The sequence below is a fragment of the Gossypium raimondii genome, chromosome 8 (assembly GCF_025698545.1).
Source record: "Gossypium raimondii isolate GPD5lz chromosome 8, ASM2569854v1, whole genome shotgun sequence".
Taxonomy (NCBI): domain Eukaryota; kingdom Viridiplantae; phylum Streptophyta; class Magnoliopsida; order Malvales; family Malvaceae; genus Gossypium; species Gossypium raimondii.
The window spans coordinates 31,214,233-31,286,321 of record NC_068572.1 but is presented as its reverse complement, the minus strand read 5'-3'; the positions used below and the strand labels follow the sequence as shown (position 1 = coordinate 31,286,321).

Genomic DNA, 72,089 nt, shown 5'->3' with positions numbered 1-72,089 from the left:
AATTGAGGAGGGATATTTAGAGAGATTTGAGGAGAGAATATTGGGATTTGGGGAGGTTGTTGTGGAGAGGTATATATCACATCACATTTGTTCCTTGTTCTCGATGGGAGATCGGCGAGGTTTTCAAGGTTTTCATCGTTTTCTCCAACCTGCATTGCTTCCATTCCTAACTGGTGGTTGTCGAGGTTGATTGGCACATTGCCTAGGAACCAAGGGTGTGATGATCATTGATTTTTGGAATAACAGTGTTCGGAACAAAGGAAATCTGCAAATCGCAACAGGTGTGTAACTACCCTACTGTAACTATAGAACGACAAAAGTCAAAAAGCTGAAATACGGTGTTGAGACCACAAGGGCGTGCGATCGCTTGAGTAGCAAGCCCAACCTATGATTCCTGAGAAAATTACCGAGATACCCTCAAAGGGTAAAATTATCGAAATACCCTTGAAGGGTTAAATTATTGAAATACCCACGAAGGGTAAAATTACCAAAATACCCTCGAAGGGAAAAATTACTAAAATACTTTCGAAGGGTAAATTTACTAAATTACCCTCAAAAGGTACAATGATCGAAATACCCTCGAAGGGTAAAATGACTAAAATACCCCCTAAGGGTAAAATGACCGAAATACACCTATAGGGTAAAATGACTGTTATACCCCTAGGAATACCGACTTGTTCTATGATATATATAACTGTTACTGAGTATGACATACTGCATACACGTATGATTTATGACATGACATACTGTATGGGGTTGGGATTTTGATATAGGGGAAGTGTATTGTATTGGTGGCTTTGCCACAAATACTATTATTGGCAACTTTGCTACGTTACTGATTCTAGCAGCTCTGTTGTGTTATTATTACTAGCAGTTTTGCTGTGTTATTATTACTGGCAGCTTTGCTGCTATATTGGTGTGTTGGCTGGGTGGGTCAATTTTATCCCCACATAGTGTGTTGGTGGTACGGAGTGGTGTGTTGGCTGGATTGAGATGGGTTGCATTACTACATTTGTACTGAATATTGTTTTGGGCTCAGGCCCACATTGTTACTGTATTGGGCTAAGGCCCACACTCTGTTACTGTATTGGGCTATGGCCCACACACTGCTACAGTATAGGGCTCAGGCCCAGACTAATTCTGTATGTTGCATGCTGATTGTTAAGTGCTCCGTTAGATACTAATAAGAGGTTTTAAAAAAATAAGAAACAGCCTTTGTCAACAAGCCAAATTTTTGAGAGACACTTCAATATGACACACCAGATACGGTCATAACGTTTAAGCCGGGTTTGAGGTGTTACATGATATATGTTTGACTTCGGATATTTTGGCCTTGTGATCTTAAAATCATTGGATATAGTTGGTATGCCATAGGATTGTGAGTACTCACCTATATGTACAATGATTTTGGGCGTTGAGGCCCTGGTACATGTGAGGGAAAATATGGAGAGGTTAGCTATATATTTCACTTTTGGGACATGTTTGACTCTATGAGTCTATGTGGTGTGTTGGAGATCCGTGTATCCAATGAGTGATTATAGACCTCATTTTTATGTTTCATAGCTCAAGTGCCAAATTATCTTAAATTATGAATATGTATGTATTATGTTATGTGTTTATATGATATGTGACCATTATGTAACTGATCTATAAAGATGTTTTTGAGTATTGTGATATATGCTTAAATGTTATGTGATTATATGAGTATTATGATATATGCTTGAGTGTTCGGTGATTATACATGTAATAGGATATATGCTTAAAAGTGAATATGTTTACCATGTAAAAGAACTGGAAAATAATGCACGAGTAGGTATATTATGACACTAGTGTTGGAACTGTTAAGGTTGTGCTATATGATTGTTTTATTGATGTTTGATGAATTATTTGCATGGTAGTTACTCTAGGCATTCACTGGGGTTGTTAAGCTCACCCACTCCTTTTAAACCATTACAGATTAGTTGTGTGACGGTATAAGTGGTGTGGTTTCTGAGAGGTGATCCAAGCAAGTCTATTTGTTATTTCGTAGGTGTTCTATATTTATTTACATTTTGGGGAATAAGGCAATGTGGTAGACTTGTTATAGCCATGTTAACTTCTAGACATTTTGCTAGTTTTTTGTTCGATTTATAAGGATTACATGTTATTGTTATGCTTGGGTTCATGAGCATGAGGATGGATTGATTCTACTTGCTCGAACACGATTTTGTGATTTGAATTGTTAATTAGGCCGTTGAATGATTATTCGTCGATGTAATTAATGTATGATGTTTAGGAACTAAATTGGAATGCATTAATTACTTATGTATGTTGTATTTTTTAGGTTTAGGGCAAAGGTATCGATAATCCGATTTTAAAATCGATACCTCTGTGTTTTAAAATTTGCAGGGAGTCGGAATAAAGATTTGGTATCGATACCTTTTCTTGAGTATCAGTACTTAGGGTTAAAATATTGATATATCATGGTAGATACTGATAATTTTCGAGACTTTGGCTTTTAAGTGAGAAACAGAATGCAGGTTTGGTATCATTTTTCTAGGTGGTATTGATACCACTTAAAGAAAATACCGATACCCTAGTGTCAGTATCGATACCTATGTGAAAGTTTTGAGATTTTGTTAAATGGACCTTATGCATGTCTAATTATTGTTATAAGACTATTTGATGTATGGTCAGGATGTAACATTGATATCTAACAAGTATAATTGACTTAAAGCCTATACGAATACTAAAATGGAGGATGCTTCATTTAGAATGAAGTTTTACTTGTTGTATATGACATGAAACTACATCCCATATTTGGGCTTGACGACCAGGCCGGGTATAGGGTGTTACAGGGTCATTCTTCTGTCGACTGGAATGAGAAATAGTCTAAAGGTTCCCTTCCTTCACAAGTATCTATAGTATCATTCTCTCCCTTGTTTAATTTTGAACTTGACGCATCTTGATACCTTTCTAAACTATATTAATGTGATGGTGATCATCATTATCCTGGAAAGGGATAGGAGTTTCTCCTTGAAGTTTACTAAATTCAAGAATTAATAACCATTGGTTTTCCTGTATCTCCCAGTCCGCATAGACCCCTTCCTCGTAAATATCTTTGTCATAATCAAAGTATTCATCAAACCACATATAATCAAAGTTATCCATGGCTTATGCTAACAGATTATTTGGTTGGTAGTGTCTAGGGTTCTTAAAAAATGAACAAATGTTAGAAATTTTAATTAACAAAACAAATTGAAAGTCATAGCTACAACCTGCATATTTCTTAATTATTCTTTTAAAATGCAAAAATTAAATCAAACTAATGATGTTGCCTCCCCAGCAATAGCGCCAACAAGTTGATCGCCACCGAACATATCAACATCCAGAATATGAATACTTTAATAAAATATAGAAATACGAGGTGGTATCTGCAAGTATACGAGTTGAGTTGTAATATAGTTTTAACATGGAATAAATGAGTACTCCAAGGATCATACCCAAGGGAGGCGAGTGCTAGATCAATTCTAACCTAAGCACTAAAATATCTAAATAGTACTTTAAATTAGTTATAGTACGAGAACATAATAGAAAGGGTTTTTTAAGACTTTTATAATGATAAAATAGAATAACATAAAAGAAATAAAATGTTAGAGTATGCTCAAAGATCAATCATGAGATGGTTGTAATAACATACTTGATTTATCATGTTTATTAATATAAGGCATTACCATTATTATTTCAATTTCTTTTTCGTGTGTATAAATAAATTGTTTTATAATAATGTCCTAAGAATAATATGATTATTCTTAAAAGATCCTTAGTCAAGTATTATTGTTGGATAGGACAACAATAATGCATTAAGACTAACATGCAGTTGATTGATGATAAACAGTTGTCATTGATATGGAATGTCAGAATCAATGCATGAATATGTGTGTTAAAGAACAACATATTGGACTGACCCATTATGAGTATGTTTCTTGGATTATTATGTAATTGTCACGACATTACTCATAGTGATTAATATGTATATGATCCTCAGACTTGAGATCATCATAATCCCAACATTGTAAGTAGTATATCTTGATACGATCAAGCGACAATCAGAATGGGGTTGTTCTATAAAGGCTGATGTTGGATATACCACAATCGATGTAGAGGGATATGGTTGGTCGATATAGAATAAGTCCCTCCTACATAATGGGAGTAATATCTTAGGCCACTTGATTAAGTGAGACTAGAAATGCATGGTCATGCTCAAATAAGTTGATATGAGATGTCATACTTATTTGTATATTGTAGTCTGCTTAAGATATCAAGGAACATGGAATGGACTATGCAAGTGTGACTATTCCATGACTTGTGTCCAATCCAGAGATAAAGGACTTAAGGATTATCTCATAAAAGGTTAATCATAAAAAGGTTATGTCGAATCATGATTTCTTGTGACTTAGGTAGCAATGATGCATTGCTAGATGCCACTCATTGTTTGTAACATTGGAATCGTTCTAGTATTACTGCTAATGTTACAGGAACCTACAGGGTCACACCCTATAGTTGAAATAAACCGAATAAGCCATAGTTGGTATTGTTTTTGGGGGTCGCTTGAATTAAATTAATTATAGAATTAATTTAATTCGGTAATCAAATTTCCAACACATTATGTACAAGGTTGTTGTACGCATAATGAGGACATGAATTTGGTTAGCATATGAATTCAAATAAATATATGATTTACCGAAATTATATTATAATTAATGTAATTATAATTTTCTTTTTAAAATATTATTATATTTATTTAATTCCTAAAAACCCTAAAAATAATAGATTTATAAGGATCCCGTTTTGTCTTTGCTTGGGTCTAGCAACCGTCAAAGAAAAATCACTTTCAAAACTGTTTTAGGGATTTCTTCCGTTCGTAGTCAACTGGGTGGATTACGTAGAGGCCAGGATCACAATAGATTGTGGCTTGGTTCGACAGCAGATCAGACTACTCGTTGTTGAGGCATTGCTGTCTACTCTGAATAAACATTAGGTAATTTCGCAACCTTTTCACCCCGATTCATTCCTCACACATGGATTCCTGGTTGGGATCGCCGAATTATTATTTTTCCACTGCACCATAGGGGTGCCGACGATCCAACATAAAATTCAAGAGATAGAAGATTAGAGTGAATCAAATCTTGATTATGGGTGATTAGCTCACTTCGGTAATCCCAATCAACTGTCCTTTCGGGTTCCTCTTCAATCAACTAATCGCTACCCTAGTAACATTTTCTAATCTTCTGATCTTCTACTAACATAACAAGCCAATAAGGACTACTTATCTTCCGACCTCACAGTCCGAACTGGTTTAGGGTGAAGTTTTTCACTAATTAGCAATACAAATTTAGGTTAACTCCCACCTTGAAGACTTCCCGAGGTTGTCAGGCCTAGGGTTTGTCTCATGTTCTTCCTTGCCCAAATAGCTAATCTATTGAATAACCCTATAAAACAGTTAATAGGTCATACCTCCACTCGCTAACCCCCATAGGAGGATTAATTCCTCATGGCTTTCATAAACAATATGGAGTTGATGTAAAGAGAAAACATGATAAATGGATTATAGTGTAGAGTTTAAGAAAACATCTAGTTTAAGAAAACAACTTATTTGAATAAAATATGAAAAAAAATCCACAAAGTTTGACAATCTCGAAAAATCAGATTTTTTACAAACAAAGAACAACTAAAAATAAATTCTAGAAACCTAAGAAAGAAAGAAAACTAAACAATCTTCAGGACTTATGTCGCAACATGGCAGTCATTGTACTCCTTTTGAGCTATCTTCAGGGGTATGTCACGACACCCTCAGGTTGTGTCGCGAAATTGAAGGCAGTCTTGATATTTCTCCATTTTACTCCTAATATTGCAACATCGGACATCCCGTGTTGTGATGTAGCGACTAGTATCAGTTTAGAATGCCTTCTAAAGGTCTCCTGCATATTCACAAAGTGTGCTAGCTCACCCTTAGGCCTCATTCGACCCTAAAGGTTAATAAAAGACTAAATTTACGCATTTTATTAACTTATTAAAAATTAAGAAAACATAATTCAAGCCTAATGCTTATTTTCAAGCTCCTAAAGTGTGATAATTAGTTTTATTTGCTACACCGAATTACAACAAATCATCGACTTCAATCCCTCTTCTGGATATTCGATGACCTAAGACAATGCCTTCCTTAACCATGAAGCGACACTTCTCTCAATTATGGAAAAGGTTTGTCTTCTCACATCTTTTAAGCACCTTCGCTAAATTGGTTAGAAAATCATCTTAGAAATCATCAAAAACAAAGAAATCGTCCATAAAAGCTTCTACGAAATTTTCAACCATATCAATAAAAAGTGTTATCATGCATCTTTGGAAAGTCGCAGATGTATTGCATAAATTGAAAGGCATACGTCTAAAAGCGAAAGTACTATACGGGCAAGTGTAAGTTGTCTTATATTGGTCTTCCAGGTCTACAGTTATCTACTTTATCCTGAGTACCCATCTAGAAAGCAATAATACTCTCTACCCGTAACTCGATCCAACATCTGATATATGAATGGTAGCAGAACATGGTCCTTCCAGGTTGCCTTGTTCAATTTTTTTAATCCATATAGATTCTCTAACTCATTACTATCCTCGTCAAAATCAATTCATTATTCTCGTTCTCCACAATCGTGATTCTGCCTTTTTTTAGTACACACTATACCAGACTCACCCATGAACTATCCGAGATGGGGTAAATGATTCTCACATCCAACAACTTGATTATTTCTTTTCAGACTACCTCCTTCATGATTGGATTAAGCCTTTTCTACCTATCAATTATGGCTTTTTCACCCTCCTCTAATAGAATCTTATGCATACAAATGGAAGGATGTAATATCGTAGTTTTTAGTGGTGTCAAAAATAAATGTTTCAGGACCAGAATTCTGATATGTGAGATCGTGTTTTATTATTTAATTAACATTTACAGAGTTAATCTAGAGTCGTATTAAATTTTGGTGGAGAAATTTTAATGTTTGATTGTTTAACTGACCAAAAAGGAATAAATTGTAAGAGGTGTAAAAGAAGTTAATTATCATTGAATTACATGATTAAGTGAAGTGCTTGGTAAAGTGAGGGTTATAATGTAATTATGCCATGTAATAGGTTAATGGATGGTAATGGGTAGTGAATAAGTTTAATGAAATGTTTTATTAAAGGACAAAGTTGTAATTTAGTAATTAAAAACTTTAATTAAATAAAACTAATAATATCATCATCTTCCAAAAGCTTGGCTACTGAAATTTGTAAGGAAGAATACCATTTTTGGTGTTCGAAGTTTGGCCAAACATTGGGTGCATGCATGGTATGAATTTTTAGCCTGTTTCTTATAATTTTTATATTTTTAGGATCGTTGCAACTAGGTCCAACCAACCCATACCTTCATTTTTGAAACTGTTAAGAATTTTAGATTTCACCATTGATGAATTCTTGATGTTATGATGTTAAAGGATGAATTTGAGTTATTGGTTGTTGATTATGATTGATTTATAAAGTGGTTTTTGTTATTTTTTGGTTATATGATTAAATTGATTAAATGTTAGAATTGATAGGGAATTTTTTGTGAATTTAGGATAAATGTGGGTTGTAATTGGAAGGGTAAAAATGTAACAGCCCATTTTTAGTAAAATCGGAACAGTGGTTTTAGGATCACAAATCCGACGTGAAAATATTTATTTTATCATTATTTTAGTGTCTACGGAATATTAACAAGGTCATGTAAAAATTTCGTTAAGAAATTTTATCGTTTGCATGTTTAATTTGGTGAAAAGAACTAAATCATAAAAGATGCAAAATTAGAGTTCTATTAGTTAAAAGCACCAAATGGCTATGAAATTAAATGGTTAAGGGATTTATATGGTAATTAGACCATTAAGTTAAATAGTGGACAAAGATGGACATTAAATGGGTGAATTTTTAAGTATTAAATAAAGGTTAAAAAGGTAATTTAATAAATTAGTTAAGTAAAAATAATTTAGCCAAAAGTTATCATATTTGTTTTGTCCATCTTCCACCAAAAATTAGGGTGAAAAACACCATTGGAGAGTGCTTGAAGGTTCGGCCAAGTCTTCCTTGTGCATATCAAGTGTAACACCCCTAACCCGTGTCTATCACCAGATTAGGGTTACGAGGCAGTACCGAACAAAATACAACTCAGAACAGACATTCATTTCAATTCAAGTACCAAATAATATAATCATTTCAACTCTATTCATCTAGTACAGTTTTACACCAATCTAGCATGCTTTGATTCTGTTATTCATACTATTCTCAAATTAATATTCAAACATTATAAACAATGAATCATGATAATCGAATGTTTAACTTATAACCAATTATAAGTCATTTCATATGCCATTCATATATTAAGACCTCTATTCATATAAATCTATTTCATTAACTACTTTCCAAAAATATTATTTATAACTATGCACTCTTCACATTTTACTAAGTCAAGTCAAACCACATGATTTATTAAAATTAATATATATATATATACGACATTAACAACATCACATAATGATCAAGTATAAAATTTGGTTTTACCAAATTTTGTACACTTTACTAAAATAATAACTACCAATTTCACAATCTCGTATCAAAGCTAATTGTACCATTTATAACCGTACCTAAATGACCATCAAACCAATTACAAAACATGTTCATATTTTACCATCACAAGTCGTCCTTTAACAATCAATATGCAAGTTGTCACACATATATAACTAAACTTATGTGAGTATAAGTATTATATCAAGAACACATTATTTACCACTTTCGAACCTTTACACAAGACAAATTATACATCCAAAATAAATCAATAATAAACCAAAACCGAATTACATCCATCAACTATATTTACTTCACTTAAGCCGAATTAAATAATCAATCACCACACAAATATGCTATAAATCATACTTCCAAAATGAGCTACTTTCATAACCGATTATACATTATCATTAACATTTCTCATAGCCGAATCATATAACCAACATCATAAACATATTTAACAAGAGACATACCTCCAAATTAAGCTTATAACATGACCTAATACATATAGCTACATTAGTATCATGATCAAGCCATTTTCACATGGCCATATGCATATATACAAATTTCAAAACCAAACAAAACAAATACTAGTCTATACATGCCATATGTTCAAAGTTTCAAGCTTTTAAAATACCAAAATAGAGATCGATAGTGTGACAGATTTCCTTGACGATCTCCGAGCTCGTAACTAGCTTTCAAAATCTATAAAACAATGAATGAATAAACACACCGTAAGCTTAAGTAGCTTAGTAAGTCGTCAGCAAATTTTTTCACAGTACACATAAATTATACAAGTAAACCGAATTCTACTAATATTGTACACATACATAAATACTCATAGTGGAGTATTTAATTCATCTTTTCATGTTATACATAATGCTTACCTTTACTATCAAGTTTCGGATAACTCAAACTTACCTGAATTGCTTAATTCAAACTAACATTCGGTTTTGCCATATAATTTCCAGTTATACCATTCGGATTCAAAGAAAAGATACTCGGACGGCTCGAAAAACTCATACAATGCCAACGTCCCAGACGTGATCTTACATGTAATCAAATAACAATGCCACTGTCCCAGACAGGGTCTTACACGTAATCATATACGACGCCAATGTCCCAGACATGGTCTTACACGTAAATCTTAAATCGATGGCAACGTCCCAAACGTGGTCTTACACGATATCACATTTCAGCATTCCTATGGTTTGTATGACTTTCGGATGTCGTAAATCAGTCAAATTAAACTCATAATTAATCATCCTATTTTAGAATATAATTCGACATTATAGTATACATACACACATTTCTATTCGGTTATGTATAAAATAAATAAATTAAATTTATCCTCAATTATTTACTTATGAACTTACCTCGGACGAAGACGAACGGACCGGGACGACTATTCGACCACTTTTGATTTCCCCCGATCCAAATCTGATTTCTTATTTTCTTGATCTAAATTAATACAAATTTGACTTGTTTAATTATATATTTATTCAAATTCATCCAAAAATACATAAATGGGAAATTGCAATTTAGCCCCTAAAATTTCACATTTTCACAATTTAGTCCCTATATCACAAAACACAAAATAATCAAAATTTAACAATATCATAGCTTGGCTGAATATTCCTTAAGCTCATATAAGCCCACATATTTCATTTGTTTCACATTTTAGCCCCTCAATATCTCATTTTCATAATTTAACCCAAATACTCAAACTCATCAAAAATCCCAATACAAAATATATTTATCTAACATCAAGCTTTCATATTTCACCTTTTAACATCACAAAGCTTACAAAATAAAAAATGGCATACCTCAAATCCATCATTAAATTCTAAAATTTAAGCATGGGCTAGCTAGTATTCAAAGCAACGATCTCAAAAACGTAAAAATTATCAAAAATCAAACAAAATTCATACCTCAATTTTAAATTCAAAGTGTCGAACCCTTAAAGAAAGTAAATGGCTTCCTTTTCTTCTCACATTCGGCCATAAAATATGAACATGCATTTGGTTTCTTTATTGTTTTATTTTAGTTAACATAAAAAATCATATAATCTAATTCCATTACTGTTCATGCTAATGTTCAATGGCTAAATTACAACATAAGGGCTCCACATTATAAAAGCCATAACAATATAGCAATTTAACAAATAGCTTGCCACTTTTGCATTTTACTCGATTAAGTCCTTTTATAAAATCGAGCACACAAACGATAAAATTTTCACACGAAATTTTCACACATATAAATTAACATGCTGTAGACACCAAAAATAATATTAAAATATTTTTTTAACTCGAATTTGTGGTCTCAAAACCACTATCTAACTAGGGTCTAAATCAGGCTGTTACATCAAGTTAAGCCTCATACAAATCTAGATCGAAGGAAAGATAAAGTATCAGATTAGTCTATCCTATTTCATCATTTTTGTGATCGAGGTAAGTTTGTATGTTTAAATAGCATTTTAATGTAGTTTATTTAAATGATATTATGTTATTCATCATATCATGTAACGATGGAAATCCAACGATGTTACGACGACTATTGAGCCCCGTTTGAACCTTAGGAATATATAGGATACAAATGACATGTCATTAGCGTTACCATGTTTCAAGTGTTGGTCCTGAATGTCCTACCAATGGCTGAGTTTCGGCATTTGTTGTGCATACTCTCCAGCTTGTGTGAGCAGCATCATGTAGCTACATTCCGACCGTCAGCTTGTGTGAGCAGACCCATTTATGGCTCGAGTGAGCATCTATGTAAAGGAAAGGAAAGGAATGGTTTTGACCATGTGTTTAGCCCGCTTTGTGTGAGCTTTCCGAGTATTCGATATTATTTTGAGTGGTTCAACGGGCATGAAAAGGGAAAGAACGGTAAGTGTACCGAAAGCTAAGTTAAGAGATCATGAAAAGGTATGAATTGTTGATGATTCAAAGTATGATTATTTATGACTATGAAAAGTATGATTTAAGTAATGATATGCTCATGTTTTATACCTTATCATGTGATGATATTGCTAAGTTATGTATTTAATTACTAACTTGTGTTGTTGATGATGCTTAGGCTTGTGCCCAGGTATGTTTGATTGATTCACTTCTATTTTTATAATTATGCATGGAAATGGTAAGCTATGTTCATGATTTACGAACTTACTAAGCATTATTTGCTTACGTCATTTTTCTTTCCTATGTTGTTTAGATTATCGAAAGCTCGATTAGTTTGGAAGCTCGTCGGAGACATATCACACTATCCAGTCACTATATCGGTAGATTTTGATGTTTTGGTCATGGTTATAATGGCATGTATAGGTGAATTGAGTTTGATGAACTAGTTCTTATGTTTGGCATCTATATATGTTGTATTATGATTGGTGAACTTTTGGCATCTTGATGCTTAAATGATTAGTGTTGAAATGGTCATGTGATGGTATATTTTGAATGACCAATTTGGTATGTTTATTTTGACTTGATATATGGTCAATTGTGCTAAGGCTTGGTATGGAAATAGATAGTTGTCTATGGTTCATTCATGGATAATTATACTTATGTTTAGGTTCACTTGATGATTTGTGATTGAGGTGCCTTTTGGCATATTGGTTGTATGGATAAATGACCTACCTTATTATGCATGTTTTAGGTATGTTTTAAGGCTGGATTGTATGTGCAAATGGCTTGTAGGTGTGTGCTTAAGTTGGGTGAAACAAAGGACTTGAAATTGGCCTATTTCTTGTCCACGCGACCTAAGACACGGGCGTGTGTCTCATCCGTGTGTGACACACGGCCATACGAAACGATCGTGTGTCCCTTGTAGGTTTCAAAGGGTTGCAAGTCAGGCAGTTACATGGCCTAGCACACGGCTTGGCACATGAACATGTGAGGCCATTTCGAGAGTTACACGGCCTGGCACACGGGCGTGGGGCTTGGCCGTGTGACCCAAGTCAGAGAGTTACACGGGATGGGACATGGCCGTGTGTCCCTATTTCGATTGTTACACAGCTTTAGACACGGGCGTGTGTCTCAACCGTGTGACCCCTGCAATGTGAAATCTTCTATCTTTTTCCTTAAGGTTTCATATGTTCTCAATTTAGTCCCAAATCGTTTCTAAAGTGTTCCTAAGGCCTTGAGGGCTAAAATAAAGGATGATATGCATTTTTTTGAATGGATTTTTCTATGATTATGAAATGTTTGGAAATTGATGATTTTAAGTTAAGTTCCTACGGTAATGTTCTATAACCCTATTTCGACGACGGATACAGGTTAGGGGTGTTACAAAAATTTAGTTCGTATTATAAGTTATTAAATTTTTTTAAATTTGGAATTTTGAGGTTTAAGGACTAAATTATGAAAATGTAAAAGTTTAGGGAAAATGTGTGAATAATGAAAATTTAAGGGTCATGTGTAATGAAGTGAATGTGAAATGTATGTGAATTTAATAGATTGTATTTAATTACTATATAGATAAAGAAATGAGTTAAAAGGACAATAATCTCGAAAAGGGAAAATTGTAAAGTAATCCCTACACTTTAACCGAAATGGTCGTAGGTAAGTTTATGGTGTTTTGATATGTAAATGTAAATTTATTGTTATTATGTTATTATTTTATAGTTAATTGTGTATATATCATAAATTTCATCGATTACCTATATAAAAACTATTAATGCAACTGAGTACGCATGAAAAGGAATATTTGATGATTGCAATTCTTGAGATTGCATATTATTGACATTAATACATTGAATTATAGTATGTGTACAAAATTTTTGAAGTTCCTCTAATTGGTGAATATGTTTAAAGGTAAAGAATTTACGTATAATGCCCGGTAATGCTTAGGATATGATTGGCATGCCAATAGGGTTAGTATGAGTACTTGTACGGGATTCCACTTGAGTGTCTCTGTTTACACTTTGATGCCTCTGTTACACTTTGGTGTCTCTGTTTGCAGTTCGATGCTTCTTATTACACAATCATGCCTCTATCTTCACTTTGGTGCCTCTGTTACGCATCTACGATGCTTCTTGTGTTGTGTCGTTACTCGAGTATCTGAGTCAAGTTACTGGTTCATTGGGCTATGTAATGATTGAATTACAATCTATTTATGTGATTATATGTTATTGCATATTCATGGTATTGGTAAGTGAATAATATTACAATGAATTTCTTGGTTACATGTATGGATTATTATATTGAGGAAATGTGATTTATGGTATGAGTAAGTTATTTCAGATGGAAGTTGTTTTGATATACCTAAATATGTGAGCAATTACTAATGTGAATGGTGAATTGGTATGTGGTGATCAAGAATTAGAAATTATCTCTTTAAATGTTTTCTTTTATTAAGGCAAGTTAATTTGATGTTTATACTATGAGCTTACTAAGCTTCTATAGCTTACTTCTTTGATTTGTGTCCTTTTGTAGTTGTCAAGTTTGAGGATTGACCGGACGAATCGATTGGACGTTCACACTATCCAACTATTTTGGTAGCTTTTCTATTTTGTTTTGGGATGTGGCATGTATATAGGTGTTTTGTTGAAATTATGCAAATTTTATACTACAATGATGTTCCTAGTGAAATGATTGGTTTTGGATGTGTATGTGTAACACCCTTAACCCGAATCCGTCGCCGGAACAACAAACTGAAAATATGAACATTTCATATCATATAACATTCATGTTAGAAACCAATCATAATCATGCATATTGTCCTTAATACGGGACCTCGAGGCCCAAAATACACCTTAGAAACAATTCAGGACTAAATCTGAAATTCAGAGAATTTTTCAAAAACTTATAAAATTTTCAAAACTATAGGGGTTACACAGCCATGTAGCCAGGCCATGTGACTTAGACGGCCAAGAGACATTTACGTGTCTTAGCCGTGTGGGCATTCTAAATAGGGACACACAGTCATCTCCAAACCGTGTCCGTGCCCGTGTAACTCACTGACTTAGGTCACACGTCCAAGCCACATGCCCGTGTACCTGGCCGTGTGAGCATACCGACTCACATTCTTTAAAAGATATAGGGGACACATAGCCATGTCACCTCACCGTGTGTCACACACGACTGAGACACATGCCCGTGTCTATGCCCGTGTGGACGAAAATAGGTCATTTTTCAAGTCACATTTCTCACCCAATTTGGTACCAACCTAACACAACAATTTGCATACAACCAAGTCATAAATAGACATCCAAAACCAGCCAAAATCAAGCTTAAACATGTAATATCATCACATACAACCAATATGCCCTTAGGCACCTCAAATGACAACTTATAATATGAATATTCTTGTATTTAATATATCCAAATGTATCTCTTATATGCATATTTTCATCCAAAGTTTATTAAGCAAATTTACATCATTTCTTGCCAAAATACTTACCTTTCAAAACATATCATTTGATGCCAAAATGTATTTCACATACTAACATATTTAACTTATATGCCTTACATATCCAGACACCAATTCATGATCAATTCTTCACATTCCAAAACACATATATGAAATGCACATTAGGCTACCTTTTTACCACTCTTCATTCAATCATAAATCAAACCACACGTCAACCTTAATAAGCAAAATATGCACATATCCAAAATTCTATAACACAAACCAAACAAGTGGCTAATCTCAACAAAACACATATAAGCGAACATTGGCCAAATTAACCTATACATACCATTATAATAGAAATTAAACAACCATATGTACCAAAAAAGCTTATGGATAGTGTGATGTAGCTCCGACAAGCTTCCAACCCGAACGAGCTTCTAATCACTAAAATCACGGAAAATAAAATAGAGTAAGCATTTAAGCTTATTAAGTTCGTATAACATAGAATTTAACTTACCATTTAACCACAACTTAGGTAAGTAAACATAGCATATCCCAACAACTTTGGCCAAAAGCCTAAACACATGTTCGCCAACATATTAGCCATGTAAATCACATCTAAAATCCAATACACATGCATGAATTCAACAAGTAATCACATTTCATATACATGTATTATTCATTTCATATATCAATGTATCATGTAATATCAGTTTCATGTGTTTCATGTAAATACCTGTAATAGTTCATATTGAACTCATATAATCTCGTAACATAACTGTGCCCGTTGAACCATTTAGAATATCGTTGGATACGCGGGTAGTACACACGAGGTGTACTGAACTATAATCTGTCAATTCATATATATGTAAGATCATACGAGCTGTAAACGGTAAGCTCCTCCGAGCTGAATAACGGTAAGTTCTAGGGGTGTACAAATTTTGGGTAAAACTGAATTACTTCGGTGAACCGATTGAATTTGGTTAATTGTTCGGTTAACCGAATTAATTCGGTCGGGGTCGGTTAATAATTTTTTAGAATTTTGGTTAATGGTTAATTCGGTTCGAAATCATTCAGTTAATCGAATTAACCAAATTTAATAAATAATATTATAATATATAGGTATTCGGTTGGTTTGGTTAATTTTTTGGAAATAAAAATTAATCGGCCGGTTAAGTCGGTTAATTTTTTATATGTGTTTTAACCAAAAATATATATATAAATTTTAATTAATTCGGTTAACCGACCGAAATAATTGAAAATTTTCGGTTTGGTTAATTTTTTTGAAAAAATTTCGGCTCGGTTAAAGGTTAAGGGTTTAAAAGGGTCGATTAATGGTAGTTCAGGTCGGTTAACCAATTGAACACCCCTAGTAAGCTCCTCTAAGCTTAATAACGGTAAGCTCATGCGAGCTGAGTATCGATAAGCTCATACGAGCTGACATCGGTAACCCTAATGACATATCATTTGTATCCTACAAACTCTTAAGGTTCAAACGGGGCTCGTAGTCGTCCTACGTCATCGGATATTCCATCGGTACTCATACATGTCAATTACACAATTTAAAAACATATAATTCAATTTAAATCATATAAATGCACAATTTAATTACATGAATTTACCTCGACAAATACATATATATACGGAGGCAACTAATCTGATATTTTTTCTTTGGCCCGATCTAACTCCATAAGAGGTCTAACTGGATCTATAAGAATGAATTTAACTCAATTCACTATAATTCATATTCAATTTAGTCCAACAAAATTTTTGGAAAAATTACTATTTTACCCCTATACTTTTAATTCTTTGTAATTTAGTCCTTAAGCTCGAAAAATGAAATTCATTCAATTTTATCCCTACCCAAGCCTGGCCGAATTATAAACATATTTATAGCAACCCATATATTTCACAAATTCTCAATTTTACCGCACAAATTATCACATTTTTCAATTTAATCCCTAATTGATAATTTCATCAAAAATTCCTTTACAAAAGTCGTTTATCCAACAACAACCAGTCATTTTCTTTCATCAAACATCAAAACTCAAGCATGATCATCAATGGAAAAACCCTAATAGTTTAAAAATTTTGCAAATTAGTCCTCGGGCTAGCTATGTTAAGCTACAATGATCCCGAAAATGTAGAAATCATCAAAAACGAGACAAAACTGCATACCTAATTTAAGGAAATAGGATTGTCGAATGTTTTAAAGCTTCCATGGCTATCTTATCTTTTAATTTCGGTTCCAAGATGATAATGGAAGATGATGATTCATTTTATTTTAAATTTTACTTCTCATTTATTTATTAATTACTTAATTAACCTTTATAATCTTTAATAATTACACAAATTGTCAAGCCATTATCATCCACTAACATACTAATGGTCTAATTACCATATAAGGACCTCCACTTTATAGTCTATAGCTACTTAATACTTTTAGCTATTAGAACTCAACTTTTGCATTTTACACGATTTAGTCTTTTTTATCAAATTAAGCATGTAAACGGTAAAATTTCTTAACAAAATTTTTATACGATAATACTATCATGCTGTAGACCGTAAAATAATAATAAAATAATTTTTTTGACTTTGGATTAGAGGTCCCAAAATCATTGTTCTGATTTCATTGAAAACGGGATGTTATAGTATGTTTGAAGTGTTTTTGATTGGTAATCCTTAAGGAAATGACTTAGATCATGATGCTTGGAATGGTGACTTAATGTGCATGTTTATATTTTGACCAATTTATTTGATGGTTTGAGTAAGAATAGCTAGGTTAGTTGATCATATGATCTTTGAATGTGGTGCCTTTGAATGACATATTGGTTAGGCATAGGATGAATGAATTTTTGGCATGTAATTGGTGATTTTAATGTGCTTTCGAACCATGGAAATGAACTAGGTATGGCATGTCCTGTTGTGCAAGGTGTATGAATTTGCTTGGTTTAGGGGTTAAAAATGGTGCACACGGCTTGGGACACGAACTGTCACACAGCCGTATGTATTTATTATTTTTAGGTGCAGTATCCACACAGTCATGTGAATCAAAATAGTTTGTTACATGGTCTAGCATACGACCGTATGGCCCTATTTTGAATACCCACACAGGCAGACACGCGGACTAGGACACGGCCGTATGTCCTGACTTCAAATATGCACACAGTCTAGGCTATGTAACACGGCCGTGTAACCCCTATTTTTGAAAATTTTCATGTTTTTCTAAAATTTTCTATTTTATTTTGATTTGATCCCAGATTGTTCTCAAACTATTTTTAGGGTCTCGTAAGCCCAAATTAAGGCCCAAAAGTATATTTGTATCTTAAATTGATTCGTTTATATATTTTTGTAATTTAGTTGTTTATATTGTTTTGAGATGAAGTTAAATGTTCTATTTAGCTCAGTAACACTCCATAACCATAATCCGGCAATGGAGTCAGGATAGGTGTGTTACAATGGACTTATTCCTCATATGTCAGCTATAGTCTAACCGATCACCTTCTTGATTTTTTTTCAACACTTCAATCAACTTTCTTTCCTAGCTTTTGGTTAACTTTGCTGAAATAATCACAAGAAAAGTAGAGTTGCCTAAATAAATGTATTTTAAATGAGAAGGTAATACCTTGAGTTCCAATTTAGGTGTTTCCTCGATTGATGCTTTGGGTAGCTCCAATGATTCAAATTAGGCCTGTGGTATATAACCCTTCAAGTTGGCTTTCACCAAAACAATATATTCCTCACCTTCTTCGTCTGATGGGTCAGACTCTAAGACATGCTCCAATGGGTCATCTACAAAATTAAGCTACCATTCTATAGAGACTAAAGCCTTTAAATCCAACATCGCCAAACACTCTTCAACTAGATCAAGGAATTTCATAGCCTTAAAAACATTAAAAGTGATTTGACCATCCTAAACTCGCATTGTGAGTTCGCCTTTTTTGCACGTCTATTAGTGTTCTCCTAGTCACCAGGAAAGGTCTTCCCAGGATGATTGGCATCTCCTTGTCTACATCAAAATCTAAGATAATAAAGTCAATATTAAAAAATGAACTTATCTAGACGTACCAAAACATTCTCGATCTTTCCTTTTGGATGTGCTAAAGATCGTTTGGTCAGTTAAAGTGTTATGGTTGTTGGTCTAACTTCACCTATACCCAACTTTTTGAAGATGAACATGGGTATCAAGTTGATGCTTGCTCCTACATCACATAAGGATTTACAACAATAAGATTCTTCGATATTGCAGGGTATGGTAAAGCACCCTGAATCTTTCATCTTCAAAGGTAAATTATCTTGTAAGAATGCACTGCACTCATTCGTCAATGTTACAGTCTTGAACTCTCCAAGTCTCATTTTCTTGGACAAAATGTCCTTCATGAACTTGACATAGTTCGACATTTGTTCTAAGGCTTCTTCTAATGGGAATTGATATGAAGCTACTTAATAACATCAAGAAACTTCTTAAACTGCACCTCCTACTTTTGTTGCTTAAATCTTTGCGGATATGGAGGTGATGGAAGCTTAGCTTGAACTAGACAACTCTTTCGAGGAATTGTTTCTGCATCTAACACAGGTGTTAGCTTATCAAAATTGACTAAGTTAGGATTTACCGCATCGGAGTTTTTGACATTCAGATTTTGTGGAGCGGGGATTTCAACTTGTGGTTGAACTTTCTCTTTGTCAATGGGCCCAGCTTCAACCTCAGCCACCTTAGGTTCCAACATCTTTCCACTTTGTAACGTGACCACCTTGCAATGTTCTTTATCTGAAACTCTTGGATTTTCAAGATCACTAGGCAAATCTCCTTGTGTTCGGTTTTGATGTTCAGTAGCCAACTAACCCATTTGGTTCTCCAAATTATCTAGTGTGGCTTCTTGGCTTTGAATTAGGGCATCATTCTTAGCCATGTATCCTTCAACAAATTCTCCAAACTATTAGACGTTTTAGCTTTTGGAAGCTTTTGAACTTGTTGGTTAAATCTATCACGCCCCATATTTTTATTATTAATTTCATCAATTCATAAACAAGAAAGTAGCCTAGTGGTAAGAAACTTAATTAAATTCTCTAAGATCCTAGGTTCAATTCCTTTTACCCACATATTTTCTTAGAATTTTTATCATTAAAAATGTTGGTCAAACCACCTTGTGTCGTCCACTACAATTGCCTTATAGGCAAAGATTTTTTTTCCCTTTTAATTAGTCAACCTACCATGAATAGCCCACCTTTTGCTCCCTATGTTCCCTCACTTTCCCTTACTTCCCCTTGAACCACTCCCTTTCCACATTTTTCCTTTCCCCCATTAACCTTGCTATCCCATGCACCTAGACACCCAAAATTCCCATTTGTTTTCTCATTCAACTTTCTCTCCTTCCTTTTCTCTCTTCCTCCTCCTTCAACCACCATTTTGTTTACTATTTTGATTGGTAATTTGTTGATTTTTATTTTAATTAATTTTTAGGTTAATTAGATTATTTGATGTTTATTTGATTTTTTGTAATATAATTTTAAATCAGTACTATTTAGACTTAGTAGTGTAGAGAATTAATTTTGGTTTAATTCAACCTCCCTTGGGTATGATCCTTGGAATACTTCCTGGAGTGTTTTGTTGTAACATTCTTCTATATAACAATTTGACCCGTATAATTGCGGACATCACTGTTTAATTGATTATTTATTTGTTACAGTATTTCAAGTCCAGACATTCGCACGTCTGGTGGGGGTCAAGTTGTTGGCGTCATTTGCTAATGAGGTTTTGGCATTAGACTTGAATTTAATTTTATGCATTTGATAAGATAAATAGGAAAATTTAGAATCATAGATACAAATTTTTTTTATTCATTTGATTTTTTAATTAATTGATTTCAACTTCTCTTTGATTTAGTGTATAACTCAGAGTGGAACTCTTCCCATTGATCCAAATCCTAAACTAGAGAGAATTTTAAGGCGAGTCCGTCAACAAATGCAAAAAAATCCACCTATAGTTGTTGACTTGCCACGAGGAAATCCATTATTTGAAGAGAATATCGAACCGCCAACACCAATATGAAGGAAGCCACTAATGGCTCAACTAGAGAGGACATTGCGCAAGTATGCGCTTCCCACTTTTGATGTTGTTTGAGAAATATCGAGAGGCCAATGATAAATGCAAATAATTTTGAAATTAAGATGATCACCATCCAAATGATACAAAATAACTTGCAATTTCTGGGAAATATGATGGAAGACCAGAACTAGAACTTAAAGAGATTCCTACAATTGTGCGAGACATTTAAATACAATAGAGTGACCAACAACATGATCTGTCTCTGGCTGTTTCCGTTCTTGCTTTGTGACAACACATACGAATGGCTCGATTCTCAAAAGTTAGGTTTCATTATGACATGAGATGATTTAGTAGGGAATTTTTACACAATTTTTCCCCATTAGTCAAACCATCCAATTGAGGTGTGACATTGCTAATTTTAAGCAATTCGAAGGCAAGAATTTATACAAGGCTTGGGAAAGCTTCAATTCATAACTTAGGAAGTTCCCACACCACAGTATGCAAGATTGGTTACAATTGGAAATATTTTATAATGGATTGGATGGATGCTTAAGAGCCAGCCTAAATGACGCATCGCCTAGTGCCTTCATGAATAACACCTATGAGCGAGTTTGTCAATTGATGAAGGACATGGCGATGAACTCATATTAGTGGCCGAATGAGCACTTTTCCTATAGCCAAAAGCCATCGACAGCTAAGGTGGTAAAGGAAGACGATAAATATCAATAGATCTTGGAAAATTTACATCGTCTACAGACCACTGTTAAGCCATTAATGAATGATGTCACTCAAAGCTACACATCATACACAAAGGCTCAATAAGATGAAGTAAACTACTTGGGAAATAGGGTGGAAATCTCTATTCGAACACATACAACCCCAGCTGGAAGGACCATCTGAACCTAAAGTGGGGAGCCAATCCACTCCAAATCGACCAACCCCTCCAAATCAACCCCCGCATTTGCAAAAATCTTAAGAGAAATCTATGGGTAACCACCACGTTAATTGTGGTCAATGCTTGGACCATATCGAAAAGGAGATGCAACTTATGAGGTCTGATATTCAACACGTAAAGAACGAATGCACACAAACTCACACGTATGTTATCGAATTAAAGGAGGAGATGTGCAGTATCGTGAGCACGTTAAGTGAGATGAAGAGGTAAATTGGCACAGGCATTCTGAGTAATACCGAATACAATCCTCGAAAGGAAGGAAAAATCATGTAAATGATATCATACTCCATTCGGGTAAAACACTATTAAACTCAGAAAAACCCATTGACAATGAGGAAGATGAGGTCGAGACGAAAGACCAAAAACGTGAAGAGCCAGAAGCTGAAGTACTACGGAAAAAAGACCCAAACTGGTGACTGATTCAAAAAAGACTCTACGCACGAAACTAGTGCAAAAGAACGTACCATTTCCATCGAGGTTTGAACTAATAGATAAAATACCAAAGTATGTCAAGTACTTAAAAGAGATAATGTCTCGAAATAAAAGGCTAAAGAAAGGTGAGCAAATAAAAATTGACACTTCTTGTAGTGCTATAATTTCTCATAAAATACCCCCGGAGCTAAAAGATTGGGGAAGTTTTACAATTCTTGTAGATATAGGGAACAAACATTTAGCAAGGCCCTTTGTGACTTAAAGGCCAACATAAATTTGATGCACTTATCCATGTATTTAAAACTCAGATTGGGGGAGTTGAAAAATACTACAACTACACTACAGTTATTCTATAGGTCTCTAGTACACCCCAAAGGTGTACTTAAAGATGTATTGGTTAAGGTTAGGGATTTTATAATCCCCGTCGATTTTGTCATCCTAGACTTTGAGGAGGACCAAGACGTCCCCATTCTATTGGGTCGGCCATTTTTGTCTATGTCTAGATTGACCATCGATCTCAAAAAGAATGAATTGATAATGAAGATCAATGGCGAAATAGAGGTATTCAAATGTGGAAATGATTCCCAAAATGTGGAATACGAGGATAAAATAGGGGAGGATTGTTAGGTAATTTAATTTAACACCCCTAACAACCTTGGTCAAAGGTATGTTTCTAGCTCGATGTGTATAGGAAACAAAGGAGTGAGGAAGCGTGAAAAGTGGAAAGACCCTAGGAAAGAATTTGATTGTTGGATGAACCAAGATGATCGCCAAAGGAGCAAGATGTCGATGCACGGAACACTAGGTACATGCCATGAACAAATCAAAATTATCACCAACTCTTGAGTTTGAGATTGTCATTGGATGCTAAGTTAACAATTGAATTGGAAAGTACCTAACCTGTGTACGGAAAACAAAAATGTATGCCAAGTATAACTCAATGGTATGTCTATATCCAGACTTTAGATCATAATGTAAATCAAGTAATGCATTAATCAATAAACAAAATTTTAAATGCAAATTAATATGGCTATCTACATGTCAATGTATATATGTATATAATTTGATTATAAAATAAATTTTCCGTCTTCAAACTATAATCGATACTCTCTATCCTCACTATTTCAATTTCATTATAGTCAATATCTCAATTCTACAACATACGGCAACCAAACCTCAATTCACATATAAGATAGCATAATTCATTATAGACTAAATTCAATTGCATAATTATAACAATATAACATATTTCCAAATCTATTCAATTTAGTCCTTATCACAAACAACTAATTCAAATCAACGCAATTCAACTAGTTCTTCTTTTCTAGGTTACCTTATGTTATTACCATACAACATAGTTCGTAAATGCAGCAATTGAATGGGTTTGGGTTATAGAAATACAACCGTAAACTCAGAGCTATTCATTGACTATTTTATCTTTTCCTTTCTTTTTCGAGGAATATGGGTTAATATTAGCTAGGAATTAACATACACACACCAATTCATCAATATACAAACAATTTTATACTCAATTGCAAATTTAAACAACTTTTAATCTATTCAACTTAGTCCCTAAAACCGAGACTATATCTTACAATTTAAAACTCAAATATTCAACCCAATTACACCATAACCCAATTTGGACCTTGGAACAACAGAAATGTACAAGTGTACACAATCACGGCAAGTAATAAAGTGACAAGTAAATGTTGAGTTATCATACCCACAGGGACTATGAAAAGAATTATTTATGAATGCAATTTTAAAAACACTTTGGCAAAGAAAAATATTTGAAGAGGTGATTAAAAACTAGGATTTTAACTAAGAAAATAAATAAAATAAAATAAATGTTCCAATGCATGATTTCAAAAGATGATTTTAATCAAGATGACATAATTGTGCTAGATTAATTTCATTTATTAACTTAGAATTATTAAACTCATGTTCATGTTGTTACGAATAAATTTACGGCAACTCGGTAATTTGCTAACTTATGAACATACTTACCTACCAAAATCCATTTATCTCTTGACTATATCTCTATGTCAATTCAATTGATTAAACAAATTTTAATAAGAAAATGTGTTCATGCACATGCATACTTATGAAATTAAAATAATCTCTTGTACATATCTCTATGCCAATTCAAACAATTAATTCAATCTCATAAGCACATAAAAGATTACGTGAGGTAACAATGTATTTCTACCTTAAAACAGTAATCACAATAATCTTGCAAGTTATGCAAGGCTAATGTATCGTTAGATACCGTTGCTAATTTAATCCTCAACTACCTTAAATGGTTAAACATGCACTGATTAAGTATCGTGTCAATTAATTAAAATTTCAATCCGTTTAAATAATTAATTCATTAGTTGCCTCACAATTGAAATGCAAGAATAACTTAGTCATGGTTTCCCTTAATCAAACATCTTACCGAGGACTATAACAACACACACAATTTTAATAAATTAAGTAGACGAAATGCAATCAACCTAAAATGAATTAAATTTAAGCCATATTAATTAAATTAAACATTTCAAGATCATAAATATTCATAGAAATGTTCATCATAACAACAACAAAATTAAAAGGATAGGGAATAAGAATCAAATCTAGTGTTCTCTCCGTGGCTTGACTATTTTGCTTCACTCCTCCTTCTCCACTTGCTCTTATCGATTCGAGGCTTCTACGAACACTTGAATGCTACTCCAAATGGTGGATGAATGACTCTTTTTCAAGAGATGAAATTGGCAAGGGAATGAAGAATAATGGAAGGGAAATGAAGAGAGAAAAATGAGATAGAATTGAAGAGATGAGAAGAGTTGAGATGTGTTTGAAGTGAGAAGCCAAGGGGGGCATTTATAGATTGAAATGGCTGCCAAAATTAGCAAAATCAGCAGCCACAGAGTCCCCCCATTTTCAGCCACACACGTGGCAAGTTTGAAGGTTTCAAACTTACTATTTTAAAGTAAGGGCAAATCTAGAAAGGCATAAATAGTGAAGGGGTTTGAATGCAATTTGAAGGAGTCTTAAAGGGATATTTTACAAGCCAAATAATCAGCCAAACAACCTGATTGGGTCAGCATGTGGGATGGTTTTGGGCTGCCCGGTGCTCAGTTGGATCGGTTTTCTTGGTTCAACTCAACTGGACCCCTTTTCATAATTAATTAATAATAATTTATTTAACCCAAATTAAATTTGATTAAAATTAATTATATTATGAATTAATACACATAATTCAAACCATCTTATGCTGAAAAATTATTTCGCCTTGATGCTTCAAAATTGCTTCTCGGTTTTGTGCTTCTAGCGGTGTTCGTTGAGTAGTTTTTTACCCTTTGTGCAAATATGTCGAAATTAATCAAAATTAATAAAAATTAATTATAAAATTAATTAAAATTCAGCATGTTAATAATTTAAGTACAAAATAATTATTTTATAATAATTATATATTTTTTGACAAGAATTTTACCTAAACTACATGAATTTGAGTTTGAAAGGGTATGAAAAAGTGTGTATATTTTCGTGTTTCCACATCCCCAAACTTAATTCATTGCTCGTCTCGAGTAATGCACAAATTGAAAATAATTTCTCAGAAACACCTTTGAAAAATTCCTTCAAAACAACATTCTTCCCAAAAGTATGAATTTGGTATACTTATGCTCAAGAACAAGAAATTTGATATTTATGCTACTTATGTATAGATATCATTCAAATTAATCTCAATCATTCTTATGATAGAAAAAATAGACTAAATGCTTCCTAATAAAGATATGTTAAGTCCCTACCAATTTGGTTTTATTCTCTTATTCAAGATTCAGCTACAGTCATTAAGTTTAACTTATGTCTTCATATGTTGAACATAGCAATTTCTCTCCACTAATATAGGTAGCATAGAAACTTGAATCAATAGGTCTTTAGCAAGGTTGTAACGTGGCTACGCTAAGGGTATGTAAAAAGATAAATAAATTTAGGCTAAAAAAACCTAGACTCAACTTGAATCGGACCTTCGAAATAATTACCTTCAATATACCAACTTATTTTATTTTCACATGCTATTTTGTACATCTATTTCTTTCGAGTACATATGCTCTCTTTTCTTTTTTTTTATGAGAATTTGATACTTCTTTTCAACTCCCCTAAACTTATTTTCAAAGAATATTCTAAATAGCACTGAGTCTAGTGTTTGGGACAATTTAAAGATAATTAAGAGAGAAGTGATGGCTAAATATTGCAAGGGTTCAAATAAAATTAGGCCATATAGTCTCAAAGTTGGGTTTCAAAGGATAAAATTTCATCAAGGTCGGCTTGAAAGACTCAAACGGTCGAAACAAAAGTTGCCTAAATCATTTTCAACATTCCATGCGTTCTAGGATTTCGCCTCAAGAAACTACTAAGTCAATTCTAGAGACTTAAGCTTTCATGCATGCCTAACTTTCCTAAGGAACTAAAAACTTTTATGGTATGATTTGCATGTTTTATTAAAAATACATTTATATCATATTTCAGCTAACATAACAAATATTGAAATAATTGAACTTTATTTATACTGAAGTTTGGCATACTTGACAAAATTTCAAAATTTTGAATAAAATATATCCTAATCGTAATTAAAAGAAAATTTTATTTTAAGAAGAAATAATTTCAATTTTTCGGTCCCCCTACTTAAGATGAACAATGTCCTCATTGTTAAAAGTGAATAGATACTATACACCAGGTAGGATTCGAGAAAAGAGGAGGTGAGTCAATTTGACTGCTTAAGTACCAAGCTCTCTCTAGATCCAATCCTAGACATGTATATATCTATTGTCACACTTTATACTTTGCAACTTGTTCATTTTTATTAATGATTTCCACCTCTTGTTTTATTATGCAAAAAATAAAAATTCCTAATAAAACATAATCCTATTAAATAACCTAAGAACTGAAATAAAATAAAGTCAAGATCCTCCATTTTTATTTATTTGCAGATCCCTCCGAATTCAGCTCATCTTTTGCTCCATCGTCTTTGTTTTTGCATGAATCACTTCGCTCCCTCTTCGATAGTGGACTCCATGGTTCAAATATGAAATTTGGAAACTCAGGCACAAAAATAAATCGGTCATTGTATATTTTCGTAAGAGCATTTCTCATTGAGTCATCCCTTATTTTTGAATATCTCCAGTAAGCTTGTTGTTGCCACTGCATATGTTGCATTGTGTTCATCAACTTTGATAGCTCATCTCGAAGATTTGGGCGAGGCGATTCAGTTCTGAACATTGAAGTTGCAACACCAGGTTCGATTTTTGGTTCCATTGGTTTTTCCTTATCAGGGATTTCAGCTTATTGCATCGATTCGATCTCTATGAAATCTTTTTCTTCTTTAGGATCCTCGCTTTCTTCAACTCATTACTGTAGAACTGAGTCTTCGGCCATTCGGTAGAGGTCCCAATCTGTGATTGTGCCCTGGCTATAACCTGTCTTCTTTATGTTTGCAAGAATTTTAGCTTTCAAGCACAAAATTGTTATCATAAAGGGAAAACAAGCTGGGCCAGAACGTCTAGCAACACAATTTCACATTTCTCTTAGGATGATTTTTCCCACATCAATGGTCTTTCTAGTTAAAATCGAGTATAATAAGACCATTGGCTCTAATGAAATCGTAGTCCCATGTGAAATGAGCATAAGGCTGAATCAAATGAAATAGAATCATACTGTAACACCCCAGAATTTGGGCCTAGAAGTATTGGGCTTTGAGCAAGGGAACGGTTAGGAAATTGTGCACAAAAGTATGTCTACTTTAGTGGTTAGGGTCTTGAGAGGAGTTGGAAAAGTCCTAAGTTCAAACCTGGGCTTTAGCAAAAATTTTGTTTTCAAGTGGATAAAACCCTAGATGCTTGGATGTAGGCCTTTTAAATTATTGTGTTAAAAAATGACATAATGAAGCATGTGGTCTAGTGGTTGTGGCATCATTAAGGTTGCAAAGGAGCCTGGGTTCAAGTCTTGGCTCTTACAATTTAGTTTGGTTTTTCTTTTAAAGGAACCTAGACTTTGGCCTTTAGACCTATTAATTAATTGAAGATAAAATGTGGCACAAATGAGCTTGTGAACTAGTGGTGGTGACGTGAATTGGCTGATGCGAGAGCTTGGGTTTGAATCCCTTAGCATGCAAAGAGTATTTATTTTTTTTCCCTGTAGCATGAGAAGTGGAGTTAGACTGAAACTCTGCAAGGTGAAGTTTGAATTGGTCTTGGCATTTGTTATCGAGAATATCAATGAGGGATAAGGGGAGCGATTTGAGGAGGCTTTCAAGAGATTTGGAGGAGAGAAGTGTTGTAGCTTAATTGTGCCAACTTCTATGTGCAAATTCGGCTAGGGGAACCCATTTGGTGCATTTTCGGCAATTGCTTTCTTTTATGCCAATTTATTTTATTTTCTTTCTTCTATCGATAGTGCCAAATACTACCATAGACCTTTTTAGGTGTTTTTTCCGTTTTGGTTTTCTTTATTCTTTTCTCCCTATTTCTTTTTTTTCTTAATTCAGCTGAATTCAACTTTTCTTTCTCCGCCTTCATTCTTTTTCCTTTCTCTATCAATCGAACGTTTCGACCTACAAGTGTTCTGACGAATCATTTCTCCAGCTGCTAAAGTGTCGAATATGTTCTTCTCTTGTAGGTTGATTGAGTTCAATTTTATCTGGTTGGCCGATTGTTAGGGATAAACCACAAGGGGGTGATATCGATTCATAATCAAACGGCTTGGGAAGTATAAGCCGATTCAGTCAAGGTTCTACACTCGTGGGCTATTGCGTTTCTCTCCCTCTTCTTCTTCTCTGCTTCCCTCTCTTTCCCCATCCCAACCATTTTTCTTCAAGGCTCTTTTGTCTAGTAGCCTTCCTGATGGAGGATCAGGAATGGTGCTAGCTGAGAATGGGCATGTAGCCCCTTCCCCCAAATTTAAGTAGCGTAAAGTGTCAGCTGTTCGGGATTTTCTGCTGGGGTGCGGCAGGGTGGCTACACCAATGTCTGGATCAAGTGGGCAACCACAACCGACTGATCTAGTCAAGGGAGAGGTAATTTGTTGGACAAAGTATTTTTTCAGTAGAGACTATTTTTGATAAGTTGATTGGGATTCGATTAACCCGATTGATAGTGTTTAATGGATTGCCTTAATTGAATGCAGGTTAGCGTTCTCGTGGGTCCTTCACACTTTTCACAATCAGGTGTGTATTTGTATGTGGTATTCGATGATCAGCTGAAAAGTCGAAAGTATGTGTTGTTACATTGCTATAATTGTAGATCGGCAAAATTCTGAAAAGTCAAAAATATGGCTTTGATGCCACACGAGTGTACGATCGTGCGTGTGGTGAACCGAGCCCACGAACATAGGCGTTAGTCTGTAGAGGCCATCACGAGCGTTTTCGTGGTCTTAGGCTATTCTGGGCCTTGTTGGGTCGAAATGGGCTGTGTGGGCCATACGGATAAAATGTATGTGATGTGGTAAATGTTAATGGACTATGACGTTTGCATAGCTGGGGTCGTTATGGACCTCGATCGGTCGAAATGGACCAAGTGGGCCCACACGAGTAAAAACCTCGGTAAGTGATCATTGATACGTTGGTTTATGAGGCTCGCAATGCCGTATGTGAATCTGGACTAAATGGGCCACATGAGCATGTAGGCCCACTTAGGCCCAAGAGCGGGTTTTGGGCCCATATACACTATTTTGGCCGTGTAGGTTATCTGAGTCGCTCGAAGCGACGATAGACCTTTTAGGAGGTCGTAATAAGTACCGAGACCTTAATATTTATAAAATAACCATAATACCCCTGTAGGCTAAAATGACCAAAAAACCCCTTATAGGGTAAAATGACCGTAATGCCCCTAAGAGTAAATGACTAGTTTACCCCTCAAGGGTAAATGAATGAATTGTGCTATGGTTTGATTGACTTACTGTTAATGATATGACTGATTCTGAGCATGGCATACTGCATACACGACATACTGCATGGGGTTGGGATCTTGTATTAGAGGAAGTGATTGATATGTGAGGGTCGCACGGGTCGCATGAGACGACTGTGGACCCACCGATGGCTTTTAGCCGATTATGTGATTGGCAGCTCTACTGCAATATTGGTTAGTGCCGCAACCGGTGCTACATAAGGAGTGTAGGGATGGGTGGGTTGATTTAATCCCCACAAGAGTGTAGGGTTGGACAAGAGATGAAGTGCAGGGTTGGTATGGGTATTTATGCATTGCATATACTGATTCTGATATTGAGATGGGATTAGGCCCAGATGTATGTGATATGTGCCTTTTGATATGGGCTCAGGCCCAATCGAGGCTGATAGGGGCTAAGGACATTTGCCACCGTTACCGTAATGGGCTAAGGCCCATACTGATACTGTTACTGTTAAGGGCTCAGGCCTATAATGATTATGTTTCTTTAATAAGGGGATTACACACTGAGTTTTCGTAAACTTACCCTATTTTTAACCTTTCAGGTAATACCCAGCGTTAGACGGTTCGGAGCTGTGAGGGACTCGAAGAGGGCCACACAACTGCACATGTTTTATTTTGTTTTTGCTCATTTACTAAAGCACTTTGATTTTGATTCGGGTTGTAATAAGGCCTCTATAATTTCTGGATTCTAAATTTGGGATTTGATGAGATTGTGATTTATATTTGCTAGAAGTAGAACACGATTTTCCAAAACAATAACTGTTTTCTAACACTACGTTTCTGCAACTCAATTTTTAAAATATCACATTTTCGTAAATCATTTTCTTTAACTTAAGCTTTCGCAACAATATGGTTTTGAAGGTGATAAGTTTTTAATAAACCTCGATTGAAAATAAACAAACACAAACTGAGGTTTTATACAAGTTTTAAATGGCAAGAAGTTTGAAATTTCAAGAAGTGTTTTTAATGAAAACATGGTTTTCGAAAAACAGTTCAATGTGAAACGCCAGATTCGGGCCTAACTTCTAGGTCGGGTTTGGGGTGTTACACATACCTTCGCTAGTGGTGTCAAATATTCTCTGCAATAAGTGTGAATTCCTTACTTTAACACAGTCCACTTAGAATCTGGAACTGTAAGTTCCTCGAGAATTTCTTGCAAATTTTCAGACTGAATATTGCTCATCAAGGAAGAATATTCGTCAATTTCAAATTCAGGTAATTCAAAGAATTCATTAATAGCGTTTGAGGTTATTGGTACCTTGATTCTGCAAACAGAAACTTCCATCAGCTCTCTTGATATTAAATTCGCATAAAATTCATGAACTAACTCCTCATTCACACTAGGTCTTTTCTCACAAAACAACTCCCAATTGAGAGCTTCGGCAACCTTACGAATGCGCGCCATGAAACCAATATAATTGCATTCTTTTAGTGTAAAGCCTTTCTCGGGATGCATCTATTGATTCTTGAAAATTCTTTTGTATCTTGCTTTGGCTTCCTTACAATGAAACTTATTTTGTGATTCATCAATTTAAGCAAAAGCACAAGTTCTTTTGCGAGGCATGATTAACCTGAACATAAGATGGAAACAAATATTTTCTCAAAAATTTTAATTAGTATAAAATATTAATAATTCAATAAATTGAAAAATTAAATAATTAAATAAAATTAAAATTTAAGAGAAAATTTATCTTACCACTTTTTTATAAAATTTAAGAACTCCAAGAAAAATAATTATAAATCAAAAGAGGTCAATTTAGGGATGATTGAAGGGTTATCGACTAAGCGCGGGATATTGGTGCGAGTAGCAAGGCTGGTGTGCGACACAGATGCTGGGAAGCTTTAGGGTGTGCGGGCAGATGTGCGAGGAAGCAGTAAGGCTTGGCATGAGCAGCTACGGGGGCCGCAGGCAGCAACTTTGAGTTGGCAGTAGCGTGGGCATGCGCGAGCTGGAGCTAGGAGTAGCACGATCTTGTGAGCAAGACGCAGTATGGCCGATGGGGTTGGTGCGTTCGGGTGAGTTGCTTGTCGAATGAAATTTGGCAGCAAGTGTTGCGGCTAGGGAGCTGTGGTATTAGGTGATTCAGTACTTGGTGGGATGGAGGTTGGTTTAATGGGTGATGAGTTAAAAAAATGGAAAATGTGGTTCAAATTTATAGTGGGAGGAGTAGGAGTTTAATTAGAATTCTTAGAACAAATTAATAATTAAAATATTCTATGTTCTAATTCTACTTAAAGTTAACAACAACTAATAATTAATATGATGTATATTAAATTATTATTTGCTATTAATTTATTAAAAAAACTTATTAAATAAAATATAATCAAATTTAAATTAATCCTAATTCTATGCAAAGTTGATAATAATTCATATATATTATAATGGATATAATTATATATTAATAAGTATCATCTTATTTATTAAATTAAAACATTTATTCTAGATGCCTTTTGAAAATATTTACAAAAGAGACATCTAATTTTTAATATTTACAAAAAGAGCAACCAAAATTTGAAAATAATTCAATTAAGTACCTAGACTTCAGGAAAATTTGAAATTGAGTTGCAATTTAAAACTTGGATCAAAATTGACCTTTTTATTTGTAAACTAAAAATTTATTTTGCCATTTAGGGAATAATTTCTTAGAAGATTATGTTAAAATCAATTCCTAGGAAAGATTGGAGGGGTCACAAACGGTCCTGCTTAAGTTCCAGTCTCCTAGACAGAATTTATTTAAACATACTAATCCCGAAAATATACCCTAAATCATTTATTTAAAAAAAAAGAAAAATTAAATATCTAATAAAATGAATGAGATTTGATCTCGTTCAATTTTATCCCTCCAGTAATGTTTTAAGCGCTGAGCATTGACTCAAAAATTACCTCCCTTACGTTGAAGTTCGACAACTCTGCATCGATAAACTCGGTGAATTGTAAATGGACCGAACCAACGTGATTTTAACTTACCTAGAAAGAACCTTAATCTGGAATTGAATAATAAGACTTGCTGACCTACTTCAAATTCTCGAACCCAAATGTGCTTGTCATGCCATCTCTTAAGTCTTTCATTGAGTAATTTGGCATTCTTGTATGATAACATTCGAAATTCTTCTAACTAGTTGAGTTGGAGCATCTGTTTCTCTTTAGCAAGCTTAAAATCCAAGTTGAGTTGTTGGAGAGCCCAGTAAGATTTGTGCTCTAACTCCAAAGGCAGATGACAGGTTTTCCAAAAGACCAACCTATAGGTGACATCCCTAAAGGTGTCTTGTATGCTATCTTGTAGACCCATAAAGCATCATCCAGTCTTTTGGACCAATCTCGTCGATTTGGGCAAACTACCTTCTCGAGTATGCCTTTAATCTTTTTGTTTGTCAGTTTAGCTTGCCCATTCGTCTGTGGATGGTAAGTTGTGGCAACCTTGTGCTTTACTCCATGTTTGTCAAGTAACCATTTCAACCATTTGTTCAGAAAATGGGACCCTTCATCACTAATGGTAACTCTCGGGGTTCCAAACCTTGTGAACACATGCTTTTACAAAAACTTCATCACAACCTTAACATCATTTGTCGGATATGCCTTGGCCTCAACCCATTTAGACACGTAGTATACTGCTACCAATATGTACTTGTGACCAAAAGATGGAGGGAAAGGACCGAGAAAGTCCATACCCCAAACATCAAATAATTCTACCTCAATAATGTTTGTTCAGGGCATCTCATTTCTGTTGGTGACGTTTCCAACCCTTTGAAATCGATCACAACTTTTTACGTAAGCATATGCTTCTTTGAATAGTTTTAGCCAAAAGAATCAGGCTTGCAATACTTTGGCCACAGTACGTGTACCTCCGAAGTGTCCCCCACTTGAACTCAATGGCAATGATATAGAATCTTATGTACCTCATATTCTACCACGCATCTCCTGATCATTTAATCTGCAACTTTTTAAACAAGTATAGCTCTTCCCAGAAATAGTACTTCACATCGTGAAGAAAATTTTTCTTTTGATGATACGTCTTATCAATCGGCATCAAACCACAAGCTAAAAAGTTAGCAATATCAGCAAACCAAGGTTTATTATAGACATGATTTACCTTCAGTATGTGTTCAACTAGAAACGTCTCTCGAATTGGTATAAGAAGAGAGTTCCCTTCTTGCAGCTCCAAGCTAGAGAAGTGGTCTGCTACTTGGTTTTCTACTCCCTTTCGATCTTGAATTTCTAGATCGAACTCTTGAAGTAAAAGTACCCATCAAATCAGTCTCAGCTTAGCGTCTTTCTCGGCAAGTAGATACTTAATTACCGAATGGTCCATATAGACAGTCACTTTGGTACCTACAAGATAGGATCGAAACTTGTCAAAAGCAAACACAATAGTAAGTAACTCTTTCTCTTTTACTGTGTAATTCAGTTGAGCTCCTATCAGAGTCCGACTTGCGTAGTAGATGGGATGAAAAACTTTGTTCCATTGTTGGCTCATGACAGCTCCTATCACGAAGTCACTTGCATCACACATCAATTCAAATGGCAAATCCCAGCCTGGTGTGACGATTATGGGTGCCAAAACTAATTGACTCTTCAAATCTTTGAAAAATCTTATGCACTCTTCATCAAATTTGAACGTCGTGTCGTTCTCCAATAATTTGCATAAGGGTTTAGCAATTTTGGAGAAGTCCTTAATAAATCTTCGATAAAAATCGGCCTGGCCCAAGAAACTCCTAACACTCTTTACAGATGTTGGAGGTGGAAGTTTCTCAATAAAATCTACCTTTGCTCTATCTACCTCAATTCCATGTCCGTTATCCAGTGCCCTAGAACAATACCTTCTCGTACCATGAAATGGCACTTTTCCCAGTTGAATACAAGGTTTGTTTCTTCGCATCACCTTAGTACCTTGGCAAGATTGCCCAGGCAATTATTATATGTATCTCCGAATATTGAAAAATCATCTATAAAGACTTCCAAGTATTTCTCAACCATATCAGTAAAAATAGACATCATACATCTTTGAAATGTAGCAGGTGCATTGCATAAACCAAATGACATGCGTCTAAACGCAAATGTACCATACGGGCAGGTGAATGTTATCTTGTGTTGATCTTCTGGTGCTACTGTAATCTAATTATACCCGGAATATCTATCGAGAAAATAGTAATAGTCTCGCCTCGTGAGTCTATCCAGCATCTGTCCAAAAATGGCAAAGGAAAGTGATCTTTCCTAGTCGCCTTGTTCAGCTTCCGGTAATCGATGCAAATTCTCCATCCCGTAACCGTTCTAGTCGGTATCAACTTGTTATTCTTGTTTTCAATGATCGTAATACATCCTTTCTTTGGCACGTACTGGACCGGACTCACCCATGAACTATCTAAGATGGGGTAAATTATACCCGTATCTAACCACTTGATGATTTCTTTTTTCACCACGTCCTTCATGATGGGGTTTAGTCTTCGCTGTCCATCTATCGTCCCTTTTTCGCCATCTTCTAGGATGATCTTGTGCATGCATACAGACAGATTAATACCGTGAATATCTGCTATGGTCTATCCGATAGCCTTCTTGAATTGTTTCAATACTAGGATGATTTTCTCTTCTTGCTCAACGGTTAATTCTGTTGCAATAATATAGGCAAAGTAGAAGCGTTACCTAAATAAACATATTTTAAATGTGAGGGAATTACCTTCAGTTCTAATTTAGGTGGCTCCTCGAGTGACGCTTTTGGTTGGGCATAATCCCTATTCTCTAACTCCAAAGATTCAAAAAAAATTCAAATTAATTCCCCTTTGATTAGCTTCTAGTAAAGCTAAGTATTCATCCTCCTCTTCATCATTTAGAGGGTCTGATGTCAAAATTTGTTCCAATGGGCCTTCAACATAGTTGAGTTCCTTTTCCATAATTAATTCCTCTAAATCGGACACTGCACAACAATCATCAATTGTGTCAGGAAATCGCATAGACTTAAAAACATTAAATGTTACCTGATCATCTTGAACATGCATAGTAAGCTCGCCCTTCTGCACATCAATAAGGGTCCTTCCAGTTGCTAGGAAAGGCCTTCCTAGGATGATTGGCACTTTTTTGTCTACTTCAAAGTCTAGAACCACAAAGTCAGTAGGAAAAATAAATTTGTCTACACTTACCAATATGCCCTCAATTTTTCCTTCTGGATGTGCTAAGGATCGATCTGTTAATTAAAGTGTAACCGTAGTAGGTCTAACTTCACCTATCCCCAACTTCCTAAATATTGACATAGGCATCAAGTTTATACTCGCATCCAAGTCACATAATGTCTTACCACAATATGTTGCTCCAATGTTGCAAGGTATGGTAAAACATCTAGGATCCTTCAACTTTAGGGGTAGTTTGTCTTGAAGATACGCACTACATTCCTTCGTCAGGGCTACTGTCTCAAATTCCCCAAGTCTTCATTTTTTTGACAGGATATCCTTCATGAATTTGACATAGTTGGGCATTTCTTTAAGTGCTTCAACCAACGGAATGTTGATATGAAGTTGCTTGAGTACGTCTAGGAACTTCTTAAATTGACTTTCCTGCTTTTGCTTCTAAAGTCTTTGAGGGTAGGGTGGTGGAGGCTTTTTTACTGGAACTGGTTGATTTGTCTTCTGTGGCAATTCTACATCTAATGAAGTTGTTAGTTGATCAAAATTAGTTGGTCTTGAAGCTACCTTTTCAGATTTTACAGATTCTGGTTCCGGTGAAACTGGAATTTCAACACTCAATTGAACTTCCTCTGAGTCTTAAGCATCGACTGGCTCCTTTTCAACTTCAACGGTGTTGGGATCTAATGTCTTTCTGCTCCTCAATGTCAACGCTTTACAATGCTCTTTCATAGGATTCCTCAGATTCTCCGTATCACTAGGTAAAGCACCTTGTGGTTGGTTTCTGAGTTCAGTTGCAAGCTGGCCCTTTTGATTCTCCAAATTCCTTAGAGTGGCGTCATTTTTTTCTATGTATGCCTTCAATAGGTTCTCTAAGCTATTGGACGGTTCAGCTTGGGTTGGTTTCTGAACTTGTTGGAGGAAACCAGGTGGCTGGGTCAGTCTAGGTTGGGCGTAAGTGTTACTGGTTCTAGCCCCTTGGTTACTCAAGGGAAAATTCGGGTGGTTTCGCCATGATGGGTTATAGAAATTGGATTATAGTCCTTGCCTTCCACGATTTTGGTTCTGGTTACCCGTGTAACACACGGATTCTGGGTTCGATGGGCATTCTTCGAACAAATGTCCTTCCCCATAATAGACACAGGATACATTTTCAAATTGATTTGATGGATGTGCTGCAAAACTATTAAACCCATTAGTGGTAAAATTTTTAAGCATTAAGAATATTGAGAATACCTGAGATGCGAGTAAAGTAAGAGCGTCTACTTCATATATTCCAGCGACTCGTCTACTTGACGCTGCTCTATTGGTTGGCCATTGATAATTGTTACTGGCAATCCTCTCAATGTTTTCATAAGCCTCATTATAAGACTTAAAAAGGATAGCACCATTAGCACAAGCATCCACTACCATCCTCGTGTGTGCATTGAGACCATTATAAAATGTCTCAAGTTGGATGCAATGTGGGATTCCATGATGAGGGCACTTTCGTAATAATTCTTTGTACCTTTCACATGCCTCATACAAGGACTCATCATCCATTTGTTAGAAAGCAGTGATCTCGTTCCTCAACTTAGCATTCTAGCTAGGCAGGAAATACTTCATGAGGAATCTTTCTACTAACTCTTGCCATGTGGTAATTGAATTTGGTAGAAATGAGTTCAACCAAGCTCGAGCTGTGTCCCTTAGCGAATTTGGGAACAGCTTCAATCATAATGCATCTTCGGGTACTCCGGCTAACTTGAAAGAATCGCTCACCTCCATAAATAGTCTTAAGTGAAGATGAGGATCTTCGGTAGGCATTCCACTGAATTGGCCCACTGTCTGAAGCATCTAGAACATGACTTGCTTTAGCTTGAACTGTTGTGCCTCGATTTCAGGTGTCCTAATACCCGGATTAAGATCATGAAACACTAGCACAGCATACTGTCTTAGAGCTCAATCTCTATCATCAACAATAAGGATAGGATTTTGAGCAGGGTCTGCTCCGTTTCCTTAATTTAAATTTTCGAGGTTCATCTCTTCGGTCCTTCTCTGACTTCCTTGTCTTCTTCGCTGTTGAAAAGTTCGTTCAATCTCAGGGTCTACAGGGAGTAAATCGACAATTTGGTCAATACTCATGAACACCTGAAATAATCACAGATAAATTAATTAAGTTAAAATTGAACAAAACAATAAACCAAAATGCAAAACTAACAAATTCACAAATAATGACTTCTTAAAACAGTCCCCGGCAACGGCGATAAAAACATGGAACGACGGAAATGTGCAAGTGTACACAATCGCAACAATTAATAAAGTGACAAGTAAATGTCGAGTTATCGTAACCACAGGGACTATGAAAAGAATTATTTATGAATGCAATTTTAAAAACACTTTGGTGAAGAAAAATATTTTGATTTGAGGAGGTGATTAAAAACTAGAATTTTAACTAAGTAAAATAAATAAAATAAAATAAAAGTTTCAATGCATGATTTTAAAAGATGATTTTAATCAAGATGACATAATTGTGCTAGATTAATTACATTTATTAACTTAATATTATTAAACTCATGTTCATGTTGTTACGAATAAATTCATGGCAACTCGGTAATTTGCTAACTTATGAACATACTTACCTACCAAAATCCATTTATCTCTTGACTATATCTCTATGTCAATTCAACCGATTAAACAAATTTTAATAAGCAAATGTGTTAATGTACATACATAATTATGAAATTAAAATAATCTCTTGTACATATCTCTATGCCAATTCAAACAATTAATTCAATCTCATAAGCACATAAAAGATTACGTGATGTAACAATGTATTTCTACCTTGAAACAGTTTAATCACAATAATCTTGCAAGTTATGCAAGGCTAATGTATCGTTAGATAACGTTGCTAATTTAATCGTCAGCTACCTTAGATGGTTAAACATGCACTAATTAAGTATCGTGTCAATTAATTACAATTTCAATCTATTTAAATAATTAATTCATTAGTTACCTTACAATTGTAATGCAAGAATAACTTAGTCATGGTTTTACTTAATCAAACATCTTACCGAGGCCTATAACAACAGAAAAACAATTTTAATAAATTAAGTAGACGAAATGCAATCAACCTAACACGAATTAAATTTAAGCCATATTAATTAAATTAAACATTTCAACATCATAAATATTCATAGACAAGTTCATCATAACCACAACAAAATTAAAATGATAGGGGACAAGAATCAAATCCGGTGTTCTCTCCGTGGCTTGACTAGTTTGCTCCACTTCTCCTTCTCCACTTGATCTTGTCGAACCAAGGCTTCTACTAACACTTGAATACTACTCTAAATGGTGGATGAATGACTCTTTTTCAAGAGGTTAAATCAGTAAGGGAATGAAGAATAATGGAAGGGAAATGAAGTGAGAAAAATGAGAGAGAAGTGAAGAGATGAAAAGAGTTGAGATGGGTTTGAAGTGAGCAGCCATTCGGGGTATTTATAGGTTGAGATGGTCACCAAAATTAGCAAAAATCAGCAGCCATAGAGTCCCCCCATGACTGGCCACACATGTGGCAAGTTTGAAGGTTTCAAACTTGCTATTTTAAGGTAGGGGCAAATCTAGAAAGGCATAAATAGTAGACGGGTTTGAATGAAATTTGAAGGAATCTTCAAAGGCTATTGAGATGGGTTTAAAGTGAGCAGCCATTGGGGGTATTTATAGGTTGAGATGGTCGCCAAAATTAGCAGAAATCAGCAGCCATGGAGTCCCCCCATGACTGGCCACACATGTGGCAAGTTTGAAGGTTTCAAACTTGCTATTTTAAGGTAGGGGCAAATCTATAAAGGCATAAATAGTAGAAGGGTTTGGATGAAATTTGAAGGAATCTTCAAGGGCTATTTTGCAAGCCAAATAATCAGCCAAACAAGCTGGTTAGGTCAGCATGTGGGACGGTTTTTGGCTGCCCAGTGCTCGGTTGGATCGGTTTTCTCAATTCAGCTCAACTAGGCCCATTTTCATAATTAATTAATAATAATTTATTTAACCCAAAATAAATTGGATTAAAATTAAAATTAATTATGTTATGAATTAATACACAAAATTTGGACCGTCTTATGTTGAAAAATTATTTCACCTTCATGCTTCAAAATTGCTTCTCGGTTTTGTGTTTCTAGTAGTGTTTGTCGAGCCGTTTTTCACCCTTTGTGCAAATCTGTCGAAAATAATCAAAAATAGTCAAAATTAATTATAAAATTAATTAAAATTCAGCATGTTAATAATTTAAGTACAAAATAATTATTTTATAATAATTATATATTTTTTGACAAGATTTTTACCGAAACTGCATGAATTTGAGTTTGAAAGGGCATGAAAAAGTGTGTATATTTTCGTGTTTCCAGACCTCCTATTCCTCATTTCTACCACAAATTTCAAAATTTGTGCATTTTAGTCCCTGTTATACAAAACTATCAATTAAATTTATAATTTAATCCTTTTTCACTTTTATGCTTAAATCTATCAATTTAACACCTAAAACTTTAAATTCTCAACTATGGTAATTTTCAAAACTTTAACAATTCTACAAATTAATACATAGACTGAATAAATTAGATTTCTATGATCTTAAAAACATAAAAATTATGAGAAAATGATTAAATTGCACTAACCAATTAAAGCTTTAAAACTAAAAACCCCTAAAGTCGACATTCTTCTTTCCCCCTTCTAGGCTCTTGGTTTTGGCTTAATGGAGAAGAAAATAGTCCTCTATTTCATTCCACCATCTTGTATAATTTATGTTATAATTATTTTATTATAATGTTTTATTTAATTTAATGAAAATTTATCAATTAATAATCACTAAACTATCCATTACCGTCCACTATCAATGACATATTGATTTAATTTCCACTTAAGTCCCTTGTCCATGTTTTAATTAGAGATTACACTAGCAATTGTACTTTTACTAGTTTTACAATTTAGTCACTATACCTTAATTAATCATTAATTCAATAAATTTACTTGTCCAAAATTCAATTCACCTCTAAAATAACTCCATAAATATCTTTATTAATAATTTATTGCCTTAGTTTATGGAAACGAGGTCCCAAAACTACATTTTCTAATACCACTAACTTTAGGATTGAAACACTTGTACTTTAATTAACTATCAGGTTGACAAAAGTAGAGGACCAAACTTTAATTGAACTTTACAATAACCTCGTAAGTATTAAATAATTAATATTTACGACTCAAATATCGGAAATGGGATTTCAAAACTACCGTTTTTGACACTATTGACTATGTAACATCCCGATTTTGGGCCTAGTCGGAACAGTAGTTTTGGGACCACAAATTCAATGAGGAAAAATTTATTTTTACTATATTTTTATGGCCTAAAATTTCACGGAATGATTTTGTGAAAATTTCGTTCAAAATTTTCGACGTTTGGGCACTCAATTTAGTCAAAAGGACTAAATTGTAAAAAGTGCAAAAGTTGAGTTCTACATGTTAGAGGTGTCCAATTGTTATGAAATTTTAAATTGGAGGTATTTATATGGTAATTAGACCATTGGTTAAGTTATGGGCAAAAATGGACATGAGATAAGTGAAATAGGAAATTTTTAAGTTAGGGGTATTTTGGTAATTTGGTAATTAAAATGAATTAAAAGGGAAAAAGATGGAAAATTGTGCTCATCTTCCTCATTTGGCTGAATTAGCAAGGGGGGAAACCATAGTTAGGGTTTTCAAGCTTCTAAACTTCATAGTAAGTGATCCAAAGCCCCGTTTTTAATGTTCTTTACGTTTTTGGAGCCCCGATAACTTGATTTAGCTTATTCTAGCAATAATTTAACCTAGGGTTCATATTTGGAAAAATACCCATAGGTGAAATGTGTTTATTTTGATTTTTTATGGTAGAGTATGAAGCTTAAAATTATGTTAAACAACTTTTGATGAAGCTTGAAATTATGTTAAACAACTTTTGATTTTTATGAAATGTGTTTATTTTTATTTTTTATGGTAGAATATGAAGCTTGGAATTATGTTAAATAACTTTTGCTAAACGATTTTAAGTGAAAACGAGTAAAACGACATAATTGGTAAAAATACCTAATGTTCATAAGTGTTAGAGTGGGAATTTGATGTTGCCATAGAAGGGAAAAATGTTCAGCATGTCATAAAACATAAGAATAAGGGATCAAGTTTAATTTCCGAGCTTTAGGGCAAAAGTGAAATTATGCAAAAGTTTAGGGGCAAAATCGTAATTTTTCTAAATTTTGAGTCAAGGATTGTTTTGATGAATGTGAGTATTAAATAAGATAAATTTGCTATTATAGATCAAGAAGAACGAAATCCAGAGTTAGACTGAGGAAAGAAAAATGTTGAAGACTAAAGTGCTAGATTTGATCATATTTTGTACCGAGGTAAGTTTACGGTAAATAAATGCAATATTTTGATAATTATTATTAATACTGTTATTTTTTAGCAATTACGTATTTATTTCATGAAAATATCTAATGTTGACTTAAGTATGAGGTGACAGAGAATCAGTGATAAAAGCCCCGTTGAAACATTAGGAATGTATCGGATACAAATGTCATGACATTAAGGGAATGAGATCCCATGTAAGACCATGTCTGGGACATGGAATTGGCATCATTGAGATTATGAGAGGTCCCATGTAAGACCATGTTTGGGACATGGCGTTGGCACCGAGATAAGAGGTCCCATGTAAGACCATGTCTGGGACATGGCGTTGGCACCGATATAATAGGTCTCATGTAAGACCATGTCTGGGACATGGCATTGGCACCGAGATAAGAGGTCCCATGTAAGACCATGTCTAGGACATGGCATTGGCACCGAGATGAGAGGTCCCTCGTAAGACCATGTTTGGGACATGGCATGGGCACCAATATGAGAACTCCCATGTAAGACCATATCTGGGATATGGCATTGGCAGTACAAGAAACATCCCATGTAAGATCATGTCTGGGACATGGCTTTGGCATGTTATTATCAGAAAAGAGACCCAAGTATCCTTATTATTCCAATGTGGCTCAACGGGCTAGTAAACAAATTATGTTCCATGAAAGTTCAGGTAAAAGCATAAATAGCAAATTCAGGTGAGTTATAAGAGTTAAGAACATATTATGTTATCAATTGAGAACCAACATTTCAGTAAGAGAAGATTAAGTTATAATCATGAGTTATCTAAGTAAACAAGTAAGTGAACGAGTAAGAGATTAAGTAAAGAGGAAATTAGAGATCATGACACTTGAGTATATTTATTTGTGTTAAGGTTGTTATTTATTTGCTTGTAAACTTACTAAGCTTTATGCTTACTTCTTTTATTTTCCTTCTTTTATAGTATTGCAAAGCTAATTCGGGGATGTTAAAGACGTCGGAGAGCGCTCATACTATCAACAACAACAACTCGGTATTTTATGATGATCAATGTTTGAGCTATGGCATGTATAGGGACTTAATCATTTTGAATGTATGTCCTTATGATATTGCTAAAGGATGATGTGTAAATACGTGATAATTTTTAGCTATTAAAATGGCTAAGTAAGAATATGTTTGGTATTATGAATGCCTAGGTGATAGTTTATACCTAGAAATTATGAAAGAGTAAAAAAATTGCAATGAAATAGTTTTGGGACAGCAGCAGTGACGTGACTTTGAAAAATCACCAAGGATAGTATAAAATGAATTATAGAGTGAATGATATATAGAATTAAATCTTATCGAGTCTATTTTCATAGAAAAATAACGGTGTGGGTAAAGGAATTTTATATTCTGAGATATTTGAATTTTTGTTAGACAGGGTTAGAATGGTTTTTGGAGTCCCCTTGTTTTGACTTTAGAAAATTATTAAAAATTGTAAAAAAATAATTATGGGTTATAATTTATATTTATAGATTCCTTAGTGAGTCTATTTTCTATAGAAATAAGTGAGAACATCATATAAAAATCATATGATGAGAAAATTGATTTTTAGTGAATAAAGATCAGAACCATCAGGCAATGAAATAGGGGAGACTTTAATGAATAAACTGTACTAATTTGATAATCCAAAAAATTATGAAAATTTTATGGTAAGATATATGAGTCTAGTTTCAGGGAAAATTTATGGATCTAAATTTCAAGTTTCATAACTCGAGTTATAATTAAATTAGTGACTGTTGCGCAGGTGCACCGCATTATGGTGAACAGTGAAATAAATTTTAAAAGCAAATTTTTATGCTCTGAACTGGTAAGTTAAATCAGATAACGTCTCGTGCTCGACTCCGGAAACGGTCTCGGGTAAGGGGTGTTACATGACTTTTAAGTTGTTACAAATTATGTGTGATCAAACCCTAGGGAGTGACACCCCTAGGAAGTAATTTAGGATAAATGAGATCGAGAGATACGTTTACCGAGTATCTCAGAATTTATCCCGGTCAAGAAAGTAAGGCCAAGAGGTAAGCATGTATTGGTCAATTAGTTAATTAGTTAGAGGTTGAGAGATAATAACTAGTTAATTTATATCTAACTCGTTAAAACCCAAGTTTTGAAGTTAATTAGGATCACTGAAGTGAGTTAAGCTCCTGTTTGTTTTATTGGATTATTTTCGATTAGTAATTGGTTTATTTTTAATTTAATTAATTTTTAGGTTAATTAGATTATTTGATTTTTATTTGATTTTTATTTGATTTTTTGTAATATAATATTAAATCAGTACTATTTAGACTTAGTAGTGTAAAGAATTAATTTCAATTTAATTCAACCTCCTTTGGGTACTGTTAGGGATTGACCCGATTAAGCAACAAGTAAAAAATAGCAGAAGAAGTTGAGAAATTAAACACACAAATTTAACGTCGAAAACCCCTCCAAAGAGGATAAAAAACCCATAGGCAAAGATAATTTTACTATAATGACAAAAGAAGGAAGAGTACAAAAGATGGAGATAAAAACTAAACCCCGAAAACCCCGAAAACTCGAAAACTCGAAAACTCAAAAACAAAGAACCCTTAAAACATAAACACAAAATTCTCTAAAAGTGTTATGAGTTCTAATCTCTAATGGGTGTATTTTCTAAGGTTGTAAAAAAGCCTATTTATAGGCTAAATTCACAGGTCAAATAATAATAAAATAATCTACACTAATTAGAATTTGATTGAAACAAATAAACATAGTTTAACTAGAAGATTATTTCTCAAATTTGATTGAAATATGAGTCATACTTAACAAATCTCCACCTTGACTCATATTTCAACAACACCATCTTTGCAAAGCCCGCCACGGGGCTATCTTGAACTATGCAGGGAATTAACTTAGTCGAATTTGCGCTTAGAAATTGGAAGACTTCTATCATTCGACTTGTACACTGCCAAATCAAAACTAACCTGAGTTTGATTTTTACAAACACAATGCCCTAACTTTTCAAAACCTGCATCCAAAAGAGAACCTCTCTTCAACGAAACGGTCATACTTTTTTCCCTCCTATGATCAAGATGCCTCCGCTCCAAACGAGTTGACTTCGACTCCATAACGGACGAGGGACATCTGATTTCACCGATCACTGTAGAACCTTCCAGAATATAAAGATTGTCAACTCTTTTACCTTCTAACAAAATGAGAGCTCCACAAGATACTTTAATGCTGCTCAACTAGATGTTGATTTTTCATCCTTTTAAGTCTAAAATACTCAAAGAGATGAGATTCTTTCATAAATCAGGTACATACCTAACTTCTGAAAATGTCATAATCGTCCCATTGTACATCCTAATTTTAACAGTACCAATACCAATTACCTTACTAGATGAATCATTTCCTATGCGCACAACTCTACCTTCTATATGGGGAGAACCATTCTTTATTGGGACACATGTGGAAAGAACATCCTGAATCTAGGATCCACTCGGACGTAAGCTTGGAGTTATCACTTGTTGACACTAAAAAGAAATCATCACCGCTTTCATCGGCCAAATTAAAACCAGCTACATCTTCCTCGTTACTCTCAACAGCTCTTTTATTTCATAGTTTATAATAATATGCTTTAACGTGACCTAACTTTTTACAATAGCGACACATTTTGTCTCGCTTCTTTGATGCTACCAAAACGGAAGCTTGTCTATCTACCTTACTATCCAAACCAAAATCATTATCGAGTTTGTCTCTACTCAACAAATGACCCTTCACATCTTCGAACAAGAGTTTGTCTCTACAGTAAATCAAAGTCTCCCTAAAAGACTTGTACGAAGGGGTAAAGAGCACAATAATCGCATAGTCTGATCTTCATCATCAATCTGAACCTCAACGTTTTTTAAATCATTTAAAAGAGTAATGAATTGAGTGATGTGATCTCTAAAAAGCTTACTTTCGTTCATGCGAAACGTAAATAGACATTGTTTCAACACTAAATAGTTAGCCAAAGACTTAGTCGCATAAAGAGTTTCTAACCTTTTCCACAAGGCGAATGAGGTATTCTCCATCAATACCTCTCACAATACCATATTCGCGAGGCATAACTGGATTGCAGACAAGGCCTTTTCATCAAGCTCTTCTCATTCTGTTTGATTTAGGTTTTCAGACTTTTTTCCTGATAACAACCTTTTTCAGGCCGATTTGAACTAGAATTGTCATCATCTCAACTTGCCACAGATTGAAATTTGTGACACCATCAAAATTCTTAATTTCAAACCTTTTTGCTACCATATTTGAACACATTAATCTATAAAAAATTAAATTTACTCTGATACCATTTGTTGGGGATCGACTCGATTAAACAACAAGTAAAAAATAGCGGAAGAAATTGAGAAATTAAACATACAAATTTAACATGGAAAAACCCCTCCAAAGAGGATAAAAAAACCACAGGAAAAGATAATTTTACTATAATAGCAAAAAAAGGAAAAGTACAAAAGATGGAGATAAAAACTAAACCCCGAAAACCCAAAAATAAAGAACCCTTAAAACGTAAACACAAAATTCTCTGAAAGTGTTATGAGTTCTAATCACTAATGGGTGTATTTTCTAAGGTTGCAAAAGAGCCTATTTATAGGCTAAATTCATAGGTCAAATAATAATAAAATAATCTAAACTAATTAGAGTTTGATTGAAACAAATAAATAGAGTTTAACTAGAAGATTATTTCTCAAATTTGACTGAAATAGGAGTCATACTTAATAAATCTCCACATTGACTCATATTTCAACAACACCATCTTTACAAAGTCTGCCACGAGCCTATCTTGAACTATGTAGAGAATTAATTGGGTCTAATTTGTGCTCAATCAATATCGAATCTTCATTCTAAACCGTTCTTTGATTAACCCAACCTATTCTAAACTCAATTTCATCAGTAATCAAGTGTAAAAATAACTTTGAAGTATAAATCGAAGTCTTCTCACCCTAAAATGTAAATTACCTTAAAAAAATAGAAAATAATTTGAAAAACATGTTTAATGATAAAAAAAACGAAATTTGGTGTTAGAAAACACTTGGCGATATTGAGATCTGGCTTAGAGAATCGAAAAGACGTTGAAAAATCCTTGAGAGAACTTAGGGGAAATTTTGAGAAAACTTTTGATATTTTTCGTGAAAAATAAAGAGGAGATGTCATTCCCTCCTTTAGTTTTAGAAAAAAGGGAAATTTTGCTTAATCGTGGATTACCAAACCTGTTTAAAAAATAAATTATTGAAAATATTAGTCATATTTTGAATCAGTACCATTTGATTATTATACCAAATTGAGTCAAACACAAACTCCTTGAACACAAAGAAAATATAAATTTTGGCGGAAGTGAGAACTCAGAACCCTAAACTTTAAGAATTTAAACTAAACACCGAAAGAAAATTCCCGATTAAAGGGGGAAAAGAAAAACCTAAAATCCCAGTTGGTGAGTGAGGTGCAATGGGAGTGATAAAAGAGGGCAGAGTCTCAGGCACGTTGCCGAAAGATGAGGCGTTTGCCGTTCACTACCCGGGCTATCCTAAGACCACCTCTCGCGCCATCCAGACTCTTGGAGGAACCGAAGGGATTCTCAAGGCAAATTTGATATTACCATTTCTTGTTAATTTTTTATTATTTTCAGGGCTTGAAAAGAATACCTTTTTTCTTTTTTTGGCTCTACGGGTGCAAGCTTGGGAATTTGATTTTCGTTCCCTCTTAACAGGCTCGTATCTCGCAGTCAAACAGATTGGAGCTCCATTTCCGTCCCGAGGATCCGTACTCGCATCCTGCATTCGGTGAGATTAGCCCCTGTAACAATTTGCTGCTTAAAATATCGAAAAAGAAGTGTTCTAATCGCCAAACCGCCGAAGCTTCAAGTAAGTTACAAGAGTGTTCAACATCAGGAGTAAATGATGCGGAAAACCCGAAACAGCCATTTCAAGTTGAAGTGGAGAGACCGGAAGAAGAAGAAGAAGAAGAAGAGGAATCGAACCTTTGTGCTGATATTGTTTGTCGTGTCTCCGAAGCTTACAATTTTGATGGTTAAAATTCTTTTTTTGTTTTTTTTGTTTTAATTAAGGCTTATTATTGTTTTAAAAATGGAGCTTAGGTGATATGTGCTTACTTTGAAATTTGAATTTTCCTATTTTGATGCAGGAATGGCTGATTATCAGCATGTTCTCCCTGTTCATGCCAATGCTGCCAGGAAAAGAAAGGGAAATTGGGTGGAAGCAGAAGAGACATCCTTTGGTGAGGCCTTTATGGTTATCGCTTCAACATGTAGTTGCAGCGAAATTATGTTCTGTCTGATAAGTTTATTTACTTTTGTTAATTGTTTAACAGAAAAAGGTGGGTTCATGGATGTGGATCAAGAGGATGTGATGATGATATTGCCTCCGCTCTTTTCACCCAAAGATATGCCAGAGAATGTAGTGTAAGAAATCCTGACATTTTATTTTCTTTATGTCATATACTTCTTTTTCCTTTCTGTTTTTGTTAACAGGAAATTCCTTATTTAAGTTCATATTCTTTTTTCTATTAATATGGTGAGGGGCATTGCTCAATGTACTGATGTATAAGCACTATGATTTTTTTTTTGTAAAAGGTTGAAATAAACAATTTTGATTTGTATTTCTAATAACCAGGTATATATATATATTTCAGGATGTTTAAGCTTTTTTTTTTTAATAAAAAAATAAGAACATTATTGTGTAAATGGTTATATGAAAGTTAAATGTTGTTTGCAGTATTTGACTTATCAATCCCCGTGCAGGTTGTAATTAAGAAGTTAAAGGTGACCTTGGTTCTACTTCTTTTTAGAAATCTGAAAAGAAGGGGGGCATAATTATGAGCAGAACTTGTCTTTGAAACGTTGTGTTTGATTTATGCTATCTAATTCTAGATTACTTGGAAATGTTGATTTGAAATGCTTTGCTCTTTGGACTAACTTTTGTAGTACTTCTTATTTCAGGTTAAGACCATCAACCATCTTAAGTTCAAAAAAGAACCAAGAGGTAGCTGTACATTATAGTGCTCAGGTATTAACTAAAATATTTCTCTCCACAACATATTTTCTGAACAACAGTAAACATGCACTTGTCTGCCAGCCTCCACAGCAAACAAATGCACATGCGCATGCTCAACCATTTACATACTATGATTTAAGTCTCTGATAGTATATCTACAAACAGATTTTATCAAGGTGTTAGTACATTTTTAGTAGCCGCTGCTTGTATGAAAATGATTAATGGAAAAGGCGGTTTTTCTTTCACTATATCATTTTTGTAGGCGCATTAGTCTCACCAGGTGGTTTGATCAAGACCATATAAGATAATTGTATTTTTTTTCCCCCTTTTTTTCACATTGTGACATGCATCGACCCTGCAAAAAGTTTATGACAGCTTGCCTTTCTTATGTTATGATAACCCTGAGCAATAATTTTGTTGATGCTAAACTAAATATGGAACAAATGAAACTCTGTTGCTGATCTAAGTTGTGGTGGACTTCAGTTCTCTGCCTTTTCTTTTTAATAATACTACCGAAGCTTTTCATTGTCTGTATCATTAAAAAGATGTGTGCATACTTGGCTGCAGTTAATATCTCCTTTCCTTTCAGCACATCTTATTTTAGTGAGGAGAGATGTTTGAACTGCTAATTTTGTTTCCTTCCATGCAGGTTGACCTAGAGCCAGGCCTTGCAATTGATTTCAACATTAAAGATATCCTGCTGATTTCATTTTACCTTTCTGCTGGATTTATATTTTGTTTTCCAATACTAAAAGTCAATATGCTTCTAGTGTTTACATCATATTGGCTTTATATTCTTCTTCATCTAATCTTCACTTTCTTTACATTGAAGAAAATCTTTTATGATGATTCAGTAAGAAAATTTTGTCTCTATGAATATATATGTCAAATATGGATGGAAATAACTGACTAAGAGTTTGGCATATTTTTGTAAATTGCTGATATTTTGGACAATTTTATAGCACCAATGAGATTAATTCCCCAGTATTATGTAAGTGAATTAAAATTAAGGAGATTCTACCATGGAACAGTGTACAGATTTATTCTCCAAACTCCATCTTTCTGTTGGACTTAGCATTCATACAGGTTCCTAAGAATGTGAACTGGGAGGAACATATAACCCAGGGCTCAGAGCAGTGGGAGTGGCAGATGACTGTATCTAAGCTATTTGAAGAACGGCCTATATGGCCCAAGGAATCTGTAACTGAGCGCTTGCTTCAGAAAGGTCTAAAATTTAGCCATTTGGTGCTTAAAAGGTCTTACCTGAAAACTTGCACTCCTATTTATTAACAAATTCTTTCTTGGAACAGTTGAATTCACTTGCTGATCTCATCTTTCAGGCTTCTACTTGGGGTTGCTTACTACTTCTCAAATGGACCATTTCGGAGATTCTGGATCAGAAAAGGATATGATCCTCGCAAAGATCCTGAGTCTCGCATGTAAGAGTTTTTCTGCAATAATCTCCTTTGTTATATCTTGTGCTTTAATGACTTCCTTTAAGTCAATTGTAGGATGCTTACTTCTGCATTTTCTTTTACCAGATATCAGAGAACTGATTTTCGTGTACCTGAACCATTGCGGAACTATGCAGATGCTAATGTGGCTAACAAGTAAGTTGATACTGGTATATTCGAATATATGAAATCTGAGTATCTGAGAGTCCTGTTTTTGTGGAATCCTTTAGGTGTAGAATTAGTGAATTTTAAGACCACAATTTATTGCACAATATACTGTAATAAAGGGAAGGTGTATGCTCAGCAAATTTATTACTTAACATTGACAACAGTTGCTTGATGTTCCATGCTATCCAAAATGCTTGTGCTGAGTTTAATGGTTTGTTTGAAAATGATTTTTTTTTAACAATTTTTGTATTACACAGTTTGACGCATAAGTGGGGAGATTTATGTTCATTCCAAGTATTTCCTTACAAATTCCAGATGATTTTACAACTATTTGAACTGGATGATGATTACATTCAACAAGAGATACGAAAGCCTCCAAAATTAGAAACATGCGATGTGAGTCTATTATCTTCAATGTTGTCCAGACGTGCTGGTTCGTTTATCTCTGGTGTCATCCATGGATTTTCTTTTTAATTTTTTTTTTTGTCTTCACATGGATTTCTTTTGTAAGATGGGACATATGAGTCTTAGATGATAAAAGTTTATTTTTTGTTGTGATATCTTTCTTTTCATCATATAACTTATAATTCATTTTGCTATTCTAGAGAAAACATGTTAAGGCTTATTTTATGTAGAAACTTTGCAGCCTAAAACTGGATGGTTCTCCGAGTGTGTGCTTGATTGCCTGAGACTTCGTGTAGCAGTGAGGTTCTTGTCAGTATATCCCAAAACTGGTGCAGAAAGCATACTGAAATCTTGCTCTAATGAATTTGAGAAGTTAAAGAGGTCATGCTTATACAAGGATGTCTTCAACTCTCATCAAGAGGAGCATCAGCAAACTAATAAAGGTTCTGATAAGAAATGCTTTTTTTTTTTTTTAAAGTTTCTTGACATCTCATCTTTTATTTGTTTCTTTAATTCATTGGGTTTTGGTAATGAGTGCCTTAAAAGCACTCTTTAAGGTTAGTTAAGATACTATTTATAATATTATTTTTGTATCAAATGCAGCTGTAAATAGTTAAGTGATATTTTCAAGGCACTGGGAAAAGACTTTACTTATACGGTCACCTTAGTGATATCCTCATTCATTAGGTGGTTCATTTAACTGCCTTACTTTGATTTTGCATTCTCCCAATATTGGTGATAATCTAACATCCTTAATCTAGGAAAGCAATAATGAAATTATTGTTATTGAATGTGATTTTAATATATTCATGTAACTCTATATTGTTGATACATGCTTCTTTTTTCTCAAATCTATTTATTTTCCACATTCCTTGCTGCAAGTTTTGGTTTTCCATGTTATCACTGATTTTCTCCCTGGTCAATCGTTCTTATACATATTTTTCAATTTTCTTAGTGAATTCTTATGACCTTTCAGTCAAAGCTAGATTGTAATGTTCATATGTCAGACTGGTTTTACTAGCTTCATTAGAGTAATCATATAAGTTGCAAAATACTAGCTTAACATTTGGAGTTTATAGGTGATGGTGATAAAGAGAGACCCAAAAGTTCTGATAATAAGGAAGATGAAGTTGAAGCTGAGGATGAAGAGGAATTGGATGCGTATGATGAGACACTTAATCTGGTAAATCATATGTTTGTTTTTTCTTCTCGTTTTAACATTCTTGTTAACTCTCAGCATATCATGATTTTACTGTATATTTGTCTTATTTCATGTTTTTGATCTCAGAGAAAAAGAGAAACCCCAATAAGGAACTTAATTGATTTTTTTTTTTTCATTCGTAGGTTGATGAGGATGATGAAATCTCTTTGCAACCTGATACATGTATCCTTGAATCATGGCAGTCTGTGCTTTTGTTGAGAGTTTGTCTTTTTAATAGAATGGTGGTTTGGAGTTAGCCAGGCTTTTGTGCATGTGTAGGAAAAGCATCTAAGGGCATTTTCTACCTATTAAGTTGAGTTAGGTTTGCCTTGTCTGAGGGCTTAAAGATTTGTAATCAATTTTTCCATTTCATGCAAGTTAACATGAACCAGCGTTGTTTACTGAAATTAATAGTAAGCCTGCCTGAGAAGGAACTTTTTTACTTGAAATCCATGCTGCTTTTAGCAATGCCTACCATTAGGCTATCGTGTTTGTATACAATGATGAGCCAGCATTGGTATAAGGTATGCTCTTTATGTTAAAATTGGTTCTCTTGTGGTAGCTCTAAGATAAAAAGTGATTGCAAATCTCTTAAGTCATCGTCTGTAAAACTCTTACAAAATAGCTAGCAATGAATATATATTCTAACTTGTTACTATATACAAATATTTTTACCATTGGAGGTGACTTCATTTCTAGTAAAGAATATGCCAAACTATTACAGGCCTTCAATTTCAACCTCAAAGTATCTGAGCTTTTCATACATGAATAGATATACTAACACAAGATAAGCATCCAAGCACATGCATAGACACATTTTCATAAGAACCTGTATATGTTTAGTATTTGGTTTGTTTCCATCTGGATGTTCCTTGTCTGCTTTAAGTTTCCTATATATTGCATAGATTTAGATATGGAGAACAACTCAAGGACATACTTGCAAGAGCTTTTTGGTAGCTTTCCATCAACTGGATCTGGTACTGATGCTATACAGGCTGCAGACACTAGTGATGGAGAGTATGAAATATATGAACAATTTGGTGATGATAACTACTCTGATGATGACGATGACGATGACGATGATGATGATGGTGGTGATGATAGCTAACGTTCCTAACTCCAAAGTTTACAGGTAGCTTTCTTGCCTTCGTTTTGGCTCCTTTTAGTCATTCATCTTGCTTCACTTACAGCAACAACAGTTCAAAATTTCTAATGGAAATTTATGCGATTGATTTGTTGGTCAGAGGATATAGCTAGTATCTTTCTAAGTTATACTTTCCATAAAGCAGCTTAAACTAATAATAGCTTTGTGTTTCTGATCTCAAACACATTCTTTTTGAAGTTGTCAAAACTTGTACACTACCATAACATCTCAGGAGCAAAAAATTTTAATGAGACTTCAAAAAAGGTGAACCTATCCAATTGGAACATTACATTTTAGAATCTCTCATATTTTTTACGTCTTTTAGGCCTTTTAATATAAATTGGACATGAAATTGTTGTGCTGCTTTTTGGTATTTTCACTGTAGATTTTCAGATTCTTGAAGCTACAATATGTGGTAGGGTGGGGAAGATATACTGCAGTTAAGTCTTTCTAGCTAGAGAGAAGGGTGACTAGATATCTGCATGTTCCATTGCAGGTCTTGTTTACATATCAGTTCCTAAATTACCAATTATCAGGTAAACTTCTATAATGTTTAGTGTATCAGTAATGTATACCATTTTTCAGTTGACCTCGTACATGATGTAGCTTGTGTGAATGAACAGAGCTATTTATTAAATGACAATTTTGGTACTAGAATGTCGTGCCATGCTAATATTAAAACATAACCAACATTTTCTGGTTTCAGGAACCGTCTTTTAGCCAAACTGATTTGTGCTTTAGATAAGGAAACATACTGTTATGAAAAGGACATGGTCCTTTGTAAATTAAGAGGAGACAACGAATTTCCAGGAATAATCATCACAGTTGAAGCATTAGCTCTGTTTTTGTTCTTTTTCTTAGTGGACTTAATGTCGCTTCATGGCTAGTCTGCTAGGGCTGTAAATGAATTGGGTCTTAACAATCTTTTTATTCATGCTTGTTTATTTACTTTTGAATCTGCCTGTGTGTTAAAACTTTCTAAAATGTTTCTGAGCTTAAGTTCATTTATGTTCAATGCGTTTGTTGATGGCCAAAGAGTAGTTTTTCAAGAATTTGATTCTTCTAGAAATAAAGTCAAAAGTTCCTGAATTGGCTAGTGTTGCATTTTGGGACATGAATTTACGAATTTGAATTTTAGCATCCAATAAATTCATGGATTTAAGAAATAATAATGAATGTTTTATTTTGTATGTTTGTTATCTATTTTTGAAATTCAAGTTTCCAAATCTACCTAATGTTTTTTCAGACTGATTGGAGACCTTGAAATCATTTTAGCAATTTAAGTCGACAATTAAAAATTAGTTACATGATAATGTATACAAACAAAACTAAATAATCTAAACAAACAATCCTACATGAATAGCATCATTACACTATTCTGTGAGTAAAAAAAATGTGATCCCTGGAGAAAATTGTGGATCCGAGTGTTAATGGCACTGGACGACATCACTTGTTCCATCCATCCATCCCAGGTAAAACCAGCCTCACTACGTCTGATTGTTTCATATTACCGAAGGCAAAAACTGCAGTCTACATCATCTATTCTCTCCGAGATTTTAACAGGAACCAAACAACCTTTGATTAAGAGGAACATCAATATGATCGTCCACTTGGGGTTATTTAGATAGTGTAGAGTCCAAGATGATGCAATCAACGATAGCTTGATGGGGTCATTTGTTTTCTTAATGTTCTGCATGACTTGCCAAAATGATCTTGGTTAAGAGAACCAGAATCGGACTCTTGGCTCAGAGTAGAGAGGGAGAGATACAGTCCTGAGTTGAGGCACCACTAGAGCTGTTTATCAGAGATGGAAACTGAAATCTGAAAGTAGAAAGAAAGAGGTTTAGGTTACTTTTGTTTTCTTTGCCTTTAATATTATTCGTTCCACTTGAATGCTTTGTTCGTTTAGTCTTATCCATAGCCTTCCAATTCATATCATAATTTAATTCATAACTTCAACAACCAACTGATGCCATTATATTATAAAGCAATTAGCAATTATATATATCATCACATAAAAAGATGTCCAAAAACTATAGCAAGGAGAAACAGAAGTGTGGCATGGGACAACAATAAAATATCCCACCTCTTTTTAACACGGAACAATATCACTGTTGACTTAATGTCATCCTGTGGTACCTGTAGCATAAACTGGATTTTCATCTTCATGGGGGCCGTCTTTGCCTTGCCATTTTCATCTCCAACCTGAAATGAAATAAAGAGGATATATATCAAGTCATTGTCGTCATAGGAATGAATCTCAAGCAAACAATTCAGGACAACCACGTTCAGCAAACGACATGCCAGAGGAAACAGAATAAACTTACCCATAGAGAAGCCCAGCAAAGACGAACCTCAGAATCGTAGCCAGCTTTGAATTTCAAGTCTTTGTCACACGTGTGCTTGTACACCACACTCCAATAGTTTGAATCAAGATTGTACCAGTAGCTGCACATAAATGCAATAGAACACCTCAATCGAAATTGACATTGCAAGGAAAAAGCAACCCTCTATAGCTAATGAATCAAATATGTTTCCACATATATAGAATGCAAAACAAAAGAAATGGCACCTCTAGCTATTAAGCACATTCACGACAGATTCCAATATTTACAAAGATAAAGGAGTTGTAACTACTAACCTCAATTTATCCGATGGACTGAAGCGTCGCTTGAATGCAAATGACGCCCTGTTAGTTGGTAGTGAAATGCTAGGAATAAATGACATTGTCCCATCCTGCAATGAAAACCATCAAAACCATATACTAAAGCACTCAAAAAGCTTGAAAATTTACACAGCCATAATGTTTTCCAACCCAGCATTTTCCTATGAAGAAGGTGATCAGCCAGCTCAGCCAATTTTGAAAACCTAGCCATCTAAGTTATTCAACATTAGGTGTACCAATGGATCTCCCATAGAAGCCAGAGTAGCCAATCAATGAACAAGTATATAAACAAGACTGTAAACACAAAGCTATAACATTGAGGGAAAAAACCCACCTTATATGAGTATCTTAGTTTCAGTTCTTCATCCATGTAACGTGCTGCACCTACCCCATACAAAATTGGACCTTTAACAATTCCATTTATCGACAACCTTGGTACGTCATCCTCTTCTCTCTCCTCTAATGAAAATTCACCGATGGGAAATCTGAATGTTGCTTTGGGCTGCAGCAACAGGAAAGTTCAGATGAGAGAAAAACAGCTATGACCAATGTTGAAAAACATCAGAGTGGAAGCATAAAAATACAAGTGGACTGCCATTAATCAAGTGTTTTAAGCGATGCAAAAGTCAGTATAGTATGGGTTGAATAATGCATAAAGAAAAAAACAACAGTATGACACCACATACATTAAGCAACTTAGAACCACAAAAAACTGCTGAAATTGAATTACCACATCATTCTATGATAAATGGTTCTCAATTGTCCATAACTTAATGCCAAGCAATCGATTTTCACTAGTAAGACACCAGGAGAAACAAAGCTCACCAATGAAACATTGGGAACAGGTGATGACACTTCAACAGCATAACTAGGATCAGCAAGTTTGGCAATAGCTGCCAGTTCACCTTGTTGTGCCTGAGAAAAAAAAAGAGAGAGAGAGAGATTCAGGGGATATGGCATATGTGGCTTTAAGGAAATATTTATTCAGCACTTGAACAACAATTATGATAGTTGGCTTCAAAAATAATAAACTCCCCATTCCCAAAGATACAAGGAAAAATAGGATTGAAGATAAAAGACAACACAAGGATGTTCAGAGAGGTCTTCAAGACTCAAGTATGACGACCAACTAGACCATTTTATGAAACCAAAATCCTCTGAAACCCCATTATCAATTTCATAGGCTCGAAAAACGATCACCAAATGCAAAGCCCGGTACTCGAAAATTCTCTAGAAAACCAAATAATAAACAATCTTTCATATCTTCCATGCACAATAAAAAAGAGGTTTCAATTTTATACAATTTTCAATGACATTGGCAACCAAGACTCCCACTAAGCCAAAACCGCGAGTTGGAAGGAAAGAAAAACCAACCTTAACATCAATGGCAGCTTTGAAATGCCACGTAGGACCGACATTGTAGTAACCCTGGAAGATGGCATTTTGTTCCTCAGGATCGTAGTATATGGACAAGTACTTAGAAGATAGCGCCAACTGGGTCTCCGTGATCTCGCGTTTGGCGTTGTTGATGAAGGAGAGTTTGAGCTTCGCAAGGTTGTCGAAGAGCTTACAAGACAGCTTGTGGAAGAACACGCGGCTATCACTATCGAACTCCGAAGTCACTCTGAGGGAGGATAACGAAGAGAGAAACTGGTAGGGCTTCGTGGGTGGGGGAGAAGATGGCGGTGGCTCAGGCTCCGGCTCCAAAGGGGACGGTGGCGGTGGCGGTAACAGGGGCGGGACAAGGTAATTGGGGATTCGAGGAGAAGCGTCCAGCATGGCTCAAATTGGGAGGGGGGTTTTGGGGTGTGTAATTGAAGGTATATGGGTGGTAATGGTATTCAAAGGGTTAAAAATTCAGGCCTTTGGTTACCAGAAAAAATCGAGGGGCGAGGGTTACTCTTCGTCAACCTACGCTTTTGCTTTGTTTGGAAATTGATATTTGGGAGAGAGAGAGTGACGTCTTTTGCATGCTTGTGTCACCGGTTATTTCGATTTCTACATTTTTTAAATTTTCTGATTCTGATTTGCCCTCTCCCACCCTCCCCCCCTTTTATTTTCTTTTCACCTAAATATGTTTTTAGTATGTACTAATTGAACCCTTAACCCTATATTTTTTTAAGATAAAACTTGGGTTGTTTGGTTTTAATGAGATTGCAGTATTTGAATTTTTAATTTTTTGATCTTTTCCTAATCTTATATTCGTGAACAAGATGTGGTAATGGTACAATTTTTTCTTAGGTTTTCTAAAATTCCAAGTGAAATATGAAATTTTAGACAATTTTTTTATCGTGATATTACTTTTCATCTTGATATTACTTTGTGGTTTATTAGATTGATGTTAAGGATTTTTTTTAAAATGTGTTTGTTGAATGCTATAGGAAAATGCATGTAAAAGTATCGGGAAGCCCTTATACTTAGGGGTGAATTACATTTTGATCCCTCTATTGAAAAATAGGTAAATTAGATCTTGTACATTATTTCAAAATGTGCAAATTAACCCATCCATTAAAATTTTCTTGTTAAATGATGATGTGGAACGTTAAATCCATGCTAAAATTATTTTTTCGGTAAACATTAAAATGATCACTCAACTATTAATTTTTTTATTTAGTCACTAAACTTTTCAAATTAAATATTTTAGTCACTTTGAGCTAATGTAGGTTTTTTTATTGGTCAAGAATAAAATTAGCCCTTTAATGTTTGCACATTCTATCAATTTAATCTTAAATATAAAAATTAAACAAATTTAGCCCTCAATGTTTATAAAATTTGTCATTTTAGTTATAATTCTAAAAATCAATATGGCCCTTAAAATTTATAGAATTTGTCAATTTAGTCCTAACTCGAATCGAAATGCATAGTTGGGTGACCATTTTATAATTTACCCATAAAAAATCATTAATCTTATATTTCGTCAACCAAACATATGACTATTACATTCTACCAAATAGACCAAGCAAGGTAATACTATACTCCATCGATAATCTTACATACCAGTATTCTAAGATTTGGTGAACCAAACACACCTTTAGAGTATGTTTAGATTAAAAAGATAAAAATCAAAGAAAGGAAAAAATTAGTGTTTGGTTAAACCACATAAAGGAAAAGAAATAGTTGAATATAATATTAGTTTTATAATTATAACATTTTTATGATATATTATGTAAAATGGAGGGTAAAAAGATATTTAACATCTTAAAATATATAGATTTTGTTTCTCTAACTTTCCCACCAATTTGAGGGAATTAAAATTTGACACTTTGAGAAAAAGTAAGGGATATACTCAAAAGTCTTAACCTTTCCTTACCTTAAATTTTTTTATCCAAACAAGTGGAACAACTTTCTCTTGCTTTCCTTTCATTTGTTACTTCCATCCAAATATAAGGTTTATTTTAAAGTTATCTCAAATAAGCAAATAACTTCTTACAATTTATTTGACTAAAATAAAAGTAAAACTTATTTAGGAAAGCGTATATATATATATATATATTTGTTTAGATAGACTTAATAATTTAAGCTAAGGAAAGTAAAGAAAATTGAGTATCCTTTCTTTCATTTAAAAGTTAAAATTTGTATTTACTCTAATTTTGGAGGAAAGGTAGAGAAAGAAAAGTAAAACAAAATATTAAGATGTAGAATATCTTTTTTTTTGTCTATTTTTTATAAATAAATTTATGAAAAGGTTATAATTGTAAAGATTTATTATAATTAATACTTTGCTTCCTTTCATTGTTTATCCAAACAAAATTGTTAGAATTAATTTATTTTCTTTCATTAATTTTAATTATCCATTTGTTAAGCTTTCCACTCTTTTCCTTTCTTTTCCTTTACTACTTTTAATCCAAACATAGTGAAAGGTATTCTATACATAAAGGCAATTACTGTCTTATTACTATTATAACTTATGGGATGCTATGTTATAATGCGTATAAATAAAGGCATGTAAGAGACTATAGATGAACCAAGAAAAGGAAGAACTTTTCTCTTATATTGTGTCTTATATATTCATTTTGTCACTTGTTTTTATATTTTACTTTTAGTTTTAAAAAATGTATCAGCATGGTCTTGTTCAAGAGTAATTGTTCTTTCTATCGAAGGTAGAATAACGTACCCATGCAACATCCTGGCTAATCGACATTCCCTATTTGGGGTCTAATTGTTATACTAAGGCCAAGTCTTCTTTGCTTGCATCTTGCATATAGCTATGTTGACACTTACACATTATAGAACTCGAAGGGATTGAGTTATAGCCTAATTTGTGTAACACCCCTTACCCGAGACCGTTGCCGGAGTCGAGCACGAGGCGTTGTCTGACTTAACTTACTAGTTCGGAGCATAAAAATTTGGTTTTAAAATTAATTCGCTCACATTCATCCAAACCGGGAACATTAAAAAGTTTCTGAATACTTAAACAAATCAAAATAATTTATTTCACTACTCACAATAAAACTGTCCACCTGCATAACAATCACTAATTTAATTATAACTCGAGTTACAAAACTTGAAATTTAGATCCGTAAATTTTCCTAAAACTAGACTCATATATCTTCTTACCATAAAATTTTCAGAATTTTTGGTTTAGCCAAATAGTACAGTTTATTCTTTAATGTCTCCCTTGTTTCATTGCTCGACAGTTCTGCTCCCTCTTCACTAAAAATAAATTATCTCATTGTACGGGCTTCATATGGTGCTTCTGCTTGTTTCTATTGAAAATAGACTCACTAAGGAATCTAGAAATATAAATTATGACTCATAATTCTTTCTGTAGAATTTTTAATGATTTTATAAAGTCAGAATAGGGGACTTCATAAACCATTCTGACCCTGTCTCACTAAAATTCAAATATCTCATAATATATAATTTATTTTCCTACACTATTTCTTTCATGTAAAAATAGACTCGATACGATTTAATTATATACCTCATTCACTCTCTAATTCAATTTCTACTATCCTTGGTGATTTTTCAAAATCACATCAATGCTGTTATCTAAAAACTGTTCCATTGCAAATTTTTTCTCTTTTATAATTTCTTTGTATTAACTATCATTTAGGCATACATAACACCAAAAAATTTTCTTAAATAGTAATTTGAATAGCTATTCATTAGCCATATCATAAGGACACACACAAAATGACTAAGTCCCTATACATGCCATAACTTAAAACGTTTCGATCACAAAATACCGAGATGGTCCGTTGATAGTGTGAAATGATCTCCAACGTCTTTATGATCCCCGAATTGGCTTGGCGATACTATAATAAAGAAGGAAAATAAAGGGGGTAAGCATTAAAGCTTAGTAAGTTTACAAGCAAATAAATAACAACATTTATCATAAATAATTATACTCATAAATCATCATCAAGTATCATAGTCTTTGCTTCTTCTTTACTTGTTGTCTTACTTGTTTACTTACTTGCTTATTTAAATAACTCATGATTATAACTTCTCCTCCCTCACTGGAATTTCTTTCTCAACTGATAACTGAAATATTCTTAACCCTTATAACTCACATGAATCTATTTATTATGCTTTTACCTGAACTTTCATGTAACATAGTCTATTTGCTAGCTTGTTGAACCACTTGGAATACTAAGGATACTCGGGTCTCCTGTCTGATAATAACATGCCAAAGCCATGACCCAGACATGGTCTTACATGGGATGTTTCCTGTACTGCCAATGCCATATCCCAGATATTCTTACATGAGAGTTCTCATATCGATGCCCATGCCATGTCCTAGACATGGTCTTACGAGGAACCTCTCATCTCGGTGCCAACGCCATGTCCTAGACATGGTCTTACGTGAGACCTCTCATAACCTCAATAATGCCAATGCCATGTCCCAAACATGGTCTTACATGGGATCTCATCCTCTTAATTTCATGACATTTGTATCCGATACTTTCCTAATGTTTCAACGAGACTTTTAAACATTGATTCTCTATCATCTCATACTTGAGTCAACATTAAATAATTTCATGAAATAAGTACATAATTACTGGAAAATAACAACACTAATAATAATTATTGAAATATTGCATTTATTTACCGTAAACTTACCTCAGTACAAAATACGATCAAATCTAGCAACTTATTCCTCAACTTTTTTCTTTCCCTAGTTTAACTCCGAATTTCATTCCTCTTGATCTATAATAGAAAATTTAGCTTATTTAACACTCAAATTCATCAAAACAGTCATTGACTTGAACTTTGGAAAAATTACAATTTTGCCCCTAAACTTTTGCATATTTACACTTTTGCCCTAAAGCTCAGAAATTAAACTTCATCCCTTATTCTTATGTTTTATGACATGCTGAACCTCTTTCCCTTCTATGGAAACATCAAATTCCCACTCTAACATTTACTTATGAACATTAGGTATTTTTACTGATTATGTCGTTTTACTCGTTTTCACTTAAAATCGCCTAATAAAAGTTGTTTAACATAATTTCAAGCTTCATATTCTACCATAAAATATCAAAATAAACACATTTCACCTATGGGTATTTTTCCAAATATGAACCCTAACATGAATTAATGGTAGAATAAGCTAAATCGAGCTACAAAGACTCCAAAAATGTAAAGTACATTAAAAACGGGGCAAAGATGGACTTACTATGAAGCTTGGAAGCTTGAAAAAAACTTAGCCATGGCTTCCATGACATATTCGGCCATATGGAGAAGATGGACAAGAAATTTGGCGTTTATTTTGTCTTTTAGTCCATTTAATTACCAATTTACCAAAATACCCTAAATTAAAAATATCCTATTTCACTTTTCTCATGTCCATTTTTGTCCACAATTTAACCAATGGTCTAATTACCATTTAAGGACCACCAATTTAAAATTTCACGACAATTGGACACCTCTAGCTCCTAGAACTCAAGTTTTACACTTTTTACAATTTAGTCCTTTTGACTAAATTGAGTGCCCAAACGTCAAAAATTTTGAACGAAATTTTCACGAAATCGTTCCATAAAATTGTAGACCATAAAAATATAATAAAAATAAAATTTTTCTCTTCGAATTTGTGGTCCCGAAACCACTGTACCGACTAGGCCCTATTTCGGGATGTTATAATTTGACCTATTAGGAGAAGCCTAATAAGATTTTGGCTTGAGAAGGCAAAGTACTTAGGTACAAGAGAATACCTTTGGTTTAAGTGCTTTGGCATAACCATAAAGTTGTAGATGCTACTTGGGAAAGTGAAGATGTAATGAGACAATAATATCCTCATGTAATGACCCAATTTCCAATGGTAACAGAAAATGTGATTTTAGAACCTTGTTTCTGTAAACTAAGTCCGTAAATATTAGATAGAGGTATTTAAGGAGTTAGTATATAGATTAATTAAAATTCAGGAATTTAGCCGAAATTGTGGTTAACTAAGGCCTAGAGACTAAATTGTAAAACTTTAATCACTATAGATTTTTAATTAAGAAAAGGCTTGAGGACCTAAATAGCAATTATCTAAAAGAAAAATGGTAAATAAATCGAATTAGAATAGTGGATAGTGATGATGATTCCACTAAATATTTAATTAATATTTACTTCAGTTTAATAATGAAATAATTAACTAAATTAAGTTAGATTAATTCAACTAATTAAATGTTAATCATAGGATAAATGGCTTAGGTGAGTGGAGAATTGTCATCTTTTCCATTCACCCACCATTCATCATAGCTAAAGAAAAGAAGGAAAGCTTTAAAATTCTTCTAACTTTCAGACACTATTGAAACTAAAGACGATGTAGGGCCATCAAGATGGAAAGAAAAGGCTAGAGCCGACGACGAGTGATGCAAGCTATCAATTTCTATTTCTATGATTTGGATGAATTTAATTATTGCATATTCATAATTTTTTTCATAGTACGATACTGAGGTGAGTTGAAAATGGTTGTTTGAATTGAATTGATATGATTGAGATTGATTATCGAGATAGAGGATGACTGCCGCCAAACATGCGAACGTTTGACTGAAAAATGCTGCACAAAAAATATATAATAAAGCAATGGTGTTCAGAAGTATACATGTTAAATTGTAATATGGTATTGTGTTACAATGGAACATAGGAAAGTATTCAGAGGATCGTACCTGGAACGATGAAAATCTGCAAGTGTACACAATCATATCAAGTAATAAAGTGACAAGTATGTTGAGTTATCTTACCCATAGGGATTGTGCAAGCGAATATTTACGAAATGTAAATTTAAACAATTTTGTGATGAAAAATATGTTGTTTTGAAAATGTGATCTAAAAACTAAAAATTAACTAAGTATTTAATTAAAATAAAAATTCTAATGCATGATTTCTAAAAAAGGTTTTAATCAATATGACGTAAATGTGTTAGATCAATTTCATTCTTTAACTTATAATAATTAAAACTATGTTCATGTTGTTACGAATAATTTCATAGCAACTTGGTATCCCGTAACTAATGCACATACTTACTTACTAAATCCATTAATCTCTTAAACACATTTCTATATCAATTCAAACAATAAATCAACTTTTTATAAGCAAATATAATATAAAGTGAGGCAACAATATATTCCTATATTGAAAAATTTAATCACAATAATCTTACAAGTTATGCAAAGCTAAAGTATTGTTTAATACCATCGCTAATTTAACCCTCAACTACCTTAGAAGATTAAACATGCACCAATTAAATATGTGTCAATTAATTATAATTTCAATCCATTTAATAATTAATTCAATTTTTACCTTACAATTAAATGCAAGCATAACATAGACATGATTTTATTTAATTGAACAATTTACCAAGGCCTAATAACAACACAAACACATTTTTTATAATTCAAGTGGACAGAATGCAATTAATCTAACACGAACGAAATTCAAGTTATTTTAATTAAAGCAAGAACCGGCACAACAAATATTCATATTCATGATAACAACATAAACTGAAAAGATTAAGAGAAGGGAACTAGAAAAAATAAATCTCGATGATCTTCCGAAGCCAGATTAATGCGCTCCTCTCTTCTCTGCTCATTTTGTTGATCCAAGGCCTTTACGAACACTTGATTGTTTCTGACCCAAGGGGTGTGCTAGCTTTTTTCAAGAGGGGAAATCGGCAAAGGAAGGAAGAAAAATGTAAAGCAACTAGAAGGGAAAAGAAAGATGAGAGAAAATATGAGTGAAAGAGATGTGTGAAGTGAGGGATGAAAAATGAGGAAGTGAAAGGGCTATTTATACTTGAGATTGGAAGCTCAAGTTGACTAAAAATAGCAACCAATCCCTCTTTCTATGGCCAGCCATGCTAAGTGGAAGGAGTGGTTGGATTGAATTTACTATTTTTAGCTTGTGGTTAAAAATAAAATCCATGAAAAATGGAGGGGTTTGAACGACATTTATGAAAAATTTCAAGGGCTGATTTGCAAGTGTTAAAATAATATAAAATAAGTTGGTTGATTCAGCAACATGGGACAGTTTGGGCTGCCATTTACTTAGTGGATCAGTCCTCTTCACTTAGCACATTTAGGCCCCTTTCTCTGCATTAGGCTAGCATTAGATTTAACCCAATTTTTATTGGATGAAAAATAATTTTTCAATGGGTTTAAAAAGTCTAATTGTGGCGTCCATGGCTGGAGAATAATCATCCCTCCTCATGGTTTAATTAATTTGAAAGGTGCTTCAACAGTCTAATCTTTTCAAAATGACTGCCGAGCCAGTTTTTCATACTTTGTGCAAAACTGTCGAAAATAGATCATATTATGCAAAAGTTTTATAAAATAACTAGAATTCAAAATGTTTCATAAATTGAGTACAAATTAATTATTTTATAATAAAAATATAAAATTCAAAATAAATTACTTAGAAACTACATGAATTAGTGCTGAAAGGTGCTGAAAAAGTTCATATTTTTGTTTTTCCACACCCCAAACTTAACTCATTACTTGTCTTGAGTAATGAACAAATTGCAAAAGAATTTTAAGAAATCACCTTTCTAAAAATTTCTTCAAAAGTCACTTCTTCCCACAATTATGAGTTTAGTGTAGTCTTGCTCATGAATAAAAATTTCGAAATTATGCAACTTAAGTGCACATATTGCTCAAATTATTCTAAATCATTATCATGACAGAAAAAGTATAAAATAAATTATTTTTTAATAAATATATGCTAAATTCATACCAATTAACTTTTATTTCCTCATTTAAGACTAAGTTGCAATCCCTAAGTTTAGTTTATGCCTCCATATGTTGAATCTTAGAAATTTCTCTCCACTAATGTAGTTGGCACAAAAATCTAAATCAATAGGTCTGTTAGATATGTTGTAACATGCCTTAGCTAGGGGTAGTAAAGTTAGATAATTTTTAAGCTAAAACCCTAGACTCGGCTTGCATCAGACCTTAAGAATAAATACCCTCAAATTCACCAACCATTTTTAAACTTGAGTACACATGTTCCTTGTATATTTCTTTTTGAGTACTTATGCTCTCTCTCTCTCTCTCTCTCTTTAACACGATCGAGCTTACTACATGTACTACAATATTTTTTTTAGCATTTGATACTTCTTCTTAGCTCCCCCAAACTTATCTTCAAAGCATATCTTGAATAGATCGAGCCTAGTGTTTGGGAAAACTTAAAGATATTTATGAGAGAAGGGATGACTTATTACTTTAGGGTTCAAAGAAAATTAGGCCATATAGTCTCAAAGTTAAGTTTCAAGGGATAAATATTCATTAAGATTCGCTTGAAAGACTCAAACGGTCCAAACAAAGTTTGCCTAAATCATTTTCAATATTCCATGCCTCCTAGGATTTCGCCTCAGGAAATTACTAAGTTAATTCTAGAGACTTAAACTTTCATTATGCGAGAAATAGAAATATCCTAAAGGAACTTAAATCTAAAAAATTTAAAATACCCTAAAAAGAAAAGTAAAGTAAGACAAGACTCCCCATTATTTATTTATTTGCAGACCCTTCAAAATCCAACCTATCTTTTACTTCATCGTCCTTGTTTTTGTTTGAACCGCCTCCTTCCTTCCTCGTCATTGGAGTCCATGGTTCGAATATAAAGTTTCAAAATTCAGGCAAAAAGACAAACGGGTTATGAAATATTTTCTTGAATGCATCTTTTATTGAGTCATCCCGTATTTTTTAGTATCTCCAATAAGCTTGTTGCTGCCAATGTATATGTTGCAACATATCCATTATAACAAACTATTCACTTCATAGAATGGTGCTCGACAAAGGGACTCTTGGCTTTCGAGTTAGAAAATATGGTAAAGGTGGTTTCAATTTTGGGCAAGTGGGTGAGGAGTCGACGGTAGGGTTTAGAGATAGAAAGTGTGCAGTTTTAAAGATGGTTTAGGTGCAGTGGCTTCAAATGAAGGTGTTCAGAGTGGTGATTAGGGAATTAAGGGCTGTAACATTAAGGGGTTAAGGGAGATACACTATGTGGCTACTTGGGAGTAGCGGTGGAGCAAGGTAAGGGCTGCAGGTTGGTGATAGTATGTGTGGCTATAGACGTATGCGACAACAAGGTTCTTTGGGATGTGAATGTGTGGTAAAGGGTTGGATATTTCCCTAGTGTTGAGTTTTAAGCCCAATGGTAGCATCTTTTTGGATGCTAAGTACCTATATTGACAGTAAGTTGAAAAAAACTTAAAGAAATTGGTGCTTGGGTCATATTGCTCCCATTATGTAGGAGGGGTAAATTCTATCCTGATCAATCATCTCCCACTACATAGATTGTAGCATACCCAACATCAATCTTTATAGTATAACTTGTTATGGTAGACATTTGACTGTGTCAAAATATACAATTCATGATGTTGGGACAATGATGATCTCATGTCTAAGGATCATAAACATAGTTATCACTTTCAGTAATGTTGTGACTATTACATAATAATCTAAGAAACATACTCATAGCGGGTCAGTCCAATATATTGTTCTCTAACACATACTTATGTATTGATTTTGACATCCCTATGTCAATGAAAACAATTCGTCATCAATCAACTACACATTAGTATCAATGCATTATTGTTGTCCAAACCCACAAAAAAGAAACTGAAATAATAATGGCAATGTCTTATATTAATAAATAAGGTAAAATATGTAATTACAATTATCTAATGATTGGTCTTTGGGCATACTATAACAATCTCCCACTAGCACTAAGACTAATCACTCATATATCTAATACCAAGTGACTTAGTGTGACAATCATGCTTCTGTTGTGTTAGAGGTTCATCAGTGGATCAACAATGTTATCATCTATTGGTACTTTGCATATTTTTACATCTCCTCGATCAATGATTTCTCGAATAAGATGGAAGCGCCTAAGTATATGTTTGGACCGTTGGTGAGATCTGGGTTCTTTTACATCTGATATGCTTGGAAAAACTCCTAGTTCAGATTTGAACTTCTTGATCCAAACAGCCTCTTTTGTAGCCTCACTAGCTGCAATATACTTGGCCTCAGTTGTAGAATCAACGATTGTATCTTACTGTGAACTTTTCCAGCTCACAATGCCACCATTAAGGCAAAACACAAAACCTGATTGCGATCGTGAATCATCCTTGTCGGTTCGGAAGCTAGCATTAGTGTAACCTTTTACACTCAGCTCTTCATCACCTCCATACATAAGGAATGTATCCTTAGTCATTCTCAAGTACTTAAGGATATTTTTAACTGCGACCCAATGACCTTCACTGGGATCTACTTGGTACCAATTCATCATGCTTAAAGCATACGATGCATTTGGATGAATACATAGCATGACATACATGATAGATCCAATAGCCGAAGCATATGGAATCTTACTGATATGTTTTCTCTTTTGTGATGTTGAATGACACATTTCCCTCAAGAGTGAAATACCATGTCTCATAGGTAGGAATCCTCTCTTAGAATCTTTCATATTGAACCTTTTTAGTACTTTATCAATGTATGTACTTTGGCTTAGATCTAGGAGTCATCTTGATCTATCTCTATAGATTTTGACTCCTAATATATATATATATATTGTAACAACCCGATTTTGGGCCTAGTCAGAACAGTGGTTTTGGGACCAGAAATCTGACGAGGAAAAAATTATTTTTATTATATTTTTATGGTCTACAATTTCACGGAATGATTTCGTGAAAATTTCGTTCAAAAATTTTGACGTTTGGACACTCAATTTAGCCAAAAGAACTAAATTGTAAAAAAGTGCAAAAGTTGAGTTCTACATGTTAAAATTGTCCAATTGTTATGAAATTTTAAATTGGAGGTCCTTAAATGGTAATTAGACCATTGGTTACATTGTGGACAAAAATGGACATGAGATAAGTGAAATAGGAAAATTTTAAGTTAGGGGTATTTTGGTAATCCGGTAATTAAATTGTATTAAAAAGACAAAATAGGCCAAAAATCACCATCTTCAAGCCTTGGCCGAATTTCACAAGGGGGGAAGCCATTGTTAGGGTTTTCAAGCTTCCAAGCTCCATAGTAAGTAATTCCAAGCCCCGTTTTTAATGTTCTTTACGTTTTTTGAGTCTCGGTAACTTGATTTAGCTTATTCTAGCAATAATTTAATCTAGGGTTTATATTTGGAAAAATACCCATAGGTGAAATGTGTTTATTTGAATTTTTTATGGTAGAATATGAAGCTTGAAATTATGTTAAACAACTTTTGCTAAATGATTTTAAGTGAAAACGAGTAAAACGACATAATCGGTAAAAATACCTAATGTTCATAAGTAAGTGTTGGAGTGGGAATTTGATGTTGCCATAGAAGGGAAAAATGTTCAGCATGTCATAATAAATAATAATAATAAGGGATAAATTTTAATTTACGAGCTTTGGGGTAAAATCATAATTTTGTAAAACTTTAGAGGCAAAAATGTAATTTTTGCCAAAGTGTGATTTTAGAAGTAGATTGAATAATGTGAGTGTTAAATAAGTTAAATGTGTTATTATAAACCAAGAAAGATGAGGAATTGACCTTGAAAGCATGATGGTAAGTTGTATGTAATTAATACATTGTTATAATTATTTTTGTTATATTTCGTGACAATATATGCGAAAGGGTTGAATATGAAATAGTTATGTTAAAGTTAGAAAATTTGAAATTGATAGTTGAATCGTTTAAAATCAGCTTGGTTTATGGATATACCAACTGTAAGAAATGGTTGAAGTGATTCAAATTGAATTATTAAATTGGCTATGGAGTTGAGTGGAAAGATTGATATTATAATGTGTTGTAGAGAAATTGTAAATTATTGGGAAGTAAGAATCTTTGTGGAATTGGCGAAATAGTAAAGATTTGAATAAGGTATCGATGAACACGTGTGTAGTATTGTGTGAAGGCTACTACGTGTATCGATAAATAATGGTCACGTGTGTATTACTGTGTGAAGGCTACTACGTGTATTGATAAATAATGGTCACATGTGTAGTACTAAGTGAAGGCTACTATGTGTACCGAGAAGTTTTAGTCACGTGTGTAGTACTGTGTGAAGGCTACAACGTGTATCGATAAATGATGGCCACATGTGTAGTACTAAGTGAAGGCTACTATGTGTACCTAAAAGCTTTGATCACGTGTGTAGTACTATGTGAAGGCTATTACATGAACCGTAAAACTTGATCACGTGTGTAATACTATGTGAAGGCTACTACGTGTACCGAATGATAAAAGTAACATGGACAGTACTGTGTGAAAATCCCCAAATATTTGTTGTTATACCGAAATGTTCAATGAGATATGAGTATGTGATTGGAATGTGATAAGTTGCGAAAGAGTGATTGAAGTGATGAAGTCTTGTATTGTGTTATAAAATAAATGGTTATAGTGCTATGTGAATGAGGATGTTGGAATAGAATAGATTTGGACAAAGGATGTTGATGTTAGTTTGAAAAATCACCAAAATTATAGAAATTGAGTTAGTGGTTGAATAAGACATGAAATTAAATCTTAATGAGTCTACTTTCACATAAAATAGAAAGAATGACCTAAGGAATTATATATTCGAGTTATTGGAATTTTAGTGGGACAAGGTCCGAATGATTTCAAAATCCTATATTCTGAATTTGGAAAATCACTAAAAATTGTACAAAAATAATTATGTTTTTCAATTTACATTCTTAAATTTCTTATTGAGTCTATTTTCAAAAAAAAATAAGTGGGAACATCATTTGAATTCTGTACTAA

The 72,089-nt window shown here is 33.9% G+C and overlaps 2 protein-coding genes and 1 non-coding gene across 10 annotated transcripts; 2 read left to right on the top strand and 1 right to left on the bottom strand.

The window, feature by feature from the left end:
* Positions 1-37,904: 37,904 nt before the first annotated feature.
* On the top strand, positions 37,905-38,011 carry LOC128032330 (small nucleolar RNA R71). Its single transcript, XR_008188457.1, has one exon. It is a non-coding gene; the product is annotated as a small nucleolar RNA R71 (small nucleolar RNA).
* Positions 38,012-48,135: 10,124 nt separating this feature from the next.
* On the top strand, positions 48,136-55,265 carry LOC105791216 (uncharacterized). 6 transcript variants are annotated; one of them, XR_008198598.1, is made up of 17 exons: positions 48,136-48,448; positions 48,576-48,894; positions 49,010-49,102; positions 49,196-49,286; positions 49,824-49,890; positions 50,528-50,571; positions 50,964-51,134; positions 51,219-51,317; positions 51,420-51,488; positions 51,758-51,896; positions 52,147-52,348; positions 52,985-53,088; positions 53,250-53,289; positions 54,012-54,238; positions 54,449-54,514; positions 54,636-54,786; positions 54,957-55,265. XR_008198598.1 is itself a non-coding variant. In XM_052634520.1 (14 exons), the coding sequence occupies exons 1-14, from the start codon at positions 48,314-48,316 to the stop codon at positions 54,212-54,214; spliced, it is 1,776 nt and encodes a 591-aa protein (XP_052490480.1). In that variant the 5' UTR covers positions 48,136-48,313; the 3' UTR covers positions 54,215-54,907. The 6 variants fall into 6 exon arrangements, 1 of the variants encoding a protein (XP_052490480.1); XR_008198599.1 differs by lacking the exon at positions 54,449-54,514 and having other exon boundaries at positions 54,747-54,786; XR_008198596.1 differs by lacking the exon at positions 54,449-54,514.
* Positions 55,266-55,519: 254 nt separating this feature from the next.
* On the bottom strand, positions 55,520-58,952 carry LOC105791217 (outer envelope pore protein 37, chloroplastic). 3 transcript variants are annotated; one of them, XM_012619184.2, is made up of 7 exons: positions 58,290-58,951; positions 57,741-57,830; positions 57,250-57,417; positions 56,892-56,986; positions 56,578-56,698; positions 56,337-56,455; positions 55,520-56,071 (listed from the first exon to the last, which is right to left on the bottom strand). In XM_012619184.2, exons 1-7 carry the CDS (start codon positions 58,692-58,694, stop codon positions 55,996-55,998), a joined length of 1,074 nt encoding a protein of 357 aa, XP_012474638.1. In that variant the 5' UTR covers positions 58,695-58,951; the 3' UTR covers positions 55,520-55,995. The 3 variants fall into 3 exon arrangements, with proteins under 3 accessions (XP_012474638.1, XP_012474639.1, XP_052490481.1); XM_012619185.2 differs by having other exon boundaries at positions 56,390-56,455; XM_052634521.1 differs by lacking the exon at positions 55,520-56,071 and having other exon boundaries at positions 56,192-56,455; positions 58,290-58,952.
* Between the last annotated feature and the right edge of the window lie 13,137 nt (positions 58,953-72,089).

Coding starts and splice junctions, on each gene's coding strand:
- LOC105791217 (XM_052634521.1), bottom strand. CDS start 58,694: ATGCTGGACGCTTCTCCTCGAATCCCCAATTACCTTGTCCCGCCCCTG. Junction 57,831..58,289: donor AAGCTGCCATTGATGTTAAG/GTTGGTTTTTCT, acceptor TTTTTTTCTCAG/GCACAACAAGGTGAACTGGC. Junction 56,456..56,577: donor TTTGCTGGGCTTCTCTATGG/GTAAGTTTATTC, acceptor ATTTCATTTCAG/GTTGGAGATGAAAATGGCAA.
- LOC105791216 (XM_052634520.1), top strand. CDS start 48,314: ATGGGAGTGATAAAAGAGGGCAGAGTCTCAGGCACGTTGCCGAAAGAT. Junction 48,895..49,009: donor CGAAGCTTACAATTTTGATG/GTTAAAATTCTT, acceptor ATTTTGATGCAG/GAATGGCTGATTATCAGCAT. Junction 51,135..51,218: donor AGCCATTTGGTGCTTAAAAG/GTCTTACCTGAA, acceptor CTCATCTTTCAG/GCTTCTACTTGGGGTTGCTT.